We start from the raw sequence: 72,089 nt of genomic DNA, 5'->3' as shown, positions 1-72,089 counted from the left end.
TCAGTAGATACAACAAACATACCCTCAGGAATTTGAAATGCAAGATGAAAAATGAAATGAAATATGAAAAAGATTATAAAATAAGTCTGTAAAACAAATAATAATGTCTATTTATGGAGTTAAAAACAAGTTAAATCTAAATTCTAGAGAATAGTTTGTAAGTGAGATAGATGGGAGGATTTTTTTAGAGTGTTGTATTCTAAGTTCTGGTACTTAGACTTTGTTAAGTATCCAGGCAGATTAGTTCTGCTGAGGACTGATTCTAGGTCTTGATGAAAGTGAGCACTTTGACAAATAAATTGTCTACCAGGTACATTTTACTGTGATAAGCTCTAAGCATAACAGAGAACATGAGACACGAAGATATATTCAGTGAGCGTGGCTTCTTGAGTCTTCCCAAAGGCTTCACAGACAGGTTTGAACTGGGTAATAGAATTCTGCCTGTTTCAGGTAAAGCAATGTTTATCAAGCTTCTTGTACCCCCAGTTTTTCAAATTTCAACATAATTAGCTATTATGGTTTCAAAAGCTGCCTTTATATAGTTATGTCGTTGAACATCTGGTTCTAGGTACAGAAGTTGTGTAATAATGTGTAGGCTATGCAATCAGTTGTCTCCTGGGTTTCAAAGTTGAAGAACAATTAGGTACAACAAGCTTGACCAGAACCTGCCATAGCATGTTAACATTTAAGAAGAAGTAAAGTGAAAGTAAAGTAATAGGAATATAAAGTAAGACTTCCAAACTAGTTGAAGAATAAAGGACAATGTATAAAACCAAATTCATTCAAAATAAAGCAGGGAGGGCTTCCCTGGTGGCACACTGGTTAAGAATCCGCCTGCCAATGCAGGGGACACGGGTTCGAGCCCTGGTCTCGGAAGATCCCACATGCCACGGAGCAGCTAAGCCCGTGCGCCACAGCTGCTGAGCCTGAGCTCTAGAGCCCGCTAGCCACAACTACTGAGCTCATGTGCCACAACTACTGAAGCCCACGCACCTAGAGCCTGTGCTCCACAACAAGAGAAGCCACCGCAATGAGAAGCCCACGCACCGCAACGAAGAGTAGCCCCCGCTCACTGCAGCTAGAGAAAGCCCACGCGCAGCAGCGAAGACCCAACGCAGCCAAAAATAAATAAATAAATAAATAAATTTATAAAAAATAAATAAAATTAAAAAATAAAGCAGGGAATGAGAAAGAGATAGACAGACACACATACACACAAACAGAAAGAGAATCAGCAGTTTAAAAAAACCTGCCTATAAACAAAACTAAACATCGTAAGGCCAAAATGGTTTTATAAGCAAGTTTACTGAATCTTCAAGCAACAGAACAGATAGTTTTCATCTTATACATGATATTCCAAAGAATAGTTAAGTAGGGACAATCTTCCAATTCATGTTATGAGAATAATGTAGCCTTGAATCTAAGGACTGAACAAGAAAGGAAAATTATTGGCTAATTTTACCTGGAGTCACAGGTACAAATGCAGCTGGATGAAAGTGGTTTGAACATATCATTGACTCTTCCAGTAGGGGGAGCCCACTGACAGTATCCATCCTCATGGTAGCTTCTTCCCAATGGTTGAGTAGTTGATCCTGTGGGATCAGGTCCTGATCTGAGAACCTTACTGATAGACACTTTTTTGTCTCTCACAGTATAAAGAGCCGGGTTGATACCTGTTATGGGTTGAATTACATCCTTTATCCAAAACATGTTGAAATCCTAATTTCCAGTGCCTGTGAATATGACCTTATTTGGAAATGGGGTCTTTGCAGAAGATCAAGTTAAGATGAGGTCATGGCCGAATATGACTGGTGTTCATATTACAGTTCTTGTGACTTGGGGAAATTTGGACACAGACACAATCACACAGGGAGAATGCCACGTGAAGAGAGAGGGTTGGAGGGATGTATCTACAAGCTTCATACTACCAGAAGGTAGGAGAGTAGCATGGAACAGATTCTCCTTCAGAGACCTCAGAAAGAACAAGTTCTGCCAACACCTTGATTTTGGACTTCTAGCCTCCAGAACAGTGAGACAATATATTTATGTTGTTTTAAGCCACCTGGTTTGCGGTACTTTGTTATGACCACCCCACCCCCACCCCCCACTGCGCCCAGGAAGCTGATACGTTACCTATAACTAACTTTAGTTCCAAGACAAGATGAAACTCCGTCACTCCATAGCATATTAGGATTGGGGCCAAGACGGTATAAAGATCTTCCTGGTCTCCATTCCTGGTCTTCCTGGTTCCCATTCCTCTGTTAAGTTGGTGGTTTCCCAGATACTCATGCCTAAGGATGGAAATAATTGTCCAGCCTGCTATTGGAGTATTTTCTGGACATCACCAGGTGGAGGTTTCAGGGGGGGCATTGTATAGCATTCTACTACCTCTCCCCAATATTATATCTTGGTGGAGATCTCCTCTGGGGTTGAGAAGAGGTCTGGCTGGCACCCAGGCCTTCCCTCCCTACTCCTATATATTGGGTTGGCCAAAAGTTTTGTTTGGTTTTTTCCGTAAGATGGCTCTAGTCACACATAGTTGTCTTTAACTTCATTCGAAACAATTCTGTTAGATTGTACGTGACAGCTGTCATATCAGCATGTATTTTAAAAAAGACATCAAAATTGGTGAATTTTTGTGTAGCCATTTTAATACTGAAGATGGAAGAAAAAAAGCTACATCTTTGGCATACTATGTTTTATTATTTCAAGAAAGGTAAAAATGCAACTGAAACACAAAAAAAGATTTGTGCAGTGTATGGAGAAGGTGCTTCTCCATACACTGGAAATCAACCTTCGGATTTCCATTTATTTTGGTCTTTATAAAATTCTCTTAATGGAAAAAATTTTAATTCCCTGGAAGACTGTAAAAGGCACCTGGAACAGTTCTTTGCTCAAAAAGATGAAAGGTTTTTGGAAGATGGAATTATGAAGTTGCCTGAAAAATGGCAGAAGGTAGTGGAACAAAAGGGTGAATATGTTGTTCAATAAAGTTGTTGGTGAAAATGAAAAATGTTTCTTTTATTTTTACTTAAAAACCGAACACACTTTTTGGCCCACCCAATAATTCAGAGAAGCCAGAACAGTGATTCTCGCCTGTGCAGTGTGAAGGTGGGATACATATTCTCTTACCATGATGGATATTAGCCCAGGAATGGGTGGGCTATGATACATATTTTTGAAAAGCATGTCAGCAAGTTAGGGAGCAGCTCATGGGAACCTATGTAAAAAGTCAGTTGTGGTGGCTACACCCTTTAGCTTTGAAGTTTTGAAACTTTGAAACCCAACATCTACTTTTGATAAACCTATACACATTCCTACAAGTCTCTTTGAAATTTCAAAATAAATGGAAAAGTAACTTCCTATGAATCTATAATTATTTAAAAATAAAGAGGTAAAATATGGAAAGTCTTGTGTATTAGTTTTGCTAGGGCTGCCATAACAAAGTATTACAAACTGGGTTGCTTAAAACAACAGAAATTCATTGTCTTGCAGTTCTAGAGGCTAGAAGTACAAGATCAAGGTGTCAGCAGGTTTGGCTGTTTTGAGGGAGAACCTGTTCTGTACCTCCCACGTGGTTTCTAATGGTTTGCTGGCGATCTTTGGCATTTCTGGACTTGTAGCTGCATCACCCTGATTTCTGCCATCATCTTCATATGGCGTTCACCCTGTGTGACTGTGTCTGTGTCCAAATTTCCCCTTTTTATGAAGATATAGTCATATTAGTCTAGGGCCCACCCTAATGACCTCATCTTGAGCATCTGCAAATACCCCGTTTCCAAATAAGGTCACATTTGCAGATACTGGATATTAGGAATTCAACATATTTTGGGGGCGGGGTGGTGGAGGGGACACAATTCACGCCATAACAGAGTATATGAGCTTTTTATGTTTATCAAAAGTAGATATTAGGTTCAAATGGTTGAGAGCATCAAAGCTAAATGGTGTAGCCATCACAACTGACTTTTTACATCAGTTCCCTTGAGATACTCCCTAACTAGCTGACATGCATCACCGCCTTTTGAGCTCTTGTTACAGCACTCCTATTCCCTGCCCCACCCCAAATCACCCCCCGAACTCAGCAAATTAGAGGATTCAGAGGTCTCACTGGGGTAGCTTTCTCACTGTCTGTAAGTTTGGGCTCCCCAGATGAGCAATACTCAACAGTAATTGCCCATGTAGATTTCTTGAAAAATTAAGTTTATAACTGCGGGAGAAAAAAAATAATTAACTTTATTTCAAAACCTGAATTATGCTAGCAACATCTCCCCCAACACATACACACACACACACGCATACACACATGTGCGTATGCACAATACAGGCTGAATCTACTGCAGAATAGTTCTCACAAAGGAGACAGTGAGGCACCAACTCGGTTTGGATCCTGCAGAAGGTGTTCTTGGGCAGCAGAGAGGATCCGGGCCGAACAGAAAAGAGGTCCCGTACAACCTGGCCTTGAGCTCCTTACCATCCAGCCTCATCTAGAATCTTCCCTCTGCTCAAATTCCTTCTCCTGACTGTGTGCAGGGCTGGTGCCCTCTCATTAGTCGCTTACGTTACCCGCTGTTTATTGCCTTCACGATATTTATTTTTCAATTTCTAATTATAATTTTAAATCTGCTTACTTGTTTATTGACAGTTTTCCCCCACGAAGCCCTATGAGAGCAGACAGTAGCCTGGCCTATTCAGCGTCTTGCACATAGTGCAGTCTCAGTGTTTGCTGAATGAATGAATGGGTGAATGAATAAACTTATGATTGAGGGGTAGTGGCCTCAAAGACAGCCTGTGACTCTTTCAATATTTTGCAAGGTCAGATATTACACCATTCCCACAGATCCTATTAATGTCCAGCATACCTTATGCCATGTTTCCACCTGAAGTTATAAGGATGCTCTGTTTAATCCTGCCATGTCTTGCTACCTGTTGATGACAGCTGCTGCTATGTTTGCTATTGAAGCTACAGGTACTGATCTTTAAGCGTTGATGGCATGGTCCTCAAAGGAAGATGGTACAGGAAGGTCATGTCGGATTTTCAAGCAAGTCTCATTAAAATTTCACTCTCAGTTAATTAGCCAGTGAATGGTTTCTTTATATACCTCACAAACTATCCTTATTTTGCTCTACTCTCTCTTGGAAACAAAAGTAATATTTAAAACAGGATGAGAAATATTTTACAATTTTTAACAAGGAACTAGGTATAACTCTAATGGTATTAGATTCTAAAGTTCAGCGGAAATGTTTTAGTGAAATATTAATATAATCCATTTCCCCCCATGGTCATGGGACCATCATCATAGGACCTTAACAGCTACCCACTATGTTTGGGATAATGGGAAATTTTATATTATCTCAGAATTATCTTTAATTGAGTGGGGTCAGGGTAACATTTTGTCTGCTGAAAATAAGGAGGAGATGTTACTACGAGTATGCATTTCCATTCAAATAAAGGTAATATGCAGTAGGAAGGGAGAGTGAAGAGAATGATCCTTGGGTCATAATATTTCTGAATCTCTGAGAGCAGATCCAGGATTAAACAGACACAGGGACACAGTGATAAATATAGAACTTAATCTGAGCCACTTAATGATCTTCCATTAAGATTATTTCAATTCAATTACAATGAAATTTAATTACTATTTACTGAGTGCCTAGAAGAAACAAAGTTTTGATCATGGGTTTCTTGGTATTCCTTAATTGTTCTCAGTTAAAAGCTCTGTTTCAGCTCTGAACATAATTCACTCTTACACGTCTAACTCCCTGACCTAATGTGGGCTCCTCTATTCTCATAGTAAAATTACACTCTGTTCTCTTTCAAAATTCTGCTTAAGCCTCATCTCCTTTAAAAGCCTTCCAAGACTAATACCAGTGGATGCCTCTTGTGGTATTTATCACCACAACCTCTTTAATACAAGCAGAAATGTTGACTCTCAAGAAGAGAAAGTATGAACTGTCCTCTGCCTGGCTTCCATTCTCCAAATTCCCCACAGACACAGTCCTGGCTGCACATTAGAATGACCCAGGGACCTTTAAAGAAGTTCTTTTTAAGAAGTTTAAGAAAAACTTTTAATTTGGGAGCTCTTTGCCAGGCTAATTAAATCATAATTTCTGAGGGTGAGGCTCTCACAGTTTATTTTTTGCAAATTCCAGGTCATTTTAATGTTTGTCTGTCTTGCATAAAGCAGGATTCTCACATACCCTAATTTGTCTATTTAAGTATATGTTTCTTTCTTGCTTTGATGTGTGTCTGTGTGTAATCTCATAGAATTACTATTTTATTTATTTATTTTTTGGCCATGCTGTGCGGCCTGTGGGATCTTAGTTCCCCAATCAGGGATTGAATTTGTGCCCCCTGCAGTGGAAGCTTGGAGTCTTAACCACTGGACTGCCAGGGAAGTCCCTAGAATTACTAGTTTTAAAATTAAAACTTGTCTTTTAGTTCATCTGTTCCAATTTATTTTTTATTTTTGGAAATCTCCTGCAAAGGACCTGGCTTAGTCCATGAATAAAGAATCATCTGAAAATTTTCAAGATTTACTAAGCTAACGATGTTTGGAATATAACTATTTAGAAAGCAAATGCAAGGGTCTTTCTTATTTGGAATAGCAGACCAAAGTGAACCCACAGATCAGTAGAATAGTGATGCTGTAGTGGACACACCTGGGCTCTGATGTCATGAGACACCAAGTTTGGCTCCTGGGATGTTGAGGCTGTCTCAGCTCTTCGTTCCTCAGCCTGTTTCCTTACTTGCAAACATGTGGAAAGTACTGCCTCCTGGCTTGTTTTTTAAGACTAAACTGGATAAATATTTATGAAAGTAGATGTTATATAGTTTAATTTTTTTAACAGTTGTAAAATTGTGAGAACTCTCTTTCACTGACCTTAAAAAGGTAAAGAGAAAAAGAATTATTTTGCATTTAAATAGGTATTTCTTTTTTTTTTTTTTTTTTTTTTTTTTGCGATACGCGGGCCTCTCACTGTTGTGGCCTCTCCCGTTGCGGCGCACAGGCTCCGGATGCGCAGGCTCAGCGGCCATGGCTCACGGACCCAGCCGCTCCGCGGCATGTGGGATCCTCCCGGACCGGGGCACGAACCCGTGTCCCCTGCATCGGCAGGCGGACTCTCAACCACTGCACCACCAGAGAAGCCCTAAATAGGTATTTCTTTATTCTGTCAATTCTAATGATTTTTAAATATCTCAGATTCCCAGCATAATCTGGCTTAATTTGGCCATTTGGTTTAAAAAATGTATCCATTTAGAAAGCACTCCTGCTTTCTAGAACTCAGTCTGCTATATTCTTTGAAGCATATGATAGAAATATATGCTCCGTTGTTGTTCAAAAGGAATTCAGCATATTAGTAACCTATGAGAGAACCAATCTACAGTGTTGAAAATATATCCCTTTCGAAATTTGTTTAGAGGAAGAAAAAGTTAATTACTTGAAGTGAACAAATCTGTTTTATGAAGTTACGGTTATAAAAACCCAAAGCAGAGGACATGGTGATTTATCCATCACAAATGAGGAAGGAAAGTCAGAAATGCATAGACTAATGCTGTGTGCGCGCGCGTGCGTGCGCGTGCGTGTGTATGTGTGAGTGCGAGTGTATTTTCCTGATGGTCTTCTTTTAGTTTGAGCCTGGAGGAAAGCAAATATCAAAGCACTTTTCTACTGTGCCCAGAGCAGCCTATCAGAGGAAGAAAAACAACAGAAGATAAGATCTTAACTAGAGTAATGAGGGCAAGCACTTGCTTTTAACCTCAGAAGCAGGGGAAGTGGTAGAGTTTCAAGGTGTTGTTTGCAAAGTCTGTAGTTTTGCCTGAGTCTGGAGTGATGCAGATGTCTCCCAAGGCCTCTCTGTTTATATGTGACAAATTTTAACATCAAGTTTATTGGGCTAAAAACTAAGCAAAAAGAAATGCCATTCCCGAATATTTTCAGGGAAAAAAATACTTGGAAAAATTATTTTCCTATGTCTCTCATTCCCAAAGCCTTTCACCTGCTGGATTTTAGGCTAGGGAGATCACAGAAATTGGAACAATATAACAAATTGAGGGATGACGGCTGAGTCTAGTTAGAGAAGGTATCACATTGTACTTGAGGGTGACATACCTTTAAATCTTAACTGTATACACTATGTACTGTGAATGTAAGTTGGAATAACGAGCTATGCTATTTACTTTGATACAAAGGCATCGTTGGATATATAAGTATGTATCTTATTTCACCTCTCTTAATTGTCTACTCTTCAGACCTAGGATATCTTAAATTGTCACTCTATCTACTCAAGGGTTTCTCCACAAATGATAACATAGAATCTTCCAGAGAGCAAAACTATGATCAATCGAGAGAAATTATAAGGAAGCAAGATTCACCTTAACATACGAAGGAAATTTCTGGGAAACACAAATCTCCAATAATGAAGTAGCCTGCCTTAGCTCACTGTCATGGGAAGAGCTCAAGTCAAGGCTAAATGATGAAGCAAGTTTGGAGTCAGTCTAAGGCTAAATGATCATCTGCTTCAGGACTTGGTAGAAGGAATTCCAGGGCTCAACGGGAGTTCAGATTGCAAGGTCTCTTCCCAATGTAAGATTGTATGACCTTGGATAAAATAAATCTGACACAGAATACTTTAGTTTCTGCCGCCTTTCTGATTTTAGATGATAAGTATTTATGAATGATGATGATCAAGTATTTATGAATAAGGCACAAACTTAAAAGTGACAGAATGGAGAGTATGGCCTATTTGCAAGCTGGAGCCCCTCTCGCTATTTTGGGGGTTCCTTAGAGAACTTTGTTAGTAGTTTTAAAAACTGAAATATCACCTATATTGTCTTGTCTCCCTTTTACGAGTATTCCCTTGGTCCTCTTACATATTACCTGCCAATGTGTTCTTCTGTTTCATGTTTTACCTGTTCATTATGTTCAATTATACCCGATTACAGGGTACTTTCATGGAGGATTGATTTCCATGGCAGACTCAAGTGAAATCACATACATCATTTCACCCATCATTTCACAGCAGACATTAGGGTCTATCATTGGTGCTTTGGGTGAAAAATATATTGCATAAAAAAATTTATTTCTTTTAACTTATTAGAAGCTATTTCAAAACTGATAGCAAAGTTTATTCCTTACCAAAAAGGGGGAGACTGCAGATAAAATAGAGTCCTCATCCCCAGGGCCTGGGTATTGCACATGTTAAGACAACAGCTGGCCTGGGGTATATTAATAAACAGCTATTGTCCTTGCACCTGGCTGGGGATCAGTCTGAGACTATAACCAGTGCAGCTGCAGAGGTTCTTGTCAGATTTCTCTGAGCCAGAGAAATGAGAAAAATAATCATTTTAGAAATATATAACATACTGGCCCTCATGAAATACCTCTGATACTCAGAAAGGATAAATGAAGTATACAGTAGAATAAAATTATTTAGAACAGCCTCCAAACTTTTTAGTCTATTTTTCTACTATCTGAAGAATAAAGAACATTGTAAAGAAAATCAAAGTAGAAGAGGTATTAGGGTAAGAGGGAAATGTGGGGCTAAACACTGGTATTTGAATATGTATAAATGCTGTGTGAGTCATCTATTCCAAATAAAATAGGGATGCGGTTATGAAAAAAGAAAAAGTACGGAAAAGATTATTTTGAGAAGAAACAAAATTAAACTTGTACGGAAGACCTATTACATACCCCAGATAAAAAGATGCTACTGAATTTCTTCCACTCCCTTCCTTCTCTCCCCTTTCATTTTATTCCATCCCTTTCTACTTCCCTTTTCATTCCCCTTTCCTTCTCTCTCCCTTGCTTTCACGAAGATTTCCTAAACACTATTCGTCAAATCTATAAAGTTGAGGAGAACGCAGCTCTCATATAGCTACCGGTGTACTCAGAGAGTCAGTGTCTGCGTAAATATCAATAATTCAAAATATAAGTTAGAACAGATCCAAGGGGGAAGTGAATTACAGAAAAGGGTGGCGGGTATTGAGGGCTGGGAGAGATTGAGCCCTGCCAGAAGTCAGGGAAGGTCATACAGGGGAAATGGTGGTGGGAATAGAAAGGAAGGAGGTCTACTTGTGAGAGACTGGAGAGGCAGAATCTACAGGATCTGGACACTCAGTGGATGAAGTGGGAAGAGTGATGTGGAGACAAAGATGGCTGCAGGCTTTCCATGATTTTTATTGGCTCGTCACAGAGTTAGGAAAATACACTGGATGGATGTGCCTGTCCTCTCAGGGCCGCCTCTATTCTCGACCCACTCCAGCTGTGAAGTAGGATCAAACATGACTTTTGGTTCCCCCAAAGAAAATCCGCCCCGGAAGCCAGTGTTGAGAGGCTGGTATTTTACACGAGGTTTTACATTGTGATATACGCGTATATGGAGACTGGGGCAGTTGGTTACAGGGCAAAACATTTCCTCGAAGAGGCGAGTCTCCTTCCTCAAATCTCTTTTCTCCCCCAGATCTCTCCCTCTCCCTCCCGCCAGTTGATGCGTCGCTAGCGCCCTGTGTTTCCTCTTCCCTCCCTTTCATAACACCTCCAGCTTCCTACCCTTCTAGTTTCCTTCCCGCCCACCTTTCCCCTCTCTCTGCTTAGAAATAGATCTCACGCCCACGCCTCCTCACCCATCACTTAATACTGTCTCCAAGTGTCTGTAGTACCAAGGATGACTTCATTTGTGCTCAGCAGACAAAAGATTCTTAAGCTGAGTGATCCACCCTCTTTACAGGGTGGCAGATGGATTTGAAATACTCGGTTTTTATTTCTGTCACGCACACAATGTTGTCAACCTTAGTATCTAAAGCACTGCTGGGTGAAGATCTTAAATATTGTTTTGTAATCTCAGCAGCTAATCACAGGTACTGGGAGATAGAGCATCAGTGCAAATGGTTCTCAGTGCTCTTTGACTGGTGGTGGGCAAGTAAATTTCTCATCTGTGCCAATCATTCTCGTTTTGTGCATTTTTATCTGAGGGGATTTAACGTTATCCTTTGCTATCTGGTGTTAGTCTCAATCACCGAGCTATGGAGACCCTGCTGTCACTCACTTGACTGGTTCACCCAGGCTGCCCTGAACCTGTTGATGAGGAAGCTGGTCATGGTACAAAGAGCTGGAAAATGCCACTTCCCTTTCACACCTCTTTGAATATTGAAGAAAAATACTTCCTTCATAAAACCAACCATAGAAGCATTTACATTCTTTTTGCTTTTCTTTCCCTTCAAGACAAATCTTGTCACCCCTTTTCATTAAGTGGATTAGCAATGTAAGACTCTTTGATACCAGATGTGTGAATTATGTTGACAACCTCTTTTTCTGTGTGTCCTTTCTTTTTCTATTATCAGGTAGAAATCTAACTCCTGACCATATCATTTTTTTAAAAATGCAGTTTAACATGGAATCAGAACTCATCTCCCAAGAACTCCCTTTGTTTTGTGGTCTTGGGTTTGCAGGGGAGCCTACCATAAACTTGATATAACTCTAACCTCTCATCGATTCTATGGGCACCCACCCCTCAGGTTAGTAGACTCTTTTTTTTCCCTCAATTTATTGTTCATTATATTTAATATTAAAGGTGAGCTGAGATATGTACCCTGTAGAGAAAATGAGAATCTTTCAATTGAAAGTGTCTTGATTTTTTAATGTGAATTTTGCCATGGTGAGAATGCCCTTTTAAAACAATATTGCATCCATAATAAAAATTCGAGTTTTAAGAAGGTTAGGTGTTTGCAGCAAAACTTGCATATTTCCTTTGGAAATTGAATAGAAGTTCCCAGAATCTCTCCTCAATGATGACATCTGCTCCAGCAGTTTTTTTGGTTTTTTTTTATTTGGTTGCATCAGGTCTTAGTTTTGGCAGCTGGACTCCTTAGGAGCGGCATGCGGCCTCCTTAGTTGTGGCATGAGGGCTCCTTAGTTGTGGCATTCTAACTCTTAGTTGCGGCATGCATGTAGCATCTAGTTTCCCGACCAGGGATCAAACCCAGGCCCCCTGTATTGGGAGCACGGAGTCTTATCCATTGCGCCACCAGGGAAGTCCCACGCTCCAACGGTTTGAACAATGAAATTGCAGTTGTGTCCCCTCTGTTCTCCCATAGAACTTTATGCATATTTCACATTATAATGAATTTTTCTGCTTAGGCAAAACCATGTAAAATTGCTTTTACTGAACTGGACTTTGATGATAAGACATCAGCTCACACTGAGATGTGCTATAAGAAATAGCCCCACTCCTTCACTATAAGGATATTATTGAGGATGCTCTTCAGGATATCAATAGTATTGCATTTGTAGGATCCTTGGGGGTTTGATTGTTTGGCCTTATATCAGGACTAGCTATATTTTTCTTGAGTAGTTATTCCGCTTTTATCTGGTGGAAGCTGTGGATTGTGTGACTGACCATGTTTCTTCTTTTACAGAGATTGCTAAAAAGCTTAGAGCCAAATTCCTAGTGGATCCTTAGCAAATACATGTAGGCCTTCATTGCATTTTTTTTTTTTTTTTTTTTTTTGCGGTACGCGGGCCTCTCACTGTTGTGGCTCTCCCATTGCGGAGTACAAGCTCCGGACGCGCAGGCTCAGCAGCCATGGCTCACGGGCCCAACCGCTCCGCGGCATGTGGGATCTTCCCGGACCGGGGCACGAACCCGTGTCCCCTGCATCGGCAGGCGGACTCTCAACCACTGTGCCACCAGGGAAGCCCCTTCATTGTATTTATTTTGTGTATTAGTCCACCTCTATTGTATGATCCCATCATTGCTTTCCCTTTGCCCTATCTTTCTCATTTTCTTCTAATATACTTCATTTTCTTATGTTGCACATCTCTTTGTTCTCTGTAAGTCCTTTTGAAGAAAGACATGAGAATAAGGACATTATCTGTGGCTTTCTCTCACCAGGCTCTGAACTCCATGAGAGTGGACTGGGTTTGTTTCTTCATCACTGCAGTTGGATGTGGCACAGACCTTCATTATATGCTCAGTAAATATTTTGAAAATAAACCAAATGCAGTTGTCATTATAAAATAGAAAAGAATCAGCTGGTAATTTGATCCATGCCTGTTTTCTCTTCTGTGGTAAGACAAAGGGAAAAGACTGTGAATCAAATTGTCACCTATAGACAAGAAGTCAGAAGATATCCCACACGTGAGTTAAAGGTAAATGGAGCAAATCTGAAGTTCCTTCTGTTTAACCTGTTCATGCTATGGTCATGACACCTTCGTGACTTATAAATGAACGGTGCTTGCTAGCCATCTATTACAGAGCTTTGCATAAAATTGGTACCAGAAAAATACATGTTGAGTAGTTACATCTACTTCTTTGGATACTAGGTTAGGAAACAGAGTCACCTAGGAGGCTGGGCAGGAAATGTCTGGCACTTCTTTCATCTCAGACTGAAACCTAAAAATGTCTTGAGAAACCATTGAACCCAGGATAGTTGGCTTAATCCAGAGTTGGTACAAAAGACATCTAGCTCACTGGGCAGCATCTTTTAGTGGCAAAATGCCCAGTGTTAACTAGAGCTTTCAAATCTTGATTAATAGTAAATTAATTTTGTTCTTTAAAAGCAAACAAACCGGGCTTCCCTGGTGGCGCAGTGGTTGAGAGTCCGCCTGCCGATGCAGGCGACACGGGTTCGTGCCCCGGTCCGGGAGGATCCCACATGCCGCGGAGCGGCTGGGCCCGTGAGCCATGGCCGCTGAGACTGCGCGTCCGGAGCCTGTGCTCCGCAACGGGAGAGGCCACAACAGTGAGAGGCCCGCGTACCGCAAAAAAAAAAAAAAAAAAAAAAGCAAACAAACCAATAGGGTAAATATTGGGTTCTTTTTTACCCTTATGGGCTTTCCCAGAATGGAATGTGCTACCAATTTATTTGTGGGTATTGAAATTCATGGTATCCATCTAAACCAAATAAGATAGTGATGAGATTGCCTTTCTTTAAGGTCAAAGATTTTTGTCTCTAGGGCCTATGATTTCTTCCTTCAAAATGTCTGTCATGTACATCCTTTCCTCTGGTTTCCCCATTGACCTCCTAATCCCAAACTCTCATGATCTCATCCCCAAAATGATACAGGAGATTTTCTGCTGGCTTCTGAGTCACCACTTTTTCTATCCTATCAGTCCTGAATGTTACTGAATGTCAGACTATTCTTCCAAAAATACTGTTTTCATTGCATTATTTTTTAATCTAGTAACTTGCAATAACTTCTTATACCCACACAAATCAACTTCAAACTCTTGGGCAAAGAAACTATTGCTTCTTATAATCTTCTCCCATTCTGGCTGCCAGCTGTGTACACCAGAGTGCACTCTGTTGCAATCTTCGCATCCGTGTGTGTCCCTGGTTTTGACTGTCTCTTTAAGGTACCCGTATTTGCACACAACAGGAAGTAGTGTGTGGTTTGTTCTTGGATGAGACTAAAGTTGTGTGCTGAAAACAGTTTATCCTTGACCTAGAACCAGCACTGCTTTTAGAAAAAAAAAACTTGTTTACAGTTAAAAAAGTAGAATGTTAAATCGCATTTACAGTTAAAAGGAGGGCCTTTGAGTAGCAACAGTGAATATAAACTTCAAATGTTCCTGCTAATAAAAATAATAGCTATTGTTTATTGAGAGCTTACTATGTGCTAGGCACTACACAAAAATTATCTGTCTTAACTCTGAAATAGATACCATTATTATCCCTATTTCACAGATATGTTGCCGAAGGTCACACAGCTAGTAAGCCAAGCCTGACACCTGGGAAGTTTGGCTCTGTGCATAGTCTCCTAACCACACAGCTCTAATAACACTTAATAGAACCTAAATCCAGTGTCCACCCTGAAACCTGATGAATGGGTGCTCTAGGAAATAACAAAGAATGTTTTGGGCTTATGTGCTAGAAGCAATTCCATCTATCTGGGAAAAAAATTTTTTTTTCTGGGGAGTTCCCCGGTGGTCCAGTGGTTAGGACTGCACTCTTTGACTGCCAGGGGCCAGGGTTCGATCCTTGGTCAGGGAACTAAGATCCTGCAAGCCAAGTGGCCAAAAAAAAAATTTTTTTTTTCTGAACAAAAGCATGCCTTAGCATGGGCCCAAAGCTGGCCTAGGTGGTTGTCTCGCCACCCCTGCTTCCACTTTAGCCTGGTTCCTCTAGTTATTGTTCAGAAGTTACATTTCACAAAGAAAACCCACAGTTTAGGGAGAGCAATATTTTATTCCAAATCAGACCGTTCGCCTCAGGACTACAGATTTGAGAGTGCTGTGGCATTACTTTGGAGTGGAGCCCATGCTGTGATCCTCTGTGGGAGCCTCTTGACTAAACCCAATTTGACAGTTTTAATGGTGTAAAAAATGGCACAAGCCAGAAATACTGGAATCAATGTCTCGGCATTTCAAGAAGCTTCTGGTAGAAATGTGATCACAGACAGTACATAAGTAGAGACCCCTGACTAGGTGGTCAACGGAACATGGGAAAGCCCCTGCCTAGAACTCAGATATAAAAGGACGTTTTACATATGTTGCCTCAGTTGCCTATGACAGTCTAACCAAGTCCTACTGATTCACAGAGCCAACTGTCACGCCTCTTTATAGCCTTGTGTTCAGTGGCTCATGTTGGCAGCCTGAACTTGGCCATGGTAGGAGCATTTATACCTTGGGCAGGTGCAAACACTGCAAGTCAGGACTCCTTCCCTTCCCCTCCTCAGTGGTTAAACAAGAGCACAGCATTGAAACTACCCCAAGAGCTGCTTAGAACAGCAGCTAGGTACCATTTCTCACAATCCTGTGGCTTGAACGGGCTCATCTGGACAATCCGCTCTATATGGTGAAGCTGTGGTGACTCACACGGCTGCATTCAGCTAGGATAGGATTTCTCAACCTTGGCAGTACATTTGGGGCTGGGATAATTCTTTGTTGTGGAGGCTGTCCCGTGCATTGCAGGATTAACCACATCCTTGGCCTCTACCTACCAGATGCTAGAAGTGACAACCAAAAATGCCCCTGGGGGCAAAACTGCTCAGGCTGAGAACCATTGAGCTAGGAGCTTAGCTGAGGCTGGAAGACAGCTTCTTATCTTCCAGCTGTCCAAGATCCTTTTTTAAGGAAAAATGTATTCCTGAAACTTGTTTAAGATGGTTAGGCAGACTTTATTCAGGGGGACTACTACAAGGGGAGAGAGATTGAGCTCAACTCCAAACACAACAAGAAAAACTAGGAGTTTATAGCCGCAGAGCTCGATGGGGGTCAGTGGATGGAAAATTACTGAGAGAAAACATCAGGGGTAGGGAGAGTCTGGCTAAACCAACTTGATAGGATTCTTGCTGAGGGCAGGCCAGGGCAATAAGATACTAAGGGTGGGATATTTTTGATAAACTGGCCTAATCAACAAGAGGACCCTGAGGAGTCTGATTCAAGGTTGGTCAAAAGCAAAGAGTCTTTGTCACCTCCTCCATTGGACTCTCATCATTCCACAGTCTAGCTCAGGCTCCTTCACAGCATAATGTCTGGCTTTAAGAGAGGATGAGCAAACGCTGGGATGGGAACTGCAGCAACATCAGTTTTGCTACATTTTTAACTGGCCAAAGCAAGTCACAAGGCCAAGTCAGACTCAAGGGGAGGGAAATAGACTTGGCCTCTTGAAGAGAGGAGTAGCAAACTTGTGGTCATGTTCAATACATGCAGTACCATATTTACATTCAAGCACTCAGAATGAATATTCTGCAGAAGGAAAGGAAATCTTGAGAGAGAATTCTATTCACTATTAAGCAAAATTAACTCCAGCAACATACATAACAACCCTTATAACTGGACTAAAGGTGAAACTGATTCTTCATGTGATGGCAAAGAAAAGAACTGTTATCATACTCAGAGGGTACAGGAGATTTATTTTCAGATTCTAGAGTATTTATTATAGCAAAAGTTCTGAACAAAAGTTGGACGCTACTTCTGGTTGTAATATTGGTAAAGATGTCTCCCCATTGGAAAAAAAAGTAGTCCTTAGTAGGCTGTGGACACTAATTGTTTTGTTCTTCAATGGAATAATGATAGCATAAATACATTTCTGAAAATGGAAGCAGTATCGTGAATGTTCAGCTGTTTTACATAATTTAGAATTAGTATTTAATGCATCCTTATCATTATAACAGCTGGAATTTATAGAGTTTTTAAAGATCTTTCCCAAGACATTTTCCAAAGAACTGGTTGCATACAAGAGGGATCCATTGTCTACCTTTCATTTGAATTTTCACCATTGTATTTATTCACTTGAATGCTAATGCTAGAAGTAGTTATTTTTTGCTCAAAGGCACTATTTTCCCAAAAAACTATTTAGCAGAACTCTAGTTTTACAGGATGTTAACGGTATTACATGTAAAGGAATTTATAGGTTGTATAGACTTGGGAAATTCTAAGTTAGGAGTAAGCAGGTTTCTTTACTGCTGGACGTCTTAGGGTCTTTACTATAGCAATGTATATCATGACTCATAAAACATGCAGTGTTTCTTACACTTATTTAACCATAGAAATAGAGGCACATCTTTCATAAGCAGTGTTTCTCAGGATACCCTTGGTAGAAATTGTTCTAAGTGGAAATAAAGGAGGAAGAGGAATCTTGAGAGAGAATTCTATTTAAGATCAATCAAAATTAACTCCGGAAACAGGCACGCAGTAACCTTAGCACTTAAAAAAGTTGTGTCCTTGAAGCAGGCATTCGGATCCAATAATGTACTATACTGTGTGTTTGTTCTAAACATCAGTAGTGGGTTTTTATTTTTTTTGTGGTTTGCAGGCCTCTCACTGCTGTGGTCTCTCCCGTTGCAGAGCACAGGCTCCGGACGCGCAGGCTCAGCGGCCATGGCTCACGGGCCCAGCCCCTCCGCTGCATGTGGGAACTCCCCAGACTGGGGCACGAACCCGTGTCCCCTGCATCGGCAGGCAGACTCTCAACCATTGCGCCACCAGGGAAGCCCCGTCAGTAGTGTTTTGAATAAGACGACTGAAACAGTTTAAACAAAAATCATTTTGCAAAAGTTTTAAATTCGTGAAATTTAGTCATCAAAGATTGATTAGTTGAAACAGTAATTTAAAAAGAAAGAATCAGAACAAGTCAGTACCTTTTCTCACTCTTTTTGTCATATTGCAAATAAAAATTGTTTATATTTACAGTATACAGAGACCGATGTTTGGATATACGTATACATTATGAAGTGATTACCACAATCCACCCCTCTTGTCTTATAAACTAAACTTGAAGCCCTTAGGAATTAGAATTTGGATTGCAAGCAATATATTAACATACTTGTGGGCAACTTCTCAGATGGTTTTCAATGATCCCCATCTCCTGGTATTCATGTCCTTGTGTGATCCTCTCCCCCTGAGCGTGGGCTGAACCAGGGACTTGCTTTTAAGGAACAGAGTGCAGCAAAGATGATGGATGTTACTTCTGAGATTAAGTTGCAAGAGACTGGCTTCTGTCTTGTTTACTCTCTCCTGCTGTCTCACTTGCTCACTCGGATGAAGCTGCTGCCCTCTGTGGGGACTCACATGACAAGGAAATGAGGGAGGCCTCGGGCCAGCAGCCCTGAGGAATTGAATCCTGCCAACAACCTCAGGAGCGATCCTCCCCCCAGATAAGCTTTGACTTGACAGGGCTGCATCCCTGCTGACACCTGGACTGGAGCCTCGTGAGACACTCTGAGCCTGAGGACCCAGCTAAGCCATGCCTAGATTCCTGATGCAGAAACTGAAATAATGCATGTTTGTTGTTCTGAGCTGCTAAATTGTGGGGTAATTTGGTAGGCAGCAATAGAACTAGTGCAGTATTAAAAGAGGTATTTAGAGAAGACCAATGCTGTATTATTTAAATCAAACCTTGTAGACAGTTGAAGGAGAGACAAAAGCATAGTGGTGAAATCGTGCTTTAGGGTGGCAGTGTAGAAAAATACTGATTTAATTGGGAAGAAACAAAGAGGATCTTGAAGATGAAATCTAGGTGATGAAAGAGTCTTGGAATTTTCAGTGCCAGTTTGGGAGGAGATATAAGGTGTCGAAAGTGATATTAGCGTGGTCACTGCAATTGCTGAAGAAGATATGGCTGTCATAGGGCTCCTTGCTATACAAAAGCTAGTCTCCTTTGGATTAAATATTACACTAGCTATGGGAGAAGGATGTTATGTCTACCAAGAACATAGTAATATGGTTTTAGAAGGCTCTTTCTTCCCCCACTTGACCTCTGGTTTGAATTATTCTTTTCTGGTGTTCTTCTATATGTTCTTTTATTCCACAAATATGTGTCGAACACTTACTATCTGCGGGGCACTGTTGTGGGCACTGTTGTAGGCTCTGAGGATTCAACAGAGAAATCCTCACCCTCTTGAAATCTACATTCTAGTGAGGAAAGACAGTAAACAAAGTAAATAAACATTAAAATATATCATATAGTAATAAAAATAAAAAATATGTAGTATAGTAATTAAGCACTATTGGGGAAAAAGAAAGCAAGGGAAGGAAAGAGGGCGGGTGAGTTCTAGCTTTCTTAGCAGTTATCAAGGTTTGGTCTGTAACCAGCTGTGTGTCCACTACTGCACTGGGCCCATTGTGATCTGATTGTTCCAGCTCCACCTGACAAACACTAGAGTGTCTACAGCTTCCTCTCTCCCCTTTGTATGCTCCATACTTATTCTTGCTTTCATGCCTTTTTAAAAGGCTGATCCTCAACACTTTCCAATGAAGACTTCTTTGACAATGCTAGCCTCTGCTAACCTATCTCCTGGGGACCTGAGGGGACCACTGTATGAGAAAAGAAGTGTTTCCATTCAGGTTAATAGGTGATTAATTTGTTTTGTTTGTTTCATATGTGTTTGTTGTACTTGCAAGCAAAGCACTCTTGATGGTAGGCTCATCGGAGGAAATATAAAAGATGAGATATGGTGCCTATCTTCGGAGAATTTAAAATATAATGGGAGAGAGAAAATGCTCTCCCTGTGGTAAGACCTTGGAAAGAGAGCCTGTATAAAATCTGATACTTCATGGTATGGTATAGCAAGTGACTTTCAGACTTTTTTGTTGTCATTGTTCATTTGTCTGCACCCACAATGAGAAATGGACTTTACATCATGACTCAGTATATATATATATATATATATATATATATTTGTTTGGGTTTGTGTGTGTGTAAAACTAAATTTTACAAAATAATATGTATGTTTTACAAAACAATACTTAATTTCTATATGCAATGCATTCTGATATTTTCTCTTCTATTCCAATTTACAAAAAATCCTTAGAGAAACCCTCTGAATTAATTTTAAAACCTGTCAGGAGAATATGACCCACAGTTTGGAAAACATTGGTGGAGCCAGGTGGTAGGCACACAGAGGTGGAAAATGACAGTATGGGGTGGTATGAGTTCAGGGAAATCTGTCTTGCAAACGATTATACTTGACCTATTCCTTGAAAGGAGCATCCTGTTTAGACTACTGGGGTCCAAGACAGTGTTAATGCTGAGTTGCGACAACAGTATGAGCAAAGAAGTCACTGAAGTGGAGTCAGCAACCAGTACAGGGGTCACTGAGAGCAGAATTCTGACCTTTTATGTGACTGCTTTTGTATATTATGGAAATAATGTAAAAGTCAAACTAAAGGCCTGAACAGAGATTTTGAGGGGACATATTTGAGAAAAAATTACTGTTGATAATTGGGAATGACCTAATAGGAGAGCAGATCTATGACATTTAATAATCCATATTATTATTTATATTAGTATTCCATTTTTGTCAAAGTTCTTTGTAATCACAATTATCATTATTCCTCAAAGTAAAGCTGTGGGCAAAGGAGAAGCTACTTCCAGAGGAAGAAACTGGTGCAAAGAGATAATATACATTGTTCAAGCTATATTTACTTAAAGTGATGTTAGCAGATCAAGCTAACTCTGGCCCAGATGAGTTAGTTCACCCTGAGAGTTCAGAAGACAGGGACAAATTTCAAACAAAAAAACCAAACAGAATAAGAACATTGAAACAATGACCACTTAGTCTCATCCAGCCCTGAAGATTAGCTTGTTCCTTTTCTCCAGGGTGTAAATTGTTTACTTTCGGTGACCTTAATTTGTTGCTGTGTTTTATTGAATTTTGCAAAGACCTGGGTGATGGAGCGAGTGATGATGTTTGGAGAAAGGAAAGCTTGGGTAGAGGTACGATTTTTCTGAAGTTCATTTCAGAGCACATGAGTTGATCAGGGAAATTAAAGAAAGAGAAGCCAAGTGTGGCTCTACAGAGCTCAGTGGCTTCCTCAGTTTTCCTAGAGTTCTTCCCCCGGAAGCATCTGAGGGGAGGGCTTTGTGACATCTCTTCCATCTTGTGCTTTTTAACCTGGTTCTCTCTTTCTTTTCTTTCTGTCCTTCCTCCGTCCCTCCCTCCCTCCTCCCTCTCTTTCTCCTTCAGAAATGGTGGGGAAAAGGGAAAGATAAAAGGGCTAGAACAGTAGGATTCCTGTGAAATTCCGCATGTTTTATGCAAAGTAGAAAATGGAATCTTTTAACTGTACTTAAGTTTTGTTTTTAACATCTTGAATTTAGTACATTTTCTTTGTTGTTGCAATAAAATCAGAACTATTGCCTGTGTGTCAAATTTGACTAAGGCTAAAAATAGACTAGCAAGGTTGGGCATGGAAGAAGTGGCCCGCTTCTCCTTCCTCCTTTTCGTTTTGTTTCAGTTTGAATGAGAAGGAGGTGGCTTACACAATGAACAAGAACAGCAACTGGCTGGGTGTCTGTGTGCTTTGAGCCAATTATGATATTTTTGTGGGAAAGTTTCCAATTCTGAAGGCTCAGTTATGTAGAGGTGGGAGGCAGCTGGTGGGAATGTCTGTCTGCAGGGTACATGCACGATTACTCTGATTAAATATGGCATGAGAGCAATGCGCTTATTCAAGAAAAGAATTATCTAAATTTTCCTGTACTTTAAAGCTTCTTCATCCTCACCGTTAAAGAAAAAACCAAAACTCAAAACACTTAAAGAAAAAAAAGTCAAAGCCAAAGTTACCAAAATATTTTGAGATCTCTCAGCCATGTCTAGTGAGGGATATCAGTAATGAAATTAATCTAAGTCCAGTGGCCCACATTAACTCACTACATTTCTCCACAGCACCAATACCCTCCCCTTGAAGTCTTCCTTTCATTAACTACCATCATCCTTTCCTCTAGTATTCGGAATTTCTTAACTCTCTCCTTCATCCCTCACGTCCAAGTGGCCACCAAATCCTGCTGCATCTACTACCTTCAAAGCATTTGTCCATTTAGTTATTCATGTATTTGTCATGCATTCATTAAATACCTACTGTGTACCATGCACCGCATTAGGTACCATGGATATAGTGAAGACTAAGACAAACAGCTTCTGCCATCCCAGAGCTTATAGTCTAGTGGGGGCCCAGACAAGAGACAAGTAAATAGGCAATTTCAATACTGTGTGTGCAAGCTCTTGTGGTGGGCAAGGTACAGGGAGCACATGGGGATGAATCTAACTTTGGGGTATCAGAGAAGGCTTCCTAGAGAATTGATGATTTAGCTGAGACTTTAAGGTTCAGAAAAATATTCAGAAGAAGAATGCTTTAGGTATCCTCCATTCAACAAAATTTTATTCAACACTAACTGTGGGTCAGGCTTTATGCTAGACTCTGCAGAATTAGTTAGAAAGATAGACAATCCCGGCTCTTCTAGTGCTTAGGGGAGTTGGGGTGGGAGAGAAATAGACATGAAAGTATAGGCACAAAATATCTATTATAACTATGAGGTGGCCCTCTATAAAGAGTCACTTTCCTCAAACAAAATTAGGGAATTAAAAGATTCATCACTTCCCTACTGAAAAGTCCAACCACCAATTGCTCCTGAGTATCCAGTGCTCTTTCCATTAGCTCCAGGCTCTGGAACAGACTCTGCTATAAATGCTATAAATGCCCAGAGTTCCCAGTCAGAGTCTCTGCGGGTACCTCCCTGTCTACCTCTTTATGCTTCAGAACACAGCCTAAGATTCTTTACTGGAGAGCTGAGTTAATTAAAGAAGATCACACTACATAGGAAGGGAGAACTGTAAATTGTCAGCTAACGTAGTTTTCGCTCCATAGTTTATGGGGAGAGTACTTAATTTATGCACTCAACAAATATATGCTAGCTGTCCGCTGGGGTGCCCAAGACACATAAAATCTCCTACCTATGGAGCTTTCATTTGAGAAGCAGATAGCCAGGAAATAAGTAAACTTATACTTTGACAACATAATTAGAGATGGATGAGGTGATACTTCTGATAGCTCTTCTGGGGAGGTGTGTCAGTTATATCATCATGAAGGAAGTGATGTGTTTGAGCTGAGACCGGAGGGTTGGGAAAGAGCTGGTTTTCCATAAAGCAGAAAAAGAGCTGCAGAAAAAGAGACCATGTGAAACTCTTCCCAGGGTCCCCTGCCCCTCAAGTCCACCTGCCCCTTATCACAGGTGTCACCTTCTAATCTCCACCTGCTCACAACAGTGGCCACCTATCTTTCAGGACAACTCAGTCCTATCCAAGGGGATTGGGTTTCCCCTCCAGGCACTACCTCCAGGAACTACCTGCGATGTTCAGTAACATCCCTGAATGGTGGGTCCTGTTTGAGAGAGGGGTTTCACCTCTAGGCTGTTACGGCCTTCCATTCACGGACTCTGCTGTGCTCTCCCATTGTCTAGGAACTCAACTCTATTTCTTTAATTTCTGAATCTACGATTGTTTCTGAATGGCAAAGCCTTTCGATGGATGATTAATTAGAAAACCTCTGCTTTCCATTCCTGTTCTGGTTGCCCGCCTATTTTTCCCAGACCATATTGTTCTAAGCCTCAGTTGCATGAAGGTCAGGAGGCCCCCGACTAACTCCAGATGCCAATGAATTGGCGTTCGGGGCCATTTCAGGAAGGTCGGTCCGCAGGCGCCGGGGTGCAGCAGGGCCCCGGGAGTGAGGGCGCCCCGATGACGTCACTCCAAGGTGGCCGGCTCAGCGCGGGGCGTGACGTCACGCGGGCGGGCCGGGCTACCGTGAGGTCACCTGGTGGGCGCGGCCAGGCCGAATCCCCAGTGTCGTCACGGGAGGAGGCGGGGCCAGAGCGTGTCAGCGAAGCCGAATCAAAACAAGCCCGAGACCCGCCTTTTCCCTCCGGCTCGGGAGCGTCTAGCTTGCGCCCCGAGCCCGCGGCGCCCGCGCGGCTGCGAGCCTCGGGTGGCCGCGCGCCGGCTCCAGGAAGCCGGGGAGGGCGCGGCGGCCGGGATGGCGCGGCGCGGGCCGCGCGGCTAGACGGGCGCCAGAGGAGCCGCCGGCCCGCGCCCTCCGTTCTCGGCCTCCCGGACCGGGCGCCGAGCCGCTGAGAGCAGCCTTCGCCGACGCGGGGCACCTGGACACTCGCGAGATGCCCAACCCCAAAAACAGTAAAGGCGGCCGCAAAAACAAGCGCGCCAACAGCAGCGGGGACGAGCAGGAAAATGGAGCCGGCGCCCTGGCAGCGGCGGGCGCGGCGGGCGCGGTGGCCGGGGGGGCCCTGGCGGCGGCGGCCGGCTGCGGAGCGGCGGCGGCGGGCGTGCCGGGCACCGGGGGCGCGGCGGGCGCGGGAGGCGCGGGGCCCGGCGCCGCGGCCGCGGCGGCCGCCGCGGGGACTGCAGCCGCTGGTGACGCCAAGAACGGTAAGACGGGGCCGGAGGGGCGAGCGCCAACTTACTCGCCGACGGGGACGGCGCGTCGGCGGGGCCCTGGGTGGCGCGGGCGATGCGTGGACAATGCGAGAGTCAGGAAGTGCTCACCCCGCCCCTCCGCCCCGCCGCGGCTGCCCCTTCCCGGTCCCCACGCCCGGCGGCGGCGATCGATCGGCGGCCCCGGCTCGGTGTCCGCGCGGCGCATAGGTCGCGCGCCCCGTGCAGCCTGCGCCCCAGACTCCAAGGGACTCCTGGGTGCCTGGCTGCGGCGGCGCTCCGCTCGGGCCCTGCCCTTCGTGCCCGCGCTGGCAAAGCCGAGCGTGTGCCCCGGACCGGGGAGAGAGAGAGGAAGGAAGGGAGGAAGGGAGGAAGGAAGGAAGGAAGGCAGGCAGGAAGGAAGGAAGGAAAGAAGGAAGGAAGGAAAAAAAGAGCTGCCCAAGTTGAGAAGAATGGTCCGATTGAAAACTTAGGCACCAGTTCCATCTTGCCTCTGCTCCCCTCACCCACCCGCCTTCCCCTCCCCAGAGTGAAGGAGAGCCTAAAATCCCAGAAAACCGAGGCTTGTTGTGTCGATTGCCACAGGTGAAGAGGCCCCAAGACATTTTTACCGTAGGGTGTGTGTGTGTCGCTGGGGGTGGGGGTGTGCTCTTTAATTCTCTTGCTCGCTTGAGGAAGGAAGAGAATCTGAACTTGACTTCCGTTCTCAGCCCGGAGTTAAAAAAAAAAATCATCCTCTATTTAATTCTGCTTCACATTTTTAGAAGGAAGCCTAATAATCTTAGGTAGTGCCTGAATGCACCTTTTGAGGGTGCATTTAAGGAATAGTGAAGATGTAACAGGATTGCTGTTGTCACTGCAGAGACATAATTTTAGTTATAGGGCAAACACTTTTTCGGGCAAACACTTTTTCGGAGTTGGCCTGTTCTTTGAATTCCTCTGGTCAGGCAGTTTTTCAGGACAGGGAATATAGGTGTATTTTAATGAAGGGAGATTAGGTTCTTTATATCTGGCTTTTAACTTGTAGGTTTCAGCTTTTGAAGCCATTCTTTACGCAGATCACTCACTTTTTAAACAGGTTACCTGCACTTAGAAGAACCTGACAGTGATCTGAACAGAGGAGATTAAAGGTAGCCTGTTAGGAGCAGAACCTTAGGCCCCATTGGCTGTGTCTCTGCAATTTTGAAATGGGAAGTTTTTTTTTTTTTTTTTCCAGAAACATCCCATTTGTGAATGTTTGAAAATACAACTTTTGGCCAGACTGTATTCTCCATGTTCTTTTGTTTTCCTTGCTCTAAACTTCATTTTGGTATTGATGTGGCAAAAGGAAAGAAGACAGACTCCTGGCTCAGCCATTTAGAGTTTTGTCATCTTGGGAAGGATGGTTTTTCTGAGCCTCAATGTCCTCACCTGTAAAATTGGGGAAAAGAATTATATACTCATTGTATTGGCTCCCTCATAAGGTTATTGTGAGGCTCAGAGTGTCCCTTCCCTACCCAGCCCCCGGTACTTGTTTTAAAGGCTTGTTACATTTGTAACAAGCTTAGTAAAGTTTCTCAAGAAAAGTAAGTGATCAGTGAATGATAGCTATCATTCACTCATTCAAAAGATATTAAACATTTACTGTGTTACAAGTGCTGTGTTAAGTATTAAAGGAGAGGTGGCAATCAAGAGAGGACATCTGCATGGGTCTGGTATTCCCAGGGTGTTTCTGGCTTACCCTGCTGTTTTATTGTCCGAGTGGAAGCTTCAGGTTGACTGTTTCCTCTTCTTCTTTCTCCAAAAGATTAGGCCACTTTAAGGCGGTGTGAGGAAATGTTTTTCTCGGGCTGGTGGTATCTCCTCATTCGTAAACATTAAGCTACTGGTTATGGTGTCCCTATTACTGCTCTCCTCTGAAGTGGCAATCTAAGGTATATTTAGCAGTTCTGTATATATCTGTGTGAAGGTATGTATTTCTGATTTGGAGCTTGTTTTATTAAATGAATGGGGTGGGGGGGAAGGAAGAAATGGGGCAAACACTGCAGTAATTACAGTTAGAGAAGGTACAAACTTGAGTTATGTTAGAGCAGTGAGTTGAATTTTATGTTGCCAAATTCTTGGTTCTGACCTGGTGTGAAGTCTCAGTGAATGATGCACCTTAATTTGAAGAACCTTTCACTGCAGTTGATGACAATTAACATAGATGCTGAGGCCTCCTGTGTGCAAAATTGGTAAATAAGGAAATTATAAATGCTTTTTTCTGTTGTTTGTTTTTTGCTGTTTAAAGCTGTGCTTTATAATGTAGGGGTGGGAGAGGTGCCATTGGTGAATTTTTAAAGGAAGGGGCAACTGATACGTGCAAGCTCTCAGAATCAACTGATAAGGCCCAATTATTTTTAAATTTAAAAATGACATTAATCAACTATTATGGTATTTCCAAGTATATTTCAATATTTTATTTAGCTGTGACATTAGATTTTGTGATTATAAATATTACCAATCAAACAGTTATTCCAAGGGTGTAGTAAATCTACATTCTATTAATCTTTTAAACAGTTTGTTCTCACTGTTCGAGTCAGTTGTGATCTGCATCTGCAAACATGCAAACTTAATGACTTCACCTAAAGTTAATAGTGTTTGTTTGTAGTTGTATGGAGTTTATAGAATGGTTTTATGTCTTGTGGTTCTTGGGCAGCATGGACACCAGGGTAGGATAATATTAGTTCTTAGTTTTTCACTGTTAGTCAGTAGTTATAAATAACTACTGATTCTATAAAAAAAGATTTGCTAGTTAGGGAAAGCTTGGGGAAGCCAGGGCGGGGTTGTAATTGAAGGAGTTGAACTAGTTGCAGTTGTGCTCCTTGGGTAAGTTGCATGTCAATTGTAGGGACTTTATAGCCCTAAAAAGAAATTTATTAGTATTTTTAGAAATGAAGCTTTATTTTAGATATGAAGGTTTATTTTGTTTTTAGATATGAAGGTTTATGAAGATTTCTGTGGGGACTGGAGTAAAAGTGCTGTCCTCTTCCGATATAGTAAACATCTGTCTGCACATATTGCAACATTTTGATTGTAGGTGGACAAGACTTGCCAGTCATTATTTTTAGGATCTAGTAATCATGCAGTGGGTTATACCCGCGTAGTTTCATTCTGGAATTCTGGTTCCATTAGGCCACTGCTTTTTTGCTTGAGGCCTAAAAATATATGAACCTTGGTCGTAGTATCTACTTTTTAATGGGCCTGGATCCCAAGTCCTTTTATAAATTCCTGTTTTATGGATGACCATGGTTCACCACTCCACTCATTCCTGACTGCCACCAGAACCCCTGGGCTGCTGAGTTTGCCTTCATTCATTCAACAGTTCTTTGTAGTAGATGGAGTCAGTTTACCTGGTGATTGACCTTGCATTCAGTACACCTGGCTCCTCAAATTACTTGCTCTGTGATCTGGGGCAAGTCATTTGACTTCTCTGAGCCTCAGTTTCTGCATATTTAAAATGGGATTATAGTACCTACCCATACATATATAACAAGATATCTATATCTATTATGTATTATTTATATATACATATATATACATATATACCCACACACACATATATAGATACATATATATACACACACACACAGTGACTGACTTATATGATATGAGCTTGCTAAGGGGTAGCCACTTGTCTTAGATTCTGGAAATAGCGTTTGAGACAAAAATTTACCTGCCAGAGGTTTACTGAATGTGTTCTTGGAATCGTTACTGGTGGGGGAGTGAGGGAAGCAGGGCCGGGCAGAGGGAGGAGTTGAACTGTGATGCAGTGATTACAGGTAGCTCTGGAGCTAGGATGGTCCTGCAGAGTTATCTTACCTTGAGGCATGAGGGCGGGCCCTCCTCCCCCTCCCCCGCCATGGACTGGTGAGTGACCTGGGGGTTGGCATCTCTTAGCTGGAGAAGAGGGAGTGACCTGGGGGGTGGCATCTCTTAGCTAGAGGGCCTCCGTGCAGAGGGAGCTGAGAGCCTTCAGCGGTGAGTGAAGGAGAGCTGCTGGTCATATTAGGTTCTTCACTCAGACCACTAGTGCCATTCACCTAAAATGCAGGCGTGGGATAAATAGTTCTCAGGAGCGACTAAATCTTCGCAGAACAGGCCAGGAGGTAACCATCATAATACAGTAACATTGTTTTGATGGAAAATCTGTTCTGAATTTCATACATCTGCTTACAAATAGATTTTTGGAGTGCCACCTCTTCCCCGTAAACACGAATTGTATTTTTCTCATACTTAGGCCATCAAACACACTTTTATAGTCCTAGGTTTGTATTATATTTTAAATAGTTTCTCTTTTCAGGTGTTTACTTAAATGTTTACTACATTTATTTATTTATTTTTAAAGTTTCTTTATTTTATTTATTTACTTACGGCTGCGTCGGGTCTTTGTTGCTGCGGGCTTTCTCTAGTTGCAGCGAGCCGGGGCTACTCCACGGTGGTGCGCGGGCTTCTCATTGCCATGGCTTCTCTTGTTGCAGAGCATGGGATCTAGGCGCAAGGGTTTTAGTAGTTGTGGCGCGCCAGCTCAGTAGTTGTGGCGCACGAGCTTAGTTGCTCTGCGGCATGTGGGATCATCCCGGACCAGGGCTCAAACCCGTGTCCCCTCATTGGCAGGCGAAATCTTAACCAGGGAAGTCCCTCTTTACTACATTTAAATTACCTATATCCATCAGAAGGAAAATGCAGAATGTTTGCCTGCTATTTATTTTAAAATCAAGGAATATTTATTTGAGGGTCTAAGATATATAGAACACCATTGTCCTCTTGGAGTTTTCTTACCTTATTTAAAAGTTAGTTTTTTATGTCTTTAAAAATATCTGCTGGCTTTAGACCTTGTCTTTTGAAATCCACCTTTGTAATGGAGATTGGTAGAAAATATTCCCTCATCCATCAAAGCTTCATGTTGTGTACTTTGTATATTATAGTAAGAACCATTCCATGCTCTGCTAATGGTGTCTTATGCACAGTCCTTACTCTTTCTCTTTTTACTTGTTACAGGACCTGAGCCTTCAATGTCAGCTTTCTTATAAGTCCAAGAATATATATCATTCCATAGAGAATTGAAAACAGGAGATAAAGTGGGAAATATCTTGCAGCTTAATCCTCCTATGAACTTACTGCAGGCTGTTAGCTATGTACAATTTAAAGAGTTTGAAGGTATCAAAAGGAAGACTTTAGGAAAAAAGGTCTGTGTTGATTGATTTTGATCACCAGCTCCTTGGAATTTTTAAGGATTTGATTTAATTAAAAATATTTCGTTATTTTATTATTTTGCCAGTAATAGAATGGGTGTAGTGGAAAAAAATTTTTTTTAAATAGAGAAGGTAGGCAAAGTTCTCTTTGACTTTCTAGTCAAGCATGTAATCCTACCACTTAGATCACCATTGTGATACATATTCTTATAGCCTTTTAAATTTTTTTCTTACAGACTTTTAAAAGTACATATACAGTTTTCAGGGAAAAAAAAGATCAGATCATATATTTTATAATCTGCTTTTAACACGTGTAATATTTTGTGGACATTTTAGCAGAGCGGTAAATGCAGGTGCATCACTATTTTTAATGATTGCCTCATATGCCATCTTATGTCTGCATCTTGGATAAACTGATCATTCTGCTGTTGTTTGATCTTTAAGTTCTTATTTGTACATCTCTGGGCATTATTCAGTTACTTCTTTAAGATAAATTCTTACCTGTAGACTTGCTGTGTCAAAGAATATGCACATTTTTATGACTTTTAATGAATACATGCTTACAGATTGCCCTGTGGAAGGGCTGTGGCCAGAGTGCCCTTTCCCCACAGCCTCTTCAGTTCCTAGTTCTTATTGTTTTAAAGGCATGCTGGAGAATTGCTGATACCCCCAAATGTAGCAGCAGTAGGAAGGCCCCATGTGGATCAAGAGCCTGGAGCAGATGCTGCCACGCTTTTCGAAGACTGCATTTATTTCCCCTGTGCTCTCTAGTGATTTGCTGGCTCACAAGGATTCAACAAAGTACCTAATAATGGTGAATGACATTTTAGCAACTGGTGATAGTTAGTGAAGATGAAAGCATAAGCCTTTGAAATTCTGTCTGCACCATTATTCTAATCTTAAGAAGTAAGGCCTAGAATTTTTAAAGTTTTAGTCAAAAAGCATGCTGTTTCAATAGACCTAGGTGTAACCCAAGGTGCCACAACTTACTGGCAGAGTGACTTTGGGGCAAGTGACTTAACCTCTCTCAGCCTTCATTTTCTAAATGCAACCCTTTGGAATGTTTTTGCAGATTAAGAAAAACAGTGTATATGAAAGATCTTGGCATAGGGTCTGGCAGATATGGACACTATCAACAATATCTTTTATAAGTTTTGTGATTTGTTCAGCCTTATCCAATTACAAAGCTTGTTAAACTATTCTGTTGAAAACAGACACTGAGAGACAGTAAGATGGTTTCTGTGTTAATATAGAAAAAGACTGTGGTATCATACAGGTTCTTATTCAGGCATTGATTTGACTATACAGGGTCTTCTCTTCTTCCCTCATCATCTCTCTCTGATCATAGTTTACCTTGAAAAATCAGATGATTTAGCCAAAAGAAAAAAGTTAAAAACATAGTGTGAGAACAGTTTCCTCTTCCTTTCTTCATTCATTTATTTATCCATTTCATATGTTTTGAGTGCCTGCTATTTGTCAGGCACTGTGTCAGGCTCTGGCATTACAAGGACAGAAGAATTGGGCCCGGGGGCTTACGGTCTAGTTGGGAGTCTTTATGGAAATAAGTGCAAGTAGGTTATTGCCTGTACTACACAAGGGCAGCTGTGGAATAAAGAGCAGGAGCTTGTGAGCTGGTCACATACTGGATTAAAGCTGGGGATTGTGTCTGAGGACAGGGGCAAGTGAACTGAGCACGTGGAAGTGAAGGGTAGCTCAGAGGAGGTGAGGCACTGAGGGTGTTCTTTCGGGATGAGCTGGGGCTTAATATTATTGAGAAGTAAACAAAAGACCCTCCTCTCTCCCCAGGTAACAACTTGAAAGTTCATTCATTAGCTTGTGCTTTCGTTTGCTCATTCACTATTTTGTTCATGTATGCACTCATGCATTTACTAAACATATATTATGTGCCTACTGTCTTCTATGACTGGAAGTGTAATGTCGAATTATACTTGGAGGCCTCAGAATCTGCACCCCCCGGGCTTATGGTGGAGCTGGGACAGAGACATACAAACATCGGGAGGTGTGATAATGAGTTATGGGTGCCCAGTGGAAGAAAGGACTCGTTTCCTGGAAGAGGGGACATTTGAGCTGAGTGCTGCAGGAAGAGACGCAGTAGCTCTGAAAGCAGAGGAAGGATGTTTCAGCAGGAGGTGGTGGGAAAGAGCCTTGAGTTCTGGTTGCTGCCAGGAGTCTGTGGCTGGTTTGAGGTACGGTGGTAGGACATGGGACTGGAAAGGGAGTGGGGCCAGACAGTCAAATCTGGATGTTTTCGTCACTAGTGCAGAACCATCCCTGAGGTTTATAAGCAAAGGCATGGTCAGCTGAGCCTGCAAGGGGGGATAATCATACGTTGTTGGCAAGCTTGTAAAGTTATTGTATATTTTAACAGAATGAGTATCTTTTGGCAATCTTCCTTTTAATACAGCTAATCAAGGTTTGGTGGTACAACTTGTTGCAGACTGTTGATTGTGATTTTTCAGTAAAGTAGTGGGCACACTGCACACACTGCCTTTCTGCACAGCAAGATGAAAGTGTCACAGCACCCAAGGCTGCTGTTTGGAAAGTCCGTCCTAATTTGTGGGCACCAGCATCCTGATGCTTTGCGAGCCATGGGAGGTTAGCTAATTGAGGTGAACTTCAGAGAACCTAACGCCAAGGGAGGACTTGGGGCCATCTGAACAGAAGGACTTTCTCTGGAGGGAGGGGCTGTCCCTGTGGTTTATTTTTCATATCTTGGTAGAAGAGTATCTGTCTCTGTGCCAGGTTGGACTAATTATCTTTGTCATTTTATTTTTATCCTCATCGAATCAGTTTTAAAACGATAAACTGGGGCTTCCCTGGTGGCACAGTGGTTGAGAGTCCGCCTGCCGATGCAGGGGACACGGGCTCGTGCCCCGGTCCAGGAGGATCCCACATGCCGCGGAGTGGCTGGGCCCATGAGCCACGGTCGCTGAGCCTGTGCGTCCGGAGCCTGTGCTCCGCAACGGGAGGGGCCACAACAGTGAGAGGCCCGCGTGCTACCGCAAAAAAAAAAAAAACAGAAACAAATGATAAACTGGTGAGGGGGAATGTCATTGTTTTCTACAAAGTGACTATGTGTTTTTTTTGTTTGTTTTGTTTTGTTTTGGCGTGTACGCGGGCCTTTCACGGTTGTGGCCTCTTCCGTTGCGGAGCACAGGCTCGGGACGCAGGCTCAGCGGCCATGGCTCACGGGTCTAGCCGCTCCGTGGTATGTGGGATCCTCCCAGACTGGGGCACGAACCCGTGTCCCCTGCATCGGCAGGCGGACTCTCAACCACTGCGCCACCAGGGAAGCCCTGACTATGTGTTTTAAATCTGTGTGTTTCAGAAGGCTTCCACTTCTCAGTGGTTGGTGAAATAGTAACTTGCTTTATTTAATCAACAGGATGCTTTAGCTTGATTGTATTTGAGAGGTTTTTATAAACTGGCAAAAAATAAGTAGCATTTTTAATACTTAATAATTATATGTTCTGATTTATCAGAAGTAGAAAGAAAAAACAAATTATTTCTGCTAAATTATACTTAAGAGGATAATACTTGAAAACAGTAAGAATTAGAAATGAAAGATATTAAGAGGAAATTTAAAGAAAAGTGAAGGAAGAGGAAAACCTAAAAATGAAGTGTTAACTGTTAATCTTATAACTGTTTAGAATAATTAATAAAAATGTTAGCATGGTTCTCATATGCACATATAGTGCAGTGTATTTCACTGAATTAAATTGTCAGGGAGGAAAAACTTTACCCTCTTAGGCTTATGGATTTGGGGCCTGCAAATTAAACTGACAAAAGACAGAGCAGCAAGAGAAAAGACAGATTTACTCACAGAAGAAATGTGACTCAAAGGGGTGGTTATAATTTGTGGCTTATATACCATCTTAATAGGTGAAGGGGAGGGGAGAAGGGCACTTCTAGGAAAATGAGTGGCTTCTTAGAGTAGGAGAGGGGGAGAAAGGACACCTATAGAAAACAAATGACTTTTTTTTTTTTTTTTTTTTTTTCTGGTACGCGGGCCTCTGTTGTGGCCTCTCCCGTTGTGGAGCACAGGCTCCAGACGCGCAGGCTCAGTGGCCATAGCTCACGGGCCCAGGCGCTCCGCGGCATGTGGAATCTTCCTGGACCGGGGCACGAACCCGTGTCCCCTGCATCGGCAGGCGGACTCTCAACCACTGCACCACCAGGGAAGCCCACAAATGACTTTTTGAAAAGATAAATGGGCCCTAAGAGAATAGATGGGCGATGATAGTTTCGTGACAATGTCTGTTTAGGTGTGGTGTGGAGAGTTATCTCTGGTGGTAAAAGTCAGTCTTCCCAGGTTGCTTTTTGGGAGGGGCTTTATGACAATTGAGTTCTTTTGAGAGGCTTTGCTTTTAGGCAGATAAGCGATTTCAGGAACTCAAATGCCTTAAGTTCAAAATAATTTTTAGCCCACACTGGCATATTCTGGACCCCTTCAAAATTTGTTGCAGTTCAGTATCACCCCTGTAATACCAGTTACAGATAGATAGCAAAAGATAGTGTCATTAATCCGGATTTCTATTTTTCATTTTATTGGAAATTTATTAGAAATAGATGGCCTTAAGGCATATGCCTTTATAAAACTGATAGAATGACTGTAGGCAAAAGTTAGCAGGGTATCAAGTTGCTCCTATAAGTGACGGAGATATTTGTCTCCCTCACTTAAAAAATGGATGTTTTTCCCAGGGGTTAGCATAGGTTTGATATCTTAGATGATGTCCCTTCAAGTTATAAAAGCATCTCAGGAGAGTCTTTTGATGCTAGTGTTGAAACTAAATCACAAACTGTTTTAGGTTTCTAAATGAGCACTCCTGTGTGATGACTATGTCAATATAATATTTAGTAGAACTGTAGTATTACAACATAACTTCTTATTAAAGTGACACATTACTTGTTATGCCTGACAAACCTCAGTGTCTGGGCAGAAATGGAGACTGGGGTATGGGGGGGAATCAAGGTCTGGCTATTTTTGTTTGTTTGTTTGTTTTTTGCGGTACGCGGGCCTCTCACTGTTGTGGCCTCTCCGGTTGCGGAGCACAGGCTCCGGACGCGCAGGCTCAGTGGCCATGGCTCACGGGCCCAGCTGCTCCGCGGAATGTGGGATCTTCCCGGACCGGGGCACGAACCCGTGTCCCCTGCATCGGCAGGCAGACTGTCAACCACTGCACCACCAGGGAAGCCCAAGGTCTGGCTATTTTTGATTGGCAGCAGGTGCAGTCTGTAATCTGAGAGGCTGAGTCTGGGATGCTTGGTGACTGTTGTTAACGAACAGACACAGTGCTGCCAGAAGCCATGGAGAGAGCCTGACACTGGGAAACGGGAAGCATGCTTCCGTGGTAGAGGCAGAAACAAGCACGTCTGATACACAGGGCAGCCCCAAGAATTCTTCTGTTTCCAACTCCTCAGATCTGTTCTTATTGGGCAGTGCTTATATGTTGGAGTTAACGTTAGCCCTATAATGATATGATTCCACTGTATTAGGCATTTAGTTTTACAAATGCCGACGATGTGTTGCAGTTCAGTAGGAAATTAGGTAAGATACCTGGATGGTAGGTGTGTTGGGGCTACAGAACCCATGGACCCATAGGAAGGAGGAGAAGCTGTTGCCAGCGACAGGAACAGTGATGATGCTGACTCCCTTTATGGAGTGCTGACTGGAAGCCAAGCGGGACACCTAGCCGTCTGCGGTCTGCATTGGAGGATGGTGGCATTGAGCTCCAGGGAAGCCTCCTTCCCTTTTTGCAGAAAAGGCACACTCGTGTCCGAGAGATGTGCCTGACCCTGCTGTGGCAGTTGGATCCTATGTGATACTGGCTCCATCTTGACTGATACGCAGACATGTGTATGAATAATGAACAAGTATTTAAGTAGAGGGCTTAAATTTAGTATAAAACCATTAAGGAGGCAATAGGGCTATTTAAATTACTTTTAGAAGGCCTCATGCTTATTATTCTGGTACTTGAACTGAAATTGAATTTGTGAAACAAGAAAACACTTGACCAAGGAAGCACTTAGCTGACGCGTCGTACGCTCCTGGTCGTATGCTCCTGTCAATCTGATCCTTCTCGTTATGACACGAGGACTTCCTGGTCTTGGGATTGTGGCGATAGTGAACATTTGAACTGACACTTCCTGTTCTTAATGGATCACAGTTCATAGTGAGGATGCGATTATCTTCTTTAGGCTACAGTCCTAGAAGTGAGATCACTGGTCAGCAGGCGTGTGACTTTCAAGGCTTTGATACATGTTGCCAAACCGCTTTCCAGAAAGGGTTTCCCTGTTTCCACTAATGCTGGCCCTGCATGGAGTGCTTCTTTCTTCTCACCCTTCCACAGGGATTTTGATAGCCATTTTCACCTTTGCCAATCAGATAGATGAAAAATCACATCTCGCTGTAATTTTTATCTGCATTTATTGGATTGCCAGCCAAATGAATGTCTTTTTATATGTATATGATTCATTTGTATTTTTTCCGTTTGTGATTTTTGTCCATTTTACTGATGGGATAGTTGTATTCTCATTGTTCTAAACAAGGTCATTTTATATTTAGGATACTTTTTGACATATGTTTCCCCTGGCTTATTGTTTATCTTTTTGCCTTGTTTAAGGTGTTGCTGATTAGACATGTTACAATTTTGTATGATCACAGAACATCCACATAGAGATAGAACCTCAAGAGAAAGGGGAGAGTGGAGAAAGTTGTCTGTGAAATTACTTGTAGGAAAAGCAGTTTGGGCCTGGCATCAGGGTAGTGACTGAGTTCATTTGGGTATCAGTGCACAGTAATGCTGTTACATTTGTGAGGGTCTGTTTCCTTTTTGTATTTAATTTGCAAAGCTCTGTTTCTCGGAATTGGTTACAGTTCCTGCCGCCCTCCTTGACCTACTCCCTGACCACTGCTGTCTGGTTGACAGCTGAAGCTCCTGTGCTCAACACCTGTCATTTCCTGCGCATTCCTAAAATCCCCTGCGGTTTTTATTCGAGCCAGTTCCAAGGACTTTGAAACTTGTAGATAAAGGCTTGTTATTTACTTATCGCCTCTGCTACAAACTGAGGCCTCTTAAGGCTAAATAACCCATAACTTCCTTGTGATAATGAACTTAAATCCTGAATCCTAAGAAAGTTCTCACTTTTGTCTTTCTGGCACTTGTGCTGAAATTACATTTCTGTGTTAGTAAAATGAGAATGTGGTACTGAATTGAACCAAGAGTTTATTTGCACCCTGTGTGTCACGCTGATCCAGTCTGCCCTGTGCTTCTCAAATGTCTGTGGCTTGGAAGAGGTTCCCAAACGCATTGCTTGTTTAAAGAGTGTGAGATTTGAGAGACACAGGTCATAGCTTGAGGTCTGCCATTTTGCAAGGCTGATGAACCTTTCTGACCCCAACTATTCTTATCTGTGGAAAACGAGGATAACATGTTATTGTTTGTGACTAACTCTTTGCAAAAAAACCATAGATCTGTTTGAAAAAGCAAATGGTTGTGTCATGATTTGGGGTTTTTTAGTGTTTTCTAGTTGGGTGTTTGTTTTTTGTTTGTCATGTGGTGGTGTGGCTGCTTCCCTTAGTGATGAATGCACACTCCGATTTGTTGAAAGAACCCAGGGCCAACCTGGGCTTTGCCCCACAGAGTTTGAAGTGAATGTTACTCTTCCAAAATCCTTATTCTGCTTCCTTGGGGGAGCCTTTAGTTCCTCTACAAGTTCAGGTCTGGGAGCTCTCGCTATGTGGATTTTCCCAGAGAATATGCAGAGCTCACCTGCTGGTCTCAGGGCAAGCCCAACTCCTTGAGTGAGCTCCTTCTAGAGTTTCTGACCCCACTGTGGGGAAGGACTGTGGAGGCTGAAGCCTTTGGGAGGATGCTTTCACCAGCCTGAGGAGAGCTGACTTGTGTATGGTTTTGTTGTGATCTGTGAATCATCTGTCCCCAGGTTTCATTATAACCGCAGACTGTATTGTGATGTTAACCATTTGATTAACAGAGCCTTACTCTTGGCCCGTTGTACTTCATGATTTACACTGGTGTGCCTGTATCTGTAATCACACTTTCTTTAGTTTGTATCTGCGTTCACTTCAGGCCTTTCTGCTCTTTATCTGCCTCTAGGGTCCTATGGAGTGGGAGTTTGTGTTGTAAAAGCACGTGGAATGCTTACTTAAGACTTTCAGTTGTTTCCTTACCTCCCTTTCACATTTTGCGTTTTAAATGTTTAAAGAATTGTGAATGTACCAAACCGTATTATGGATTTTATCAAAATAACTTCTTCAGGCACGTGATACTGGGTATGTATCTGTATCAGTGTGTTTATGTAAATGTATGGATGTGTTTTTTAAAATCATTGTTTTTCTTGGGATTTGGTCGATTAAAAACAAGCCTCCTCTTTGCGATAGTCAGATTTGAAATTTTTGACTTTGGAATATATCAGTTTTCCTCATAATTTATTTTTTAATGTTCCATGAGATATGTGATCTAAAGATGACTTGGAAGAATTTTTAAAGAATTAATTTGAAATGTTTTTCTCTTGACAGATTTGGAAAAACTGTTTAGAATTCATATGCAATATAATCATATACATTTGTATATATTTATATATTTTAATAGAACTATATTTAACTGGACAAATTCTCTTATGGCAAAAGACAAATTTCTCGATATTTTTGGCTGTGTTGGGTCTTCGTTTCTGTGCGAGGGCTTTCTCTAGTCGCGGCGAGGTGGGGCCACTCTTCATCGCAGTGCGCGGGCCTCTCACTAACGCGGCCTCTCTTGTTGCGGAGCACAGGCTCCAGATGCGCAGGCTCAGTAGTTGTGGCTCACGGGCCCAGTTGCTCCGCGGCATGTGGGACCTTCCCAGACCAGGGCTCGAACCCATGTCCCCTGCATTGGCAGGCAGATTCTCAACCACTGTGCCACCAGGGAATCCCTTCTGGATATTTTTGGTAACTCTTTTATAAATGAGTTTAGAAATGAATAGTTTAGAAATGAATCGTGTTTTTTAATAAATTTATTTATTTTATTTTATTTTTGGCTGCGTTGGGTCTTAGTTGCTGCGTGCAGGCTTTCTTTAGTTGCGGCGAGCTGGGGCTACTCTTTGTTGAGGTGCTCGGGCTTCTCATTGAGGCGGCTTCTCTTGTGGAGCACGGGCTCTAGGTTTGCGGGCTCAGTAGTTGTGGCTCGCAGGCTCTAGAGTGCAGGCTCAGTAGCTGTGGTGCATGGGCTTAGTTGCTCCGTGGCATGTGGGATCTTCCCGGACCAGGGCTTGAACCCGTGTCGCCTGCATTGGCAAGTGGATTCTTAACCACTGTGCCTCCAGGGAAGCCTAAAAATGAATAGTTTTGAGTCTTTGAAAATAGTCATACTATGAAATTATATCTGTGTTCCACAAAAGTTAGTAATTGGAAAAGGAATGAATGTCTAGTTATAATGACATCATTGGCTTAATATATCACTGGGCTCTAAACGTCGAGCTTCCTCTGCAGTAGGAACTTTTATGGCATGCTCTCCTGAAAACAAGTCATATTATAACAGCTGTGTTGAGTGTGTATATATGGTGAACTACTGGGCTTGGACATAGACATAATTTATTTTTGAGTTTCATTTTCACTTTTACTGAGGTCTGTATAAGACTTAGACACGCCTCTCCTTTGACAAGTCTTTCCTTGTTGCAACAGATTCTATAAGTTGCTTGTTGGTTGCTGATGCATCATTTTAGAAATAGGCTGAGTGGTGTGGCCTACAGGCAAAAGCTTTGTCTTTTCTCCCTAGATCACAGCAGAGGGACGGCCAGTGTGGGAAGGATTGCTGTAAAGCAGGGGTCCCCAAACTCCGGGCCGTGGACTGGTATCAGTCCCGGCCTGTTAGGAACTGGGCCGTGCAGCAGGAGGTGAGCGGTGGATGAGTGAGCGAAGCTTCACCTGCCGCTCCCCATTGCTCCCCATCGCTCGCATTATCGCCTGAACCAGTCCCCCCCACCATCTATGGAAAAATTGTCTTCCAGGAAACTGGTCCCTGGTGCCAAAAAGGTTGGGGACCACTGCTATAAAGTATTTTCCCAGGTTTATTTTGATGGGAAGGCAGGGGAGCTGAAAGAGTATATTTTTCAGGGAGTTCAGCAGGACAGAAAAGGCACGTGGAAAACAAAGGAGTGTAAGGATTTAGTTTAGTTTAGGGTACAGATAGAGTACGGAAATGAATTTAACCATGTTGTGCTGGGGGTTTATTGATTTACATACAGTAGTAACCCTAAAAATCTTCTTGGGGGTTGGCATGTTGACCCAAACAGGATTCAGGAGAAGCAGGTTGAGCTTCTGTTTCTCAACATCAGTGCTCTTTCTGCTGCCCTATTCGATAGTCTCCATACTGATAGAGTGCCGTTTCTTTACATGCTTTCCAAAAAAAGTTGCTTTATTCTCATTAAGAAACGAGTAAGCCTTTGCTCATGGTTTATTTATTTATTTATTTTTTGAAATTAGCAGTTCTGTTAGCTAGAGTAGATTTACCTCAGTGTCTATCTTTGTTTTTAAGGAGTGCAAAGATTGGGAAACCTTTATATTGTAATTGGGTGTAAACACTTGCTTTTTTAAATAAATGTATTTATTTCATTTATTTTATTTTTGGCTGTGTTGGGTCTTCATTGCTGCATGTGGGCTTTCTCTAGTTGCGGCGAGTGGGGGCTACTCTTCATTGCGGTGCACGGGCTTCTCATTGCCGTGGCTTCTCTTGTTGCGGAGCACGGGCTCTAGGAGCGCGGGCTTCAGTAGTTGTGGCTCGTGAGCTCCGGAGCACAGGCTCAGTAGTTGTGGCGCATGGGCTTAGTTGCTCCGCGGCATGTGGGATCTTCCCGGACCAGGGCTCGAACCCGTGTACCCTGCATTGGCAGGCTGATTCTTAACCACTGCGCCACCAGGGAAGCCCTAAGCACTTACTTCTTTAACTTGACTTTCTGTAGACCTAGTCTTTAAATAATTCTGAGGATTAATATGGACACTGACCATATTGAATAAACTTTTGTGTAACCAGATCATAGTAAGCAGTTCTATAATTTTGAATGAGACACTATTCCAAATTATAGAACTACTTACTATGATCTGGTTACACAAAGCTGTTGGTCACTGCCTCCTCTCCTTATAAACTGGCTCTGTGTTCTTTATTGATCTGTGTGCAGTGTGGGTGGGAATGGAAGAGGGAAGGCCCCTTACCAGCTGAATGACTTGGGCAGATCACTAAAGAATCCTCTTGTGGGCTCAGGACGTGTTTGTAGAATCTGAACCAAGGGATTGTCTTATTTCTATTCTGGTATTTTGTTTTGTTTTGTTTTTGCGGTACGTGGGCCTCTCACTGTTGTGGCCTCTCCCGTTGTTGCGGAGCACAGGTTCCGGACGTGCAGGCTCAGCGGCCATGGCTCACGGGCCCAGCCGCTCCGCGGCATGTGGGATCTTCCCGGACCGGGGCACAAACCTGTGTCCCCTGCATCGGCAGGCGGACTCTCAACCACTGCGCCACCAGGGAAGCCCTATGTTGGTATTTTTAAGAGACATTCAGGGAAAACTATGAAACCATTATCTTCATCCTGATATTCAGCCTAAACCAGACATATTTTGGGTCCATGTCCTTTTAGGTCTTGACATGGCCTTTGGTAGACAAGAAAAATATGAATTTTCTACTTTAAAGTCATTATTTATACAGATTTCTTACTGATGTCAGAGTGTTGGAGCCAGAAGGGAAATTTAAAAATGGGTAAAAGAGAAGGCTGTAGCTTTCTGTTTAGTTTGAACTTGAGGCTGGGTAGGCTTGTGAGTTTAACTGAATGTAAGAAAAGAGTGAGTCTAGGAGAATAAATCCAACATATTAAGAGAATGTTAAAACCCCAAGTTGTTGAATATAGTTGAAGAGCACATTGTTGTTTTGTTTTTTGGTTGAGGGAGAATGTGAGGCTTCCATGTTTATTTGGATAGATTTGTCTGAGTTTGTCTGAGTGAAAAGCCTTGTGTTTAGATCCTACTCAAAGCATAAAAACATGTTTAACTGAATGTAATCTCCTTGTACTCAACTTGCTACCCTCTTTGGAACAGTCTCACACACTAAAATAACATAAGGGAGGATAAACTAAATCAGAGGTTAAGACAGATATGCTTAAGTGAGCTTTACTATAGCTCCCATACTAATTAAAACAAGTTGACAAAATGTTTTGAAAGTATTAGCTTCCCTTTTGTACAGGACTTAAGAGTCTTTTAAAAATTTTTAGTAGAGAAAGATCTCAAAATATTTGAGAACATTTACTTTAAAACTTTTTTAGTTTTCACTTCAAATACTCACCAATTAATCAAGAAATGAGTTTTAACCCCCTGGTGAGTTTGAGGTATGGTGTGGGCACAGTGGTCCGGGTCCACTCCTTCCCTTTCTGATCTGCACTCTGCACTGCCCCACAGGGAGGGATGGCAGCTGAAGCAGAGGCTTGGGGCGAGGGCGTGGTGGGTGACCAGGTGGGAGATCCAGCCTGGGGACCTAGTTTTGGAGCTCCTTGATCATAGCCAAAGGACATGGGGCTTCAGTCTGGGAGTTTCCGAGGTTCCTGAATGTGTGTATGATGTCGTCAAAGTGTAATTTTTAGAAGGCTGACTTGAAGGTGGTGGTAAAACTTTTTTGCTTGTGTATCCTCTAAAAGAATTTGAGAAAACAAAGTTTCTTTTGCATATTAATACTGTCACACCCAGTTTTTTAAAAGGTTTAAGTAAATGCAGAGGATACAGTCTCCAGTTTATTGTAAATGGTGTCATTTTAATGTATTTAAACAGAATCCAAATATCATAGTAACTTGCTAACCATTATCAGCCATTTAAAAGATAATGGTCAGAAATTTTACATTTTTCTTTATTTTTAAATTCTTACCCAGAATCTGTCTGATCCGAAGAAAGAGTATCGTCCTGCTTGAAACTCTCTTATTGATCATCTTATCATTTTTCTGTAACAAAATATGTATTTAAACTTAAATCTATATTAAGAAGCACTTCTGGAATGACAGAAGAAGGACATCTAGAAATCTGCCTTTCCATAGAAACAATGAGAACACTGGCAAAAATGATCAAAATCAACTTTTCAAAATTCTAGAAATTAACTAAAGGCTTGCAGTAATCCTAGGAGTGTTTATTTGGGGAAATGATTGAATTGTAGTAAGAACAGTGAATTTTGTTTTCTATTAACTTGCTTTATTTTCCCATTCCTTCTCCCTAGCTCTGTGGTAGCTTTGTTTTTTAAAAGTTATATATATATTTGAAGTATAGTTGATTCACAATGTTGTGTTAGTTGCAGGTATACAGCAGAGTGACACCTGAATCACTCTGCTGTATATGTGTGTGTGTGTGTGTCTATGTGTGTGTGTGTATATATATATATACACACACACATACGTATGTATGTGTGTATATGTATATACTTTTCAGATTCTTTTCCATTATAGGTTGTTAACAAGATAGTGAATATAGTTCCCTGTGCTATTCAGTAGGACCTTGTTGTTTATTTTTTATATAGTAGTATGCATGGTAGCTTTAAAACAAGCAACCTCGTAGTCACTAGAGGGAGAAGGACAGGTTTGGAGCTTCCCCAAAAGCCCTAGCCCTAGGGAACTCTCACCATTTGACCTGGCTCAGAGGTCACCCAGTGTTCTAAGCCCTCTTAGGCTGTCTGCTGAAAACACTCAGCAGCAATTATTTATCATTGCAACTGCCTGCAGCAGTGATACCAGTTGGAGCAAACAAGAAATGGGTCAAAAAACTTAAAAAGAATGTCTTGGAAGTAGGAGGTCCGTCAGGGACTTTGAGAAGCTCTGGTGTATTCCTGGTGCTCTAGAGGACTGTGCACATGGCAGCGCTCTGAGCATGTCCAGGAAAGACTTGAGGAGGCCCTCATTCTCACCTCTGGCTGACCTTGAGGCTCTGAGTAAGCAGAGAGTAAAGGCTAAGAAAGGTTGTAAACTGTTGAAGCATTGAAGGCTTGCCCAACACACACACAGCCCCTTGGCGAAGGATGGGACACTTATTGGTTTAGGGCATTTAAGGAAGTCTCTGTCCAGTTATTAGCTGACCACTAAGCTAACTGAGCAGAAACTTCAGTGGCTACACGTGACGAAAAAATAGAGACTTTACAGAATTAAACGTCACTAAACAAACAGCAGTAACAACAACAGAAGCATATCCTGCAAGGAGAGAGAATCTGATTTTGAGTTGCCACTTTATGTTATTTAAAGTGTCCAGTTTTCAACAAAAAAGTATAAGATACCCAAAGATATAGGAAAGTATGGCTTACAAACTTATTCAACACTTGCAGCCTCTATGTTAGACTCTGAACGGGGCACATAACAGGTGTTTAAAAACGTTATTTGAATTGACTTGTTATTAGCTGATTTTCAGAGACCCCATGTATTTTCTTTCTTCTGTAGTTAAGTGTTTAACCCTAAGACAAACCCTGGTGTTTTTATTACGTCTTCTAAAACAGGGTCTTTATTAAATGATAGCTACTAAAAGAAGCCATACATTTGCCCAAATGAGTGTTTATTAGTATCCTGGAAAATTTGAAGGCTCTTTCTTTAGGTAATTATGTATAATAAACCTGCTAAGAAAACTGACTTATTCAGAGACCAGATCACTTAGAAATATTTCCTATATGAAGTTTATCTGTATAGTTTGAGTTTTTACAGCATTTTGAGAATATAACTATTGTACTGTTTTGCAGATGTCCAGATCTCTAGAGACCTGTAGTCAAATACTCATATTATCCTGTATTTGACTTCTTTATAGTAAAGATTCAGAAGATTTTAGTGTGTCAGACCTAGTAAACTGGTGTTAAGTCTACTTATCAGGATATGCTGATTAAAAAAATCTGGCCTCAAATCCATAATATTTGCAGATGAAAAACCTTTACCATTTTCATGATCAATTGCGACGATGGAAGAAATTCAGGGTTGTCGTGCACTGTATTGATGTTCCCTGATTCATTCCAGGAGCAGAAGGAGGAAAGCAGAAATGCTGATGGCATCACATCTGTGCACAGAGTGGAACAATATATCCTGGTTCCAAATACTCATTTGTGTATATTTTTCTATATTTTTCATCATTCTTTTTTATTCCAGTGTCTGTAAAAAAGATGAAGCAAACCTGCTGGACCCGCAAGCTTCAAAGCCCTGTGTCACTGCAAGGAGAAGATGCTCACTGAATTTGCTTTGATGCTAAGCAGGGGGGCAAGGGATGATTAATATCTTAGAGAATGTGGTCAGAATTCCAAAAGGTGTTGACAGATTCCTGCCGTGGCTAATGCTGAGCTGGCCAGTATTCAAAGAGTGACATGAGGAAGGGCAACCCATAAAGCAAACAGTTGTTTACTGGCAATTGTAATTGCCAAAAGGATGGGTTTACTGTGGATCTCGAGGTTCAAATTTAACTGTTTAAGAACTTGGTTAGCAAAAGCAAGGGTCTTTTGTTGTTGTTCACTGTGGAAATAATATTGCATCTAGAGTAGGCGTGTGCGTGTGTACACGTGCATGTGTATGAAATTACATTGATAAGGTGATATCTAGTTATTCATAGATATGCTCATGTACACATATATATGACCACATGTGCCTTATTTCACTTGGCACCTGGTATAAACTTATTTTTTCTTATATTCTTATATGTGAGTACATGTATCTATGATTAGTTTACCAATGAATATGACTTTTATGATTAAAACAAGTTGTCATTATAACTGCTAATGCCATTAATAAAATCGAGATGACTACAGTAATCTGCTATTCTTGCTATTAAGTTTTTACATTGGCGTTTTTTCAGTAGCCATCCTAGGAAGATGGAGTTGGTTGGATTCTTGTAGTTGTCAGTGGTGATGTGACCCTGCAGCAGGTTCAGATTGTGTGGCCACATCTGTAATACTTGCAATTTCTTAGTTCCTTGCTCTCTTTTCTGCCTCTCCCTTTAGAGCTAGTCTCTGCAGTGAACATGGGATTCTCCTTTTCATATTTTCCAGAACTGAATTCCTGGGTTTGCTAGGTGAGGGGGGAGAAGGGGAGGTAATTAGGCTGCTGTTGGGAAGAGCTAAGCGGAGGCAAGACTGGGCCCACATGAGGATGACAATGCCCGGAAGAGTCTAGACTTTGTGGGTTAGAGCCCAGGAGAGAGACCCCCCTCCACACACCCCCAGAAGAAGACAAGGCGGGGGGGAATTGGGGGGGAGTCTGAGCCCACTTCACCATGTATAATTTCACCAGTGAGGCTGGGAGCAGGTGATGGGGGAGGCACCTGCACGGTCCAGGTGGGGCAAGGAGGCCAGAGGGGCCAGGTTGGCTGGCAGAGCCAGCCCGAGATGTGTCTGAGAGAAGCCAGGTGGGCTGGGAACAGTAGAGGCCTGGGTATGCATAGCAGAGTGGGAAGCTGGGCCCAGGGGAAGTGGGTGAGAGGCATGGGCTGTGGGATGGGGGAGAGGCACGGAGCGGGTGAGCAGAGCGGCTCCAGGACCCACCGCTTGTGCCGCAGGCAAGGCAGAGGGGGCAGCCTTTCCTGAAGGTGCTGTATCTGTGGGGCTCCCGGGGTCGTGGGTCAGCACCGGCCTCCCCTCTCACTTTGCACCCTGCTATGGCCGACTTTGGAAAGTGAGAAGGGAGGGGAACACCTGGGCCCCCATCAAGTCCAAATTTTGACACGTATTAGGCAAAGCTGGTTTGAAGGTTATGAGGAGAGGTGGGGAACGGATTTTTGTTTTTTGTTTTTTTGGTTTTTTTTTTTTTTTTTTTTTTTTTTTTCGGTACGCGGGCCTCTCACTGCTGTGGCCTCTCCTGTTGCAGAGCACAGGCTCCGGATGCGCAGGCTCAGCGGCCATGGCTCATGGGCCCAGCCACTCTGCAGCATGTGGGATCCTCCCGGACCGGGGCACGAACCCGTGTCCCCTGCATCGGCAGGCGGACTCTCAACCACTGCGCCACCAGGGAAGCCCTGGATTTTTGTTTTGATCATTTATAGCCTCCTTCTTCTAAAAATAAAGTGGCTTTCAAAAATACATGTAATACTATAAGAAATAATAAATAAGTGAGAATATTAGTAATAGAGATGATACTGTTGGGAAAAATAAAGGACGTCTTGAGGCTTTACAAGAGGTAGGTCACAAATGTGGCTTTCAGATTTGTAGCACACAGAGGAAAGAGGCAAACAGAAGAAGTGGCCTGCACTACAGTGTCCATCAGATTAACAAATGAAGCAAAACAAAACCAGTGACTTATAAGATGTTATAAAATACTGAGCAATGTCCATGACAATGTCCCTTCATAAATAAAACAAATTTATTAGGCCTGCTCACGTCATTCAAAACAGCCTGTCCAGGGAATAAAACAATGTGGTCCAAGTAACCAACTCTGGGACACCTGGCTTAACTAAGGGATAGCTTTTATCTAACGCAGGGCTCACGCACCCAAATGAATCTAGGGTCCTGGCATATGAGTAAGTATATGAATGGGGCTGGAGTGGAGGCCTGGATGACCCAGAGAGGGCATGATACATCTAAAAGGCACTTAACACTTCATAACAAAAAACCCTGTACTGGTTTAATAAGGCACTGCAGGCCAGACCACCCCACTGGAACTCTGATCTAGAGGAATGTGTGGACATCATCTATGGACTCTTTCTTAAAAATTGTTTCTCTCAGTTGAGCTTTTGGAAGACATTGAACAGCAGTGAGTTATGGATCGTATTCTTTGACAGGTACCTGGTCTGCAGATAACCCATGTTGCCAGTTAATCATGCAGCCATATGTTTTACCTGTTGGACAGACTGAGGGGAGGTGAAGCCATTTGTCTTTAGCTGAGGGCTTTGGGAATCCAGAGGCAAGGGGAGGGGCCAACTCCACTGTGGCCTTTGGTCTCCAGGCACCATTCTGGGTGCATCAAGAGAGAAGTAGGTCAACGTTTTGAGCACACTGTGCTTATAACTTAGGTGGTAAAATGGGAATTACATGTAAAAAATAAGATTTAGGAGTTTTGATTATGGCCATATTTTGAGTATTTGTGCAGGTAAAGGGGAGGCCACTGACAAGGATAATCAAAATCAGGTTCTAGAGTGTTTCAGAGAAGCAAGGAAAATGCTTTAAATTTGGATTATAGTACTTGAGGATGACGTGAGGTCTTTTCTGGAGTCTTTGACAGTGGGATAGTTTAACAACTGGGCAGTCTCTTTGCAGTTATATGCGTGCACACATACGGGCACACATGCACACACTAGTGCACATACACATATGCTTAATCTGGGGTTCTGTTCCCATCCTATGGTATTGTGGTTTGGTTCCGAGGGCTCTTGGACCGACGTCTCCTTCAGGGTGCATGCAGTACATGAAATGCTAGGGTGCTGTGTAGTTCTCCCTGATACAGCGCGCTCAAGATCTAAATCTCCAAGCAGGAGAGAAGGCAGGCTGCTAATTTATTTCCTAGTACAGTGTGATCCCATTATATGCGAACTGAATTATGCAAATTTCAACTAATGACACATAAATAATAATAAAAGCTTCACATTATATGGAAAATTTCAACAGACACATTCCCCCAAGTTATGCATCAAGCCATCTCATATTTTAAAGCCAGCAGGTCAACTGATTTATAAAAATGCTTTGTTACCCAATGTCATTACCTTTTCTTTTAAAGAGAAATACCTACTAACCCTTGGCAATATTATGTGAACTCTTGTTGTTTATAGAACTTTTTCATGGATTTTGGTGACGTTTGTGTTATTATTTTAAAATTAACTTATAATTTAAACCTTTATTATAGCTTTCAAAATATCCAAGTATGCTAATACTGGTACTGAAAAACATCCTGAAAATCTGTAACTTTGGAACAGAAATGTGATAAAACACTATGATATGCCATGCTGTCAATTTATGAGGCACAACTGAGAAATATTAGAGGTAATGCTGATATTAAAAAGCACCAGTAAAGCAAAAATACAGCACATGGCTGCAGATTTATGCATTCTGAGGATGCATTTCCTCACACTCTACCCCCAGACTAGGGGATAATCAGTCTTGAATTATGTAAGTTCTTTAGGAACACATCTCATGAATCAAATACAGCCATGCCTTTTATGAATCCCTGTTATCCAGGCTTGGAAAAGATTGTTTAGGTTGAAAAATACACATAGCAAGTTGTCTGACACTGAGTAGAAAATCTTTAAGGGGTTAGAAGAAGTTAATTTTCCTTCTTTAAAACTTGTCAGTAGATATTTAGTGAATTATTTTACGCACACCACCCTGCTTTGTTCGTTGTAGGGAAGCAGAACATTTCTTGCACTTATTTACAGACGGAGAAAGGAGGACGGTCACTTCCTGGTTGTAGCTTTGCTCTAAACACATTCAAAGTCCTTTGGTTTTTCCGTCAGGTAATATAAAGTGATAAAGCTTTTAATAATAATCGCTTACATTTAACTGGTGCTCATTATGTGCTGGACACTGTCCAAACTGCCTTAATAACTCCTTTGATTTTCATGGCAACCCTTTCAGGTAGGTGCTCGCTCTTATTTCTGCCATTTTACAGCTGAGAAGATAGAAGCGCAGGGAGGTTAAGTGACTAGTCAAAGGTCTTAAAACTAACAAGTTTAGAGCTGAGAGTCGATGCAGGCTGGCTGGCTGGCTCCAGAGTCCGTATCCGCAGTCACCATGCTCTGGCCTTGCAGGAAACTCAGCGATGAGGACCCTCTGGTCAGAACCGTCATACCCGGAGGGGAACTTGCTCTGCAAACAAGGGGATGTGTTCCCATGTAAGAAGAATTACTGTATGGAACAGATCCCTGTCGTAAAATAGTTGTTCAGAAACCCTAAAGTTTGCACTTGGTAGCTGGATGCCAAAGGAGGGTAGAATAGATTATGGTAAGTCTGAGGAAGTGAGGGTGAGGGCCCGGCTCTGCCCCAGAGAGAATCCTGTGCTGAGTCTAGAAGGCCTGCTGCGACTCAGGGGCGGAGCAGTGGGCTGTACTCCCCAGTGGCCACCTTCCTCCCCTGCCCCTCCTCCAGCACCCAGTCGCTGCAGAGTCCTAAATCCGACTGGGCCGTACTTGCCTTCAACAAGACGTTTGTTAGGCATGATACAATCTTCACGGTAGTGGGTTTACAATGATGAAAATGAGCGAGTCCCTACCTTAGGCTTTGTCTAGGAAGCCTCATGTGACTTCAGAAGCCCCTCCTCGCCCCTCCACCCCGCCGAACTCCCCATCTTCTTGCGATGCCTGAAACTAAGAGGGGTGAAAACAGTAAATTTCACAGTTGAGAAGCTGAAAATGGCAGTGTCTGCTTTGGGGGGTTCCTGTTAGCGTGGATGAGTGTGTCAGGGGCTTTGGGTTTGTTGGGCAGCCAGTGTAAATGACTACAGTCAGGTCCTTCCCTTTTACTGGGTGGGGGAGGACCGAGGCCTGAGTGCGGAGGAAGGATACAGGATGAGAAAGAGAGTGACAGACATTGCCCAAGTGACGTCAGCCTCATTATCTTATTGTCCAGACTTGAAACTACTTGAGATTTTTGCCCAGAATAAGGTGAGCCCTGATTATTTTCACTTGGGCAGGGAGAAATACAAGCTGAGTATGGAATATTTGGCGGTGAAGCCGTAGAAACAGGTACTGGAGTGTTCCTATACATTTTTTTTTTTTTTTTTTTTTGCGGTACGCGGGCCTCTCACTGTCGTGGCCTCTCCCGTTGCGGAGCACGGGCTCCGGACACGCAGGCTCAGCGGTCATGGCTCACGGGCCCAGCCGCTCCGCAGCATGTGGGATCTTCCCGGACCAGGGCACGAACCCGCGTCCCCTGCATCGGCAGGCGGACTCTCAACCGCTGCGCCACCAGGGAAGCCCTCCTATACATTTTTTAAAACCATGCTGACTTTGTGTAAAGGAACCTTTTCTCATTTTGCTTGTTAGTCAAGCTATCACAGCCCAGACTAATGTCCCAGGGGAGGTGTGTAACACAGGACCTCACTGAATGTGGGATTCCCTTCTTTCCACTTCCCCCTTAAAGGTTTGGTTGTATCAGGTGTTTGTATTCCATTTATACCTTTGTGGGCCTGCTATTCTTAAGAGCTAGGAACTTTGTAAATTTAGAAACAGCTTTCAGGAAACAATCAAATACATTTCTATAATATGGCTAATTTGTTATAGGTGTGATTTTTGAATGCCACCAGTCCTGTTTTTTACAGTTAAAAAAATGTTGGGCTTCCCTGGTGGCGCAGTGGTTGAGAGTCCACCTGCCGATGCAGGAGACACGGGTTCGTGCTCCGGTCCGGGAAGATCCCACATGCCGTGGAGCGGCTAGGCCCGTGAGCCATGGCCGCTGAGCCTGCGCATCCGGAGCCTGTGTTCCGCAGTGGGAGAAGCCACAACAGTAAGAGGCCCACGTACCGCAAAAAAAAAAAAAAAAGTTTCCTATATGTTTCTGTAAATTGTAAGACTTAGGAATTTGAAAAAGAGGCATGACATTATTCATTTACTTACTTTCTAAACACCTAGTGTGTGAAATGTGAAAATACTTTTAAAAGAAATATCAAGTCCATCTCAGCATTTAAAATTTGGCGTATCGTGAATGCAAAGGTACTGCTAGGTCATTCTTTAAATTTGATTTCCTTAGTCCTGGGTTAATATCACTTTGGTTATTGCCATTACATTACAGAGTCACTGCCTTTGAGGCTGTTCCTCTGAAGGATTAAAGATAAAAGCAACTGAACTTTGTTTAATTGACTAACATTTTAAGATACTAAAGGTGTCTACATTTCAGGTGACTACAGTTAATTTGCCCAGTATACATACCACTCTTCTACTTCTTTTCAGTGTGCTTCCCTGTGCTAGTCTTTCTGCCTAGGATTACAGCCCTCTCTCTTCCTTCTGCTCTGCTTGTCATGTGTGGGTTTCATGTGCCAGTGTCTTTTCGATGCACCTTTATTCAGCACTGGATGTGTGCAAGGCATGAGCCCAGTGGTGCCAGGAGCATAAAGCTGAGTAATAGGCGTCCTTTCCTGAGTCATCACCCGGTGGGGACCAACCACAGTGGGGACTCAAGTAAGGTTCAGTCCAGAACCTTCCTGGGGGTGGGGAGATCAGGATGCAAGGGAAGAGGGAAGTCCTGGCATCTAGAGATGGGTCTTGAAGACTGGGAGGAAGGGGAAGAGGTTTACTACGTGCCAGTCCCTGCTCTAAGCACCACCTGTGTATCTGTATATTTCATCCTTTTAAGAGCCATATAAGGTACATTCAGTTGTTACCTGCATTTTTTACAGAGGAAGCTGACACAAAGAGAAGTAAAGTAACTTGTTCACTGAGCACACAGCTTATCAGTGGTACTGCTGGGGTTCTAACCGAGGTAGTCTGGTTGCAGAGTCCATGCTGTGAATTGCTACACTGGACGGTTGGGGTTTGGAGAAGTGAAGATTAAGCGTTGTGACACCCGGGAGGTAGATGGGGAAGCCACGGTGATCACGGGGATAGACAGGTCAGTTTGGGCCATTTTGCTAAGTTCCTGGAATCCGACACTGAAGGGGATGATTTGTAACATAGCCATAGGCTTTGTGGGTCCCATCATCTCTGCCGCTTCGTCTGGTGGCATGTTGTATTATATGAGGCGAGTCTGTCTGCTTTTCTCTGTGGTGTTCAGTATAACCTAAATCCTGTGATAGTGTTTCGAGGGCCCTTTTGGAGCTACCACCTGAACTTGTTGGTTCAGTGGCTCCATCATATTTCCTAGTTCACTGGAGTGATTCATTTTGTGTGTTTGTTTTTTATAAAGTGAATGGTGTGGGTTTTTAAAAAAATTTTCATTTTATTTATTTTATTTTTGGCTGCACTGGGCCTTTGTTGCTGTGCGCGGGCTTTTCTCTAGTTGTGGCAAGTGGGGGCTACTCTTCGTTGCGGTGCTTGCACTTCTCATTGCAGTGGCTTCTCTGTTGCGGAGCACGGGCTCTAGGCGCATAGGCTCAGTAGTTGCGGCTCGCGGGCTCTAGGGCGCAGGCTCAGTAGTTGTGGCGCACGGGCTTAGTTGCTCTGCAGCATGTGGGATCTTCCTGGACCAGGGCTGGAACCCGTGTCCCCTACATTGGCAGGCGGAATCTTAACTGCTATGCCACCAGGGAAGCCCCAGGAGTGATTCATTTTTAAAAGAACCCTGAAACTGCCTTTCATTACACCCACGTCTCAGGAAGACCTCATACTACACTGTTACAAGTACTGACATATGGCTAATTGCACCGTGAAGGATTTGGACTTTTTGAAGCTTACTGGTATGTTTTTCAGCAGAGAACGGATAATCAGAAAATAAATTCCCTTGGTACAACATCACACCAGAAGAAAATGGTGAATGTTTTTGAACCCTGTCTGGTGTTATTCCAGTAGTAGAAATCTCCACACCAGAAAAATCGTACCTTTGGCGTGAATGGGCTAAGGTGGGATGGTAGCTTTGACCTCACACTTGGCCGTGGGCTGGAATCCCACAGCCCGCTAGCTGACTTTCTCTCTCTCTCTCTGTTTCTCCCCAGAAGCCCCTTGTGCCACGCCGCTGATCTGCAGCTTCGGGAGGCCGGTTGACCTGGAGAAGGACGACTACCAGAAGGTGGTGTGCAACAACGAGCACTGCCCTCACAGCACCTGGATGCACCTGCAGTGCTTCTACGAGTGGGAGAGCAGCATCCTGGTCCAGTTCAACTGCATCGGCCGGGCCCGCAGCTGGAACGAGAAGCAGTGCCGCCAGAACATGTGGACCAAGAAGGGCTACGACCTGGCCTTCCGCTTCTGCTCCTGCCGCTGCGGCCAGGGCCACTTGAAGAAGGACACGGACTGGTACCAGGTGAAGCGGATGCAGGATGAGAAAAAGAAGAAGTCGGGGTCGGAGAGGAACACCGGGAGGCCCCCCGGTGAGGCGGCGGAGGAGGCCAAGAAGTGCCGGCCGCCCACTAAGCCCCAGAAAGGCCTGAGCCACGACCTGCCCCGCCGGCATTCCATGGACCGGCAGAACTCCCAGGAGAAGGGCGGCGGGGCCGCAGCCTACGGGGCGCGCTCCCCCTGCGGCTCCCCGGGCCAGTCCCCGCCCACCGGCTACTCCATCCTCTCCCCCGCCCACTTCAGCGGCCCCCGCTCCTCCAGGTACCTCGGGGAGTTCCTAAAGAACGCCATCCACCTGGAGCCTCACAAAAAGGCCCTGGCGGGGGGCCACGTGTTCCGAAACGCCCACTTTGACTACAGTCCGGCCGGGTTGTCAGTTCACAGGGGGGGCCACTTCGACGCGCCCGTGCAGTTCCTGCGGCGCCTGGACCTGTCCGAGCTCCTCACTCACATCCCCCGGCACAAGCTGAACACTTTCCACGTGCGGGTGGAGGACGATGCCCAGATGGGCCAGGGCGAGGATCTGCGGAAGTTCATCCTCGCGGCCCTCAGCGCCAGCCACAGGAACGTGGTGAACTGTGCCCTGTGCCACCGGGCACTCCCGGTGTTCGAGCAGTTCCCGCTGGTGGACGGAACTCTGTTCTTAAGCCCCTCGAGACACGATGAGATCGAATACGATGTTCCCTGTCACCTCCAAGGTACAGGTGTTCGCTCACCTTGCCTGTTTTCTGTTTGTGAGAAGTGAAAAGCCAACAAGAAGGGATGGCTCTGTTGGGGCTTAATTTTAACTGATGACGTGTTTTTGTTCTAGTCAGGAGCTAGCTAACTTTTGAATGTTTCAGCTCTGCCCAGTGAGGTGGTGTCCTTTCCTCTGATGTCACACTATACCAAGTACAGTGGTCCTGGTGGGTAATTTTATGTTTCTGTCTTGCTGTAATTTGAAGAGAGGATTCAGGTGTATAGTTTTTCGTAATTGGGAGGAACTTTAGAGAAGGAGTTGCATAAAAATGTTTCACTTGCTATAAAGTAGGTGCCTTTGAAACCTATGTTACTGTGCCCAGCAAGCTGTGTATTCTCTCTGATCCTTGTAAACATAACACAGCGAGGGAAGGGTCAATGTGTTTTTAGATTAGTTGAATTAATCTTGAAATGTATGAAAGGTGAGACTTTCTTGATAGCAGCAAAAGGAAAATGAAAGCTCAGATATTACCCTGGTGGAGAGGCGTGGGGAGCTTCTTACTATTAGCGCTGTGGATGACGTACAAAGACTGGGACATTTCAGCCAGAAAATGAATAACGGGGTGGGTCAGTTGACAGAGAAATCTGTCAATTCATGTAAAACTACTGAATTTATATAAATATGGGATCCATGACATATAACCCGTTTATAACTTTAAAAGTGTGCTTTAAAAGCCTATAGTAAAAATGATATATCCCCACCTATCTTCTTCCCACCCACCCCTGCTGTCTCACTTCTCAGAGTGAGACACTTTCAAATCTTAACTGATTCTTCAGGTTTTTACCATCATAATTTTAAAGCTGCTATCTTCATTCTCCGATTTTACATATTACCTCTAGATTTACTTTTAAGGTGGATGATGGTTCACGCTTTCTTGCATCTTCCCCTTTCTCTCAGGATAATCCATCACAATTCTTAGTTAAATCCTTAATGATTTTGTTACTATGAGTATATAAATATTTAGTGCTGAGCCAAGAAGTATAGATGTATTTCCTATTTAGAGAACTGTATGTTCTGGGACTCCTTTTGTTTTTATCAAAGTTAATAATTGCTTCACATTTTCATTTGCTTAGCCTTTTTTTTGAAGCTTTGGCTGGTGCTTCTAACTCTCCAGCAGCTCTACAAACCACCTTTCAAAAACATGTCCACATACCTGTCAAACATTTTTATGAATTATTTTCTAGAAATTTCTTTCATGGAGCCTTTCATCTTCCTGCTCCTGTCTGTCCTGCTGCACTTAATGCCTGCTGTACTACATAGCTGTCCTTCTAGGAATTTTTTCATCTCTTTCCTATTTTTTATCTTCTGTTGCCTAGATCCCATACTCTCTTTTTTCTTGGTAAATTTCCTCGGTTTGTTAAGAAGCATCCCCTAGGAGCTTTCTGAGAAAGGAAGCATGGGAATAGATGTTTTGAGTTTTTGAAAGTCTGGTAGTATCTTGATTCTATCTTCACACTTCCAAGTTATAATTATTTTCCCTTTGGAATATTTTCCCATAGTCTTCCAAGTTATAATTATTTTCCCTTTGGAATTTTGAAGGCATTACTTCACTGTCTCCTGTCTTCCAGTGTTGCTACTGAGAAATCTAATATTATTCTTATTCCTGGCCCTTTATTTCTCCTTCCCATCCTCCAAAGGTTTTTAGATTTTCTCTAGTATTCTGAAGTTTCACCATGATGTCTTTTTTTCCATTTGTTGGGCAGGATGCTTTCTTGGCTTTTTGATTTTGTAAACTTATAGTCTTCAATTTGGGGAAATTTTCTTTTAATTTATTTCTTTGATGATTTCCTCCCATTTTCATTTTTTCTTTCTTTCCTTCTTTCTTTCTTCCTTCCTTCCTTCCTTCCTTCCCTCCCTCCCTCCCTTCTTTCCTTCCTTCCCTCCTTTCTTTCTTTCTTCTCTGTAGAACAGTTAATCAGATGTTGGACCTCTTAGATTGATCCTTTTTTTTTTTTTTTTTTGAGGAGGGGGGAGATCCTTTATTATGTATATTTTTGGCCCTGTTCATCTCTTTATCTTTATTCTGCTTTCTGGAAGATTTCTCTGATTTTATATTCCAGTATTTTTACTGAGTTTAAGATTTTCTGTTATCTATTATATTTGTAATTTCCAAAAGTTCTTTTTAATAGCATCCTGCTCTTGTTTCATGCATGCTATTTCTGTTTCATCTTTCTCAGCAGGGGAAGGGAGCTGAATTTGCGAGGGGTGGTCTCATTCATTTTCTAGAGTTTTGCCTACTGTCCTGTGTCTTTTAGCCTTTGTTATAGGGCAAGCCACTCTAAAACTTAGTGGTGTAAAACAGTGATGATTTATAATTTCTCACAATTCTATGAGTTGGTTGGTTAGGATGGCCTCTCACACATGTCTAGCAGTTGACAGTCTGGTTGGCCTTGGGAGCCTCCGCTAGAATGGCTTATCCCTGTTTATATATCCTTTCATCTGCCGGTAGACTAGCCTGGGCTTTTTCACATGGTGTTCTCAGGATAGCATTAAAGATGGTGAGAATGGAGCTGCATGGCCTCTCTCTCTTGAGGCTTAAGCTTGGGACTGAGTAACATCACTTCCATCACATTCTGTTCTTCAAAAAAATAAGTTGTAAGGCTATCCCAGATTCAGGGGATGATTCAACAGACTCTGCTTCTTGATGAAAAAAGTTGTATAGAATGTGTGGTTATTTAGTAATTTGTTATACCCCACGCTTTCTCTTTCAGCACCTCATCTCAACCTCCCCTGTGCTTGTTTTCCAGTTTCAGAGCTAAACCATTTATTACTTCTCCATCTAATTTCTGATCTCATATTCAGGTTTGCAAGTACCTCATAGTTTCATGGAAGATGGAATTTGTATTTTGTTACTTGTACTTTATCCTGCGTGGGGATAATTTTAGAGGGAAGTAGATGGAAACATCTTCACTTCACCATTTTATGATTGGAAATATTCTTTATGAAGATGAATGAGGGTACAAGGGTACAGGGTACATGAGAGGAGAGTTGTCCTTTTTCTATTCATGATGGACAAATCCTTTTCATTTAATCTGTTCACCAATCAATCAAACTTATGAATTGCATACTTGTACTGGGTACTATCAGTCCTTGCCACTCATCAGTCTATAATCTTAGGATATAAGATGCATTTGCGAAAGTGTAACTAACTTTACCAGGCCTAAGGCACTAGTACCACCTTTGGAACTAGTATCGCCTGGATATTATGTACGTGAAGCAACCTGTCGTTTCCAAAGAGGAAGGGGACACTTTGGCCTGGGTAGTCAAAGGAGGTAATGTGAAGGCAGATGTCAAGAGGGGCACTGGACTTTGATAAGTACACGGTCTAACTACACTGGGGGTTTGTTGATAAGGAGTAATGTAAGCAAAGGAATAGTTGTTCATAAAAAGGTCAGGAGACAGTGAGAGAACCGAAGAGCACCATCTGGTTGGAGCAGAGGTTCTAGAGTTGGAAATGAGTAAGGTAGGTGGAGAACAGATTGTGGGTCCTTTCAAGCCATAACAAAGAGCTTTGCCATATTGATGAATTGAAGGGTTTAACAATTTTTTTTTTTAAAGCCAATGGTTGCTTGGGGGAAAAGTTGTTTTAAAGGGGTGGAAGCTATACAGTTGAAACTGAAATCTGTATTCTAGATGCAAGGAGAAGAGAGACAGCTGGGTGGTGATGGTGGGGATTGAAAGGTGGGAACAGCTGTAAGAGATTATATTAAAGGGAAGATCACAGCTTTGGAGACAGCTTTACTCTACGGGATAAAGATGCGTCCTTGTTGGCTCGCTTTGGCTCTAGACCAGGTAAACAGTATTGTCACGAACAGGAGAAGAGAAAGTTGGGGAAGGGACCTGATCTTAGAGGAAGGAAGATGGGGTACTTGTGTGTATTGGGTTTGAAGAGATGTTGGAACTTTTGAGTGGAGGTGTCTTTCACAAGCGCTATTAGAAATAAATATTTAGGATGAACACTGAAGCTTATTTTATAAAATTAGTGGGTAAAAGAGTGGAAGAGGCCTTGAATGGGGAGAAAAGAGAAAGAAAAGGAGGAGTATATGACAGAGCCCAGGACCAGATCTTAAGGGTACCCATCAGAGTGGATGGAGAAAGGTAAAAATTAGACAGGCCTAAGAATTCTGTGTATGTGTGTGTGTGTGTACACACCTAAGTACGTACACACATTATCCAAATAGATAATGGATGCGTTAGGTGTGCACTACAGAAGTCTTGAGAAGTTTAACTGTTGACGATAAAATCTGAGGATCTGGTTGTTTTATCAGCACCAGACAAGTCAATGCCGTAAGTGGGGCCTTGGCATATGTCCGTGTTTTTATTGCCACATCTAGAAGTCCATGCCATCTTCTTTTATAACAAGCCAGTGTCAATAACTTCTTCCATCACAGAGTTTCAACCATGTATTCCTTAAAGCATTTTCAGTTCCAGTAGGAAGGCACATTCCAGGCCACAGGATTCCAGGCTGCAGTTGATTACACGCTGCTGAAATAATGTGTAATTTCCAGTGGTGGGCCGTGTGGATCGTCATTCCCTTGCTCTGGGCCCTTTCCCCCTCAGTGCCCTCCCCAGCCTCCAGCTCCAGCCTCTCTTCCCTCATTTTTCCAGAAGAAGATGTTTTTGTTTGGTTTTAATAATTTATTAAGGTTGATCGAGTTAGGAATTTCTTTTGGTACAATAGTTCTTTACCACTTAGAACCATAGGTAATTATTCTCTCAGAAATCTGCTTTTTGTTTGAACTCACAACCCTAGAATTTAGAAATTTTAAATTCTCAGTATTTAGGACAATATATAACAGTAACTGAAACAAATTTCCAGCCAGGAATTCCCGTGATGTAGCCTGGAGGTTGAGTCAGACAAGTCTGGACTTTGCTATTTATTATCTTTTTGAGCTCGGGCAAGCTATTCCAGCTCTCTAAGCTTCAGTTCCTCCTATCTGAAGTGGGAATAACAGTAACGCCTACTTTAGAGGGTTGGTTGTGAGGGTTAAATGAAAGGATTCACGTAGCCTCCTAGCACAGTGTCAGATCCTTGGTAAGCACTCAGTGAAAGTTCCCTGTCAACTTCATCATCATGGTCATTGCTACCAACATGTGACTTCTCCGTCTGTCCCTGTCCCCACCCTTCTTAGCAGCCACCTTGATGTCTTTGAATGTTTGAGATCTGCAGTGTTTGAGAACTCTGTCTAGGACGGAGATTGGAAATGAAGCCTTTTCCAGTGGCTGCTAGATATTGAAATGACATCCTGAAATGCCCCAGGCCACTCTGAGTGTGAGATTGTTTTATTTTCAGTGCCCTACAACAGAGGTGGGCAGTATTGTAAGAAGCTCTTGTCACCCTTCCCATGTTTTGGCATAGAGACCTCCAAGGTTTTAACGTCTTAGGCTGTTAATATATCTCATCCATTCATGTAATGTACAATTATGGAGTGCTTTCCGCGTTCCAGATATTGTGCAAGACACTGAGCCTTCAAGGAGGGCATAGTTCCTGCCCTCAGGGAGAGGGAGAGAGAGTCTCGTAAATGAATGAAATGAAAGATTTCCCTGTGAGTACTGTATACCCCTTTCTAATGTGTAAGGAGCAGGCTGGTCCTTAACCACTGAAAATATGAAGAGCATGGTCTGGCTGGTGGCAACGAGCAGCACACTCTGAATAAGAAGTCACTTAGGAGTATGTATTCTGCTGCTGGTAGTTTTTTATCACAGTGGGATCCCGATCCCCACATAGAGAGCAGTGTTATTGTTGTTACACATTGCCCAGACAGATGCTGGACATTCCAGCTTTTCCCCGATTTGAACCTGAACCCTTCCATATAAACTAGCGTGACATCTTTCCTTTACAAGCGTTAGATATTGATAAATAGTGGAGGAATGGGCTTATGACTTTCAGGAGCCCAGTAAATAACAAGACATTGAACTCCTTTGAAAAGAAAAACAAAACACACACAAGTAAGATATAATTCTGGTTCCTAAATTGGATGTGGTGATGGATGAGCAATTTTGGAGACAAGAACAGTTAACATGGTAATTCTGACTATGGTGTAATTCTGGGCTACCAATACCAAGACAGACTTTGGACTTTTTCATGATGGGACTTGTTGATGGATGAGAGCCCATGAACACAGACCGACATTGCTGGTTCAGCCTCCATAATCCACAGTAGATCTCTGAGCAGAAAGTCCTGCATGATCACAGCTGCTTTTGAGCATCTGTGGCTTGGTCATTTTGAGTTTGGACGTCCGTATTATAAACCTGGCAGCACTTTTCAGAAAAATGAATTGAAGCAGGTATTTAATAAGATTGAACTTAAAGTATGTGTCCCATTGACAATAGTTAGTAATCCATCATTATTGTAAAAGGACAACTTGGGAATATATGATAAATATCATCTATTTTGTTTTATATATTTATTCAAATGATAAAGTTTTGCTTGTAACTGTTAGATGAGCCATTGTTTTAATCCCCTTTGGTGACAAAAGGTGATTTCTTGGCCAGCCACTCTCAGCATCGTGTCTTCTGTGTACAGGGAGGCTCATGCATCTGTACGCAGTGTGCGTGGACTGCCTGGAAGGGGTTCACAAGATCATCTGCATCAAGTGTAAGTCGCGGTGGGATGGCAGCTGGCACCAGCTGGGCACCATGTACACCTATGACATCCTGGCCGCCTCTCCATGTTGTCAGGTTGGTATTTACCCCTCAGAGCGAGTAGTGGGTGCTCTCAGGCTTCTGTCCCCAGATGAATGCAGAGGAGTTAGAGGCAGCACTGCGGTTATGTTGGAGGAGGTGGGAGGGTGTGGAGAACATGCTTCAGGAGTGAGCAGCTGTGCGACTCCCCAGAGTCCAGCAGTGACGGTTGATTTACTGCAGCACGGTGCTGCTGTTACTGGAATACTAGGCAGTCATTAAAAGGGATCTTGTAATTATGTGGGAAATATCTTCAGTATTTTAAGTCAAAAAAAGCCACCTTTAAATGGCAGAATAACATGCTTCCATTTGTAAAAAGTGAACATGAAAAGGAACCCGCTAGCCTATTACCAGAGGTTGTCTCTGGGTTGTGGGGTGCTGAGTGGTTCCTTTAGTTTTCTTTTTGCTTACTTATATTTTTTAATGTTTTATATGATTAACATAGTTTCTAGTAAGAAAAAGTTGTCATTTAAAAGGAAAGAAGAAAGTTTCACTTTCTTTAATAGACAGGATTTTCTTTTTGTTTCCTTTCTGTGGGACAGTGCAGTTATCCAGGAACTGCCTGCCCTGTCAGGTGTTTGAGGTTGACTTGAAAGATTTGTAGTCCTTAAAGCTCTGCTAAGGGGGGGCATCTTCTGATGCTAAGAAAGCATCTGAACTTTAGCTGTCATGAGGAAAAGAGGGAAGTATTAACATTGGAAAATGCCTTACATAAGTCCATAGAAACACAGGAGACAAAACAAAATCCTTGGAAGTATCTTGATTTATTTCCAAGTGCTTTGGAAAAGAAAACACTTGTTATATAATTCTTTGATATTCATGGATTGGAGGGGTATTTTCCTTCCCTCTTAAGTGGCTAAGTCTTTAATATAAATACCTGATAAACATTTCATTAGTTTTATTACACAGTTTTATATCTTTAGCATTATGGTTTGACTTTTATAAAGAGAATATCCTTACCATTATTAGTTTATTCAGAAGATAAGCTGTGTTGGTTGAATTAAAAGGTTGGCACAGTTGGTATTTCAGCTATGCTGTGTCTGTACTAGTGATCTTAGAAGAGAAATATGGTCGTGAGAGACCTGAATGGCCATCTGTAGCCTGTCGTTTGATTCCAGATAGGATTGACTCCTTTACGCTATTCTCATACATGGACCACATTTCCATTTAAAACTTAGCCTTGGAAGTGAGATATCATCGTCTTTTAGTTATTCACTGTAGCATTTTATAATACCCGCTGTTCCTTGATGCCAGCTCTTGAAATGAGAGGAACAAAAGGAAGGGATGCCTCTCTCCCACACACACCAGACAGGGTTATCTTTTAAAGAAGCAAGGAAGTGAAAGGATGTGTGGGCCTGTAACTCATAGAGTGTTAGCACAGGAAAAGACTCGTATTTTCCACGTACAGTGGAGGCCTAAACAATTAGAATGTTTTTCCCAGGTCTACCCACACGTGTCACAGCCGTGACCACAGCCTCTGTCACTCCCAGTCTGGTGCTCTTTCTACTCCACCACTGAAAGGCACTGGGGTTATTTCCTCATCTTCAGGGAGAAAAGCAGAATGGCATCCTGCCACACCCAGCCTGCTGTTCCTCACTATATATTTCTTCCTTAAAACAATTTAAGCCCAAACACTTCTTTTCTGGCCCCTTCCTGAAATGGAAAACAGGTTTGATTACTTTTGGCTTAAAAACATATCAATTAACTATGTTCACTGAGAAGGTGCGAGTGTTAGACACTATTAAGGCATCAAGGAGTGTCTTCCGATAAGACTTCGAGACCAAAGTAAGCAGGGATTCATCATTAGAAAGGAGTAATAGGTTAAAGAGAGCGGTTTGCTTAGAATCTCACTTTTAATATTGTTCAGAGAGATTAGTCAGTTAAAAGGGCGTTTTTCTCAGGTTACAGAAAGGTAGTCCGTGTAATGGCTAAGAGGGCAGGCTCTGGAGTAAGCTACTGTGGTTCAGATCTCAGCCTTTCTGCTTTATCACCATGTGCCTCAGTTCCATCATCTAAAATTCATGTACTACTACCTACCTACAGGAGCGTTTTGAGGACAGAATGAGATGATACTTCTCTCTTACCTTTTTAGAATGAGTCTGAATTGAGAGTCTGTTATAATTTCTGGTTATTCACTGAAGTCCTTGGACCTATTGCTGAAAGCTTGGGTCTTGTGCTGTTAGAGGGAGGCTGGGGCATGAATAAAGGTACAGTGTGCTCGCAGGTTCCAGAAGCCTCAGGGTAAAGGTGGCCCTTATTCCTGGATCCTCAATTTTACTAGAGTATTTTAGGGAAATTTTATTTTTACCCCAAAGAAAACAGAAATGTAGTAACCAGTAGAATGAAAAATGTATATGTGTTTTAAAAATAAACAAAAAAAATCTTCAAAGAAATTTCATGCAGATTTGGATGAGGGAAGTTGGTTTCAGTCACTTTTTAAAATCCAGGGGGCAGAGATTTCCAATTGTTAGGGGAACTTTACCGGAGAAGTTTAGGTAGTACAAGTTGAGAATTTTCTTCCCACCAGTAGTAGTAATTACTAGCAGTGCTGCACATCGGGAGAGAAGAGTCATTAATCTGTCAGGCTGATGGGTGAATATTTGAGTGTATATCTCATGCTTATCTGATGCTCTGCGTACCCTGTTTTGGGTAATAAAAGGGATGCTTTACTAAACTCTTGATCAGTTTCCCAGGTAGAGCAGTCTCACGTTTTCGTTGGTTTGACGTTGGCAGCGCTGGGAGGTAGAGGGGTACTGTGGCTCACGGCATCTTGTGTTCCCCCCCCCAGGCCCGCCTGAACTGTAAGCACTGCGGGAAGCCAGTGATCGACGTGCGGATTGGGATGCAGTACTTCTCCGAGTACAGCAACGTCCAGCAGTGTCCACACTGTGGCAACCTGGACTACCATTTCGTGAAGCCATTTTCCTCCTTCAAAGTTCTCGAAGCTTATTGATGAAAGCTTTGCTTTAGTAATAGCTATTTTATTGATATTATTACTTTATTACATATCTTTTCTAGGGAAGCCTTCTGTGACATTCATTTCTTTTCTAATTGAAAGGAGAGTTCCTTTGTGTATGTGTGCCACTAAAAGGGGGGCTGCCCCTTGCCTTCTCTTGACTCCCGAGTGTTAGTCTGTGGTCATGACCAGAGCCCAGCCGGTACTCCTGTGAGCTTGGCGGAGCGGTTAACTATCACTAAGAGTCTCTCGGGCAGCTTTTAGGGTGGTGGGGAAGATGGGGTGAATCTAGGAAAGGGATTATGTGGTCGTAAACTGAGAGCACGGTAGGAGTTGGGAAGAAACTCTTACTAAAATGTTAACTGTCTAAAGACCCACTTTTAGATCTTCTCTGGGCCTTGGGAAAAACATGTGACAAGTGAATGTAATCTGTGCCTGGAGAGCTGATGGTGTGTTTGTCCACCTTGGTTTGGCGTTCCGCAGTGCATGCTGGCCTGCAGTTTCCCCTCACTGACAGATCATTGGAAGGTGGACATGAGCCCTGATTCTATCCCTGTTGTAGTTTAGCAGCCAGTTTTCATACTGAAAATAATATCCAAATTATAAGGCATATGAAAGTATATATTTTTAGGTAAGCTGACCTATAACAAAGAGAATATGCTAAATGAATTTGGAAATGATGCAGACTGACTCAAGAGGGCAAACAGGCAGAACGCTGTCATCTGAACTGTGTCTTTGAAGTTGGTCAAACAAGCTCTTAAGGAGAATCCAAGAATAACATGATTTGAGCGGTACTGATTCATACAGCTTGCACTGTCGAAGTGCCATTTGACGTCAGATCCTTCTCACAGGTAAATCTCACAGCCACAGACCCGGACTGGTGAGTTTCAGAACCAATTGCCGTACTTGTCTTCCCCCCAGATTGCTTATGGCTGCATTTTACCCCTTTAACGCTGCGTTTCCCAAATCAAAGATTTTGCCCTACGAAGGAAAGGAAAAAATTATTTGTGAACCTTTGAGGAAAAGAATAATTTTAGTATTTCTTTTTAAAGTGTTTCATTTTGGGATATCACTGATTATAATGCATAACAATATGTTTGAAAATAGATTATTCTGAAGATCTCCATGATACCTTACCATTGGTGAAGAAGATGATACTTTACAGAACTTGATTGGTCAGAGCATTGAGCTTTCCAAAGTCCCAGCCTTCTGTTTATTAGAGCTTTCTGATTTAAGTAGACTGACACCCCATACCTTTAGAGAACTGGGATTGGAATATGAGTTCTCAAAAATGAATTTGATAATTTCAACTATAATACACATATATGCTAAAAGAATGTTGAAAATATGATCCTTTTATGGGCAGCTAAATTTGGGGTTATGTGAATATTTTCTATTATTTCGTTTATACCATTTTTTTTTCCTCAGAAAAACAGTTGTTTTTCCTCTCAGAAGTGTTCAGGCATCATTGCAAGTGAGTTTCAGTTCTGCTACATGGAATATTTGATGTTTTGTTAGAAAGAACACAGCTGACTGTGAGAGATTGACTAATATTCTTTATCTTTCGGTTTGCATGATTGTAATTCGGCTGACAACATCCAGTTTGATGTTTGATGATCTGAAGAGTATCACAGTGAGGGGAAATGCTGAATGTCTGTAAGAAGCAGCAAATTGTCATTGCTTTCACAGTATTTGATGCAAGGAAAAGAGGTCTATAGGACACATCCCTTGCAAATTTATGTTTAATACACAAAGCTGTAACTGAACTAGCTGTTTCGCTATTGATTCTCTCACGTACCCAGTTATAAAACTTGGTGAGTTTCTCTTGTCTTCAGAGTACCATTGGATTTTATTTCTGAATTTAAAATGAATAGTAAAATATTTGTTCTTTAACCCACCTCAATTTCTAAAGAGAAACCTGCTTGTATTGTTGTTCTGAAGCTTCAAGTTTATGTGTAGATCACGTTCATCAAGCTCCTCAGCCTATAGCTTCTGCAAGTGTAGCGTCTGATGCGTTCACTATTTTCTCCTCATATTGTTGTCTACTCTGAGAAATAAGTATGAGGAAGTTTCACTGTAAGTGAGTAAAATTTGCTTTGGGCCTTTATTTTGATGATTAAGTTAGGATTCTATGGTTGCTGAATTGATATAAAAGGAGAGGCACAGGTATCATATCCAAGAGTATCTTTTGCCTTTAAGGCATTGCGTTCTTGTCTAAAATGGAAAATTTGGCTGATTTGAGAATAAAATGTAATTGAGTATGCAGCCATGTGAAGAATAAATTTCATTTTGGAAACTGCTGACCTTAATATGTTCTCCACACTTTCTCAAAGTACTTTGCTCTGAGTACCTTGATAGGAATTGGAATATATCAGAAAAGATGATTCTTTTTGTTGTGGTTTGGATATTAAAGGGTATTAGTCACCCAAGAGATCCACTTTTTGTTTTTCTGATACGGTGTTCAGTAACATGAACCTACTCATGAGTGACTAATAAGTGATTTTTATCTGCTTTAACTTGTTTTAGTTTTAAGAGTTATACCTTGAACAAATAAAATCACCTGCTTTAGTTTAATGGGAAGACTGTTTCTGAGCATCTCATCTTCTTCTTCTCAGGCCAGCTCAGTTCTTCACTCTCTTCTGGTTGCGCTTGAAGCAGTTGATATACTGGGTTTACACCTTAAAAGATAGACATTTGCTGTGAAGTTAGGGAGTGGGGTGAATTATCCCATTGTAATTAAGAAAGAGCTTTCCCCAAACAGTCTTTAATTCCCAGTTTTTGTAGAAGAAGCTCATTCATTTTCTGAGTAAAAAGTATTTTCGTATCTGTCTGGGGGGAAATTAACTCATCAGGAAAATATTATTAGGTGTTTAAGTCCTAAAACTAACAGATTAAACTGATAACGTAACTTATTAGATCACCCAAACTGACTTGCTGAAATCTTTTGTTTTGTCCTGTAAGATCAATGCTTAACATGCAGTCTCTCCTCCTGTGCCCAGGTCAGTAACTCCAGGTTGCTGTTCTCTTTAGTCTCATGGTAGCAGCTGTTGGGTAATTTTAGTCGGAGGTTGGGGAGGAGGTGAGGAGAAAGTGCTCTTGTTCAGTGTTTTGTTTCCTATAAAAGGATGCTGCCTAACCCAGCTCATCTCTGTGTCCTGTTGACTTTATTATTATTCCAGGTAATTGCAAGAAAATATAATGAATGGGCATCATTAACACCAGCTCAAAAATGTATTCTTATCAGTGAAGATTTCTTGTCAAATGTCTTGGATTGCACTTTTGTTGAGGGAAGACAGTGTAAATAGTTAAAGAATGTTGATAAAATTGAAACATTTGGTTATGGAATTGTGTGGTGTTAGAAGGTTTCTGTTTGTGAAATGTATGTATTAAAAATAATAAAATTTCAGAAACTAACATTGTATTCTCTCTTTAGTGTGTCACTTTATTTTTTGTTAGGATTCCAGGTTTTTGAACTTGGGATTGTTTGATAAGAAAAGGTAGTAGAGAAGACATTCTGAGGGTTTGACCACTATTCAGGTAGCCACTTCAAAGTCACTACTGCAGCTAATAAAAACTACGAACTTTTTATGCTGTTTGAAAGTGATGTACCACGTGTAAATTCCCTTTGCAACAAAATAAGCATTCTGTATAACAAAGGTGGTTCCATGTGGATAATCCACAATTATTGTTCTGGTTATAGGGAATCCTATTGACTAAGTAGATAATCCTATTCTACACTTTGTTGTTGTTGCTTCTAGACCTGTAACAATTTTCATAATAAAAAGACTGGATTATATCCTTCTTCATTATAAGAAAATGAGAACTGAGTTGCTGTTAAACTTCTTGCTGACTTGCACTGTGATCTAGTTTAGCTTATCTTTCAAATTTCCTCGTCCCCTTCATTTCAGATATTATACTCAGCCAATGGATTGAAATCCACAAAGTCATAAGAACACAGGAAACATGGTTGAAGAAAGAGTCTCCAGTGGATTCCCAGCCTGTCTTACCATTATTTACTACAGACATCTGAGGCGTAAATTTTATTTCATTTAAAGCCTTAACGACTTGGGATATTACACTTGTGATAGTATAATTTATATCAACAAAATTCCTTTGCAATTGAAAAGAAAATACAGTTCTTACTATTATAGAAAAAAACCAAAGTTAAGCAGTGATTATTAAGAATTAAGTTTAATGGAAGAAAATCTTATTTGTTCTTAGTGGTTTCCATTTCTTTAAACCTTGCTTATATTGTTTTGACTTCAATTTAGCAGCAATTAGATTGCTAATTATATAGGCTGTTTCTCTAGTAAAGAGTTAAATTTTGGAAGAAAAAAAGCTTTTCTTGAGCTTTTGTTCTTTTCATGTTCTTTCAGCTCTCTATACACAGGATAAATGTTATCTACTGAATGTGAAATATCTTTGAAGATAGTAAAGTGTTGTATAGATGTACTAGAAATAATGTATTTTTAAAGAATACTTTTCTTCTAATGGCAGCCTTTAGCACTGTGATAATCACTTTATATAAGCTCGATTTGGTATTGCTAAGCCTCAGGGACAGCAAAAACATTGTAAAAATAAGCAAAGTACTTTGTCTCATGGTGTTCAGTAAAAACATTGATTACATTTGTCAGTGTCCAAATGGAATCTGCCCTTATAGCACTGTTTCCTGGTGATGGACACCATGCCAAGTGGTTCTGATACACTTGTTTGAAAGTTTAGATCATATCTTAAAGTCAAGTTTGGAGCTATCTAATTGCATTTCTCACAAGCCTCAAAGTATTATAGAAAACTCATAGCCATAAAGTCATAGAATTAGAGATACCAGAATTTAAAGCAGGGACTGTGTTTTTTGTCGTATACACATAGTGTGTGTGTGTGTGTGTATTTTTTTTAATTGAAGTATAGTTGATTTATAGCATTATATTAGTTTCAGGTGTGCAACAGTGATTCTATATTTTTATAGATTATACGCCATTTAAAATTATTGTAAAATATTGGCAATATTCCCTGTGCTATACCATATATCCTTGTAGTTTATATATTTTATACATAGTAGATTGTACCTCTTAATCCCTTCCCCCATCTTGCCCCTCCCCCCTCCCTCTCCCCGATGGTAACCACTAGTTGGTTCTCTGTTTTGTTACATTCATTTGTGTGTTTAAATCGTATTGACTATTGTACTCATTGTAGAGTTAAACTGAGGCCCAGAGAACTTAAATCTATATAAATAAGTCCGTGTAGTTCACGGCTGACTGGGAATTAAGTCTGGATTCCTTCTCCTAGTCCTCAAAATGACATCAGCGGGAGGGTACTTTTTTTTTTTTTTTTTTTTTTTTTTGCGGTACGCGGGCCTCTCACTGTTGTGGCCTCTCCCGTTGCCGAGCACAGGCTCCGGATGCGCAGGCTCAGTGGCCATGGCTTACGGGCCCAGCCGCTCCGCAGCATGTGGGATCCTCCCGGACCGGGGCACGAACCCGCGTCCCCTGCATCGGTAGGTGGACTCTCAACCACTGCGCCACCAGGGAAGCCCAGGTACTTTGTTTTGGGTTGAGAACTTTGGGTTTGTTTTTACAAGGCACTGGATGTAAAAGGTACAGTAGCCCTTGCTTCAGCAGCCCCGGTGGAATTAATTCTGAGGGGCCCTGCTGAGACCCTTGCGTGAGGGTGAGCACATTTGAAAGCATCCCGTTTTTAGAAAGAAGAAAACAAATGGAACACTTCTAACTTCTAAAAGGGAGAAATAATATTTGAAATCAATAGTTGTGTCTTTTACCTCATTTTTTGTGCATTCATTTGTTGACTTCTATTTCCTTTTGTTAAGATCAGTCATTGCTTGAGGAGAACTGCGTCTTAGTGTAAGGTGACATTTTAACAATCTACACTAAGAATCCATCATTCTGTTCACTTTGGGATCTGACTTTGAGATGTTTCTGGATTCAACCCTGTCAGGCTGTCGGATCTGACAACCCAATTGGGGCAGAGTTTTCCTTTTCAAACTTTTCAAACAGTTGTCCTTGGTGTGTTTCACTTTGAGTTTCTCTTCAGTACTCTTCTGTCTGAAGCTCTGGTATTTCAGACTTTTCTGAGTTGCTAAACCTGGTCACTGTTTATTTGTAGTGCTGGTTACATGTCTGAGACAATTAAAATTTTTCATGGTGTAGGGGTTATCTCTTGAGCTAATAATTAGTGATATTCCTAGTTATTGCAAAACCATGGGTTGGCAATCAGTGCCTTACACTTTCTTGTTATTTGCATCACATTAACGAATCACATATTTTTCTGAAACTCTGATGACACAGCAAGTGGTTGATGAAGAAAGTAAAGCCAGGGGAAGCCCCTAGGCTAGGGTTTATCTGAAGCTCCAGAGCCTCATGGCTCTAAGAAGAAAGTAGTTTGGGCTGAGAGTGAGATGGTGGTAGTCCCAGGGGCTATTGTGAATAATTCAGAAAGCTTAATGGAGATCAGAACATTGCCTGCCACAAAGCTGCACAGGATATCTAAAAGGTCAGTTTATTTTGGGCAGGAGTTGTAGCACCCTTGGTTATCTCATACTGCTCAGAAACACTGGCAGTAGTATATGCCTTTGATGAATAATATATGAGAACATAAATGAATTAATACCTAATAAATGTTGTTTATTTTACAGACGTAACCTTTCAAAACAAGATAGAGTTGTATTAGGTGGGGGTGGTCTTTGGTGATGGCAGAGTTGGGAAAAAGCCATTTTTTAAAAGTGTCTGCTTTTCCTAATCATTTTCCTTTTACCTGTTGTGATATCTCTGTTTTATCTTTTTTGTACCCGCCCATCTCTCTTTCCTATCTTGTCCTTTCTCCTGCCTCTCCTGTTATATCAAGTTTCTTAACCATTGGAATACGGTAAAAGCCACCTGACAAACCTAGACATGAGTTGGTCAGTAAATCAAAAAAGTTAGTTACGGACTTCCCTGGCAAACCAGTGGTTAAGACTTCACCTTCCAGTGCAGCGGGTGTGGGTTCGATCCCTGGTTGGGGAGCTAAGATCCCACGTGCCTTGGGGCCAAAAAAACCAAAACATAAAACAGAAGCAATATTGTAACAAATTCAATAAAGATTTTAACGATGGTCCACATCAAAAAAAAACTTTAAAAAAAAAGTTTAAAAGAGTAGATTCCTCCAGTTGGCACAGACATAGACAAGTTGATCAATGGAAGGATAGAGTCCAGAAGTAAACCACACTTACATATATGGGTTAATTTTTGACAAAGGTGTAAAAAGAATTCGATGAAGAGAGGATAATGTAACAAATGGAGCTGGAAAATTTGATAACCACTTGTGAAAACCAAACCTGGATCCACACTCATACCTCATTAAAAAAAATTAAAAGTGGAGCATAGATCTAAATGTAAAATATAAAACTGGATAAATTGAATTTTATTAAAATTAAGAGCTTCTCAAAAGACATTGTTAGGAAAATAAAAAGACAAGCCACAGACTGGAAGAAAAAGACTTGTATCCAGAAAATAATGAAAAACTCCTAAAATGTAGTAACAAAACAAATGACCCATTTTAAAAAAAGTGCAACATATTTGAACACTTTGCCAAAAAAATGAAGGTGACAAACACATGATTAGGTACTCACCATCATTAGTTATTAGGGAAATGCAAGTTAAAACCACAATGAAATACCACTACACACCCATTGGAATGACTTAAAGAAAAGAATACCAATTGCTGGCAAAGATGTAAGCAAAGTAAGAAACATTCATACACTGCTGATGGAAAACAGTTCGGCAGTTTCTTAAAAAGTTAAACATAACTCAGCCATAAAAAGAAACGAAATTGAGCTATTTGTAATGAGGTGGATGGACCTAGAGTCTGTCATACAGAATGAAGTAAGTCAGAAAGAGAAAGACAGATACCGTATGCTGACACATATATATGG

General features: G+C 42.0%; 1 protein-coding gene across 2 annotated transcripts; it reads left to right on the top strand.

Annotated features, from left to right (window-relative positions):
* The first annotated feature begins 24,112 nt into the window (after positions 1-24,112).
* Positions 24,113-68,220, top strand: HECA (hdc homolog, cell cycle regulator). Of its 2 annotated transcripts, XR_009521916.1 has the most exons (5): positions 24,113-24,665; positions 53,444-54,484; positions 61,052-61,206; positions 63,998-65,979; positions 68,074-68,220. XR_009521916.1 is itself a non-coding variant. In XM_060029877.1 (4 exons), exons 1-4 carry the CDS (start codon positions 24,395-24,397, stop codon positions 64,160-64,162), a joined length of 1,632 nt encoding a protein of 543 aa, XP_059885860.1. In that variant the 5' UTR covers positions 24,113-24,394; the 3' UTR covers positions 64,163-67,943. The 2 variants fall into 2 exon arrangements, 1 of the variants encoding a protein (XP_059885860.1); XM_060029877.1 differs by lacking the exon at positions 68,074-68,220 and having other exon boundaries at positions 63,998-67,943.
* The last annotated feature ends 3,869 nt before the right edge of the window (positions 68,221-72,089 follow it).

Source organism: Delphinus delphis, chromosome 14, assembly GCF_949987515.2.
Source record: "Delphinus delphis chromosome 14, mDelDel1.2, whole genome shotgun sequence".
NCBI lineage: Eukaryota > Metazoa > Chordata > Mammalia > Artiodactyla > Delphinidae > Delphinus > Delphinus delphis.
The sequence above is the reverse complement of the archived record's forward strand: the minus strand, read 5'-3'. Positions and strand labels throughout refer to the sequence as shown.

What these genes read in the sequence shown, in the direction of transcription:
- HECA (XM_060029877.1), top strand. Translation starts at nt 24,395, where the DNA reads ATGCCCAACCCCAAAAACAGTAAAGGCGGCCGCAAAAACAAGCGCGCC. An exon ending in TGTTCCCTGTCACCTCCAAG is followed by an intron (nt 54,485 to 61,051) that starts GTACAGGTGTTC and finishes TTCTGTGTACAG; the next exon opens with GGAGGCTCATGCATCTGTAC. An exon ending in CCGCCTCTCCATGTTGTCAG is followed by an intron (nt 61,207 to 63,997) that starts GTTGGTATTTAC and finishes TCCCCCCCCCAG; the next exon opens with GCCCGCCTGAACTGTAAGCA.